Genomic DNA, 72,089 nt, shown 5'->3' on the forward strand with positions numbered 1-72,089 from the left:
CTTTTAAGTACCCAGTTTTTCTATAACCACCAACCTCTTACACTAAGTTTGACAGATAAAATACAAGACAGTAACTTATGGTTGAATTTCAGATTAAAAAAAAAACTACTTTTGAACTATGTTCCAAATACTGCATGGGCTACTTACACTATATACTTATATATATATGATTTATTGTTTGACCTTGAAATGCAACTTAGTATCATATACTTTAATGTACTAAATCTAGCAGTTTTAATTAAATAGACATGTCTCCCAAGAATATATACAGGTGATCCACAGGCACATGAAAATATGTTCATCATAACATCTTATTATGGAAATACAAATTAAAAGCACAACATATTACATTATACTTGTGAGAATGACTAGTGTCAAAAACTAGTGGCAAGGGTAAGGAGGAAAGGTTTTTTGTTTTTGTTTTTGTTTTTTTTTTTGCACTATTGGTAGGAATGTAAACTTGTATAGTCACTGAGAAAATGGTATTGACATTTCTCAAAAAATGAAAAATTGAAATACCATTTTGATCCAGCTATTTCACTTCTGGGTATTTATCCAAATAACACAAAAACACCAATTCAAAAAGTTACATGCATTCCTATGTTCACTGCACTATTATTTATAATAATCAAGATTTGGAAACAACTTACATATACACTGATGGATGAATGGATAAATAAAATGTAACATATATACACAAAATACTACTACTCAGGCACAAAAATGATAAAATATTTCCATTTGTGATAACTACAGGGTAGTATGCTAAAGGAAATAAGTCAAGTGAAGAAAAACAAACACTCTATGATGTGGAAAATAAAGTAACATTAAACAAAACAAAAACACTCAGATTGTAAGAATAAAATGGTGATTACCAGAGGAAAAGGAGGATGACAGGTAGGCAGTCAGGTAAAAGGGATCAATTATTAGGATAGACACTAGATTTTGGTGGTGATCATAACATGTATAGATGTAGTATCATAATGCTGTACATTTGAAACCTATATAATATCTGAGAAATATTATTTCAATAAAAATAAAAATAAACAAAAACTGAATATAAAATTAGCCTTATCATTGTTTTGGTTTAATTTCCTTCACTTTCTTCACAGAAGAGATCCTTCTCCTGACTCTGTTTTCTCTGTTGCCTTTTTAAGAAGAGTGATGTGAGCTCTGATAATTGATCCAATTTTTTTCTAACAGCTTTTCTGTTACTCATGCTCTTTAATTACTAGAAAGAATAGCCTCTTCTTATCCTAAGAATCTCTGATTTCTAAGTTTGAAGGTAAGAAACATTTTTTTTTTTTACTTGCACTCTTTCTAGATTTTTTTTCCAAGGGGAATTTTTTAGTAAGATAAATTTATGTGCAAAACGAGGCCTTCCATGATTAAATTGTTTGAGTTTTTCCTGTGACCAAACAGTTAAGTTTAATGAATGCATTCGGGAGTCCAAATGTGGCCTCTTATCCTTTATTTGCAAATACTTGACATTTGAATTTCACTTGTGCTTTTTATCTTTTATTTCTCCATTAGTTTTAAAGCCAGAGTGGAGAACATGGGGTGTGAATAATTATTGTTGCTAAAAGCCAAATAGCACCAAACCACACTCTCCTCTGCTTTTCCCCTAGTCCTATTCACATAAGTTAATATTGTTTAAATCTAGAGTCTGAGTCTAGCATTTATGAGTAAATTTCAGTCTATCATCCTCATGAGAATATGTAAAATTTAAAAGTATAGGGCTATGAATATGTTTCTGTATGAGTTCATAGTTTCACAAGTATTTAAATGATTCAGAAATACCCAAATTGTTCAGAACCATGGACACTATTTACTTTTTCATTTCCCAGCCTGTCTTCATTCAGTTCTAACTAGAATTAGTGAAATATCACTTTTTTTCTTCCTTGCATATCCTATATTTTTATCTTTCACATTAATAGAGTGATAATTTAAAAAAAAATTGTTTATTGCACTGTCCGAAGATATACCACTAACCACTAAGGCTATAGCCTACTCCTTCCTATTGGGAACAAAGACCTTTCTAATTTTGCTATATTTTCATCTCACTTCTTTATTGAAATGCTTCCTAATTTAATTACTGTCACATTGATTAGATTTTACACATTATTATGAAATAAAATGTGTGCTGTTCTTGAGTTTTCAAGTGTTGCCAACTGGAAAGCAAAGGTTTCCTGGTTGTTAGTAGGTATACAAATTAAGTAAGTTTTGCCATGGTCGTCACACATTATGAGAATTAATACAGAGAATTTTCATTATTTATCTTATATCTAATAATGTACTTTTCCTTTAAGAAGCACATGTTCTACTACGTGATATTCACATCAAAGACATCTTTACAGACACATCACCCAAAGCAGTGATAGTGAAGGCAAAGATAAACAGCTGGGACTACATCAAATTAAAGAGCTTCTGCACAGCAAAAGAGACAATAACAAAAACAAAGAGAAACCCCACCAACTGGGAGAACATTTTTGCACACAACACTAATGATGAAGGACTGATCACAAAAATCTGCAAAGAGCTGATGAGACTCAACAACAACAAAGAAAATAATCCAGTCAAAAAATGGGCAGAAGAGCTAAAAAGAAACTTCTCTGAAGAGGAAATGCAAATGGCCAACAGGCATATGAAAAAATGTTCAACATCACTTGCAATCAGGGAAATGCAAATCAAAACTACCATGAGATACCATCTTACACCAGTGAGAATGGCACATATTAAAAAAAACTAGCAACAACAAATGTTGGCGAGGATGTGGAGAAAAAGGAACTCTCCTGCACTGCTGGTGGGAGTGCAAACTGGTCCAACCACTATGGAGAGCTTTCTGGAGTAGATTTCTGGATCTACTAAACATAGAGCTTCCATATGATCCAGCAATTCCACTCCTAGGTATTTACCCAAAGGACACAGAAACATCAATTCCAAAGAGCACCTGCACCCCTATGTTTATAGCAGCACTGTTTACAATATCTAAGCTTTGGAAACAGCCCAAATGCCCAAAAATAGATGACTGGATCAAGAAGATGTGGTACATATACACCATGGAATATTACTCAGCATTCAAAAAAGATAAACACATGCAATTTGCAGCAACATGGATGGCGCTGGAAGGGATCATGCTCAGCGAAATAAGCCAGAAAGAAAAAGAAAAATACTGGATGGTCTCACTCATAGCAGGAATCTAGAAAACTTAAATAAGGGACCAGGAAAATGAATAACTATAAGAAAGTGAAAATCAAAATCAACAAAAAACTATGAACAAGAGACACTTTTGGGGGGGGGTGGCAGGGGAGGGATTGGGGTCAAAATGGGGGGTTGCAATTGTATGGGGAATATAAAAATAAAATTTATTATTTAAAAAAACAAAGCACATGTTCTTATATATGTAGAAGAATGTTTATGACATTATTATGTATAATAGCCCAAATCTGAAAATAAACCAACGCTATCTACAATAGAATGGATAAACTAGTATGCCCACTCAGGTGAATATTATATAGCAATGAAAACTAACAACTGGCTACATGCAACGACACTGATAAATCCCAAAGCATAATACTAAACAAATGTATTCAGATCCACAAGGATATCTGTGTAAGGTTTCCTTCTTTAAATTTAAATAGATAAAACTAACTATAATGTCAACCACCATAAGAATTCTTCTTTGGGGGTTCTAGAGGTTGTTCCAAAATATGTTCTAGTCAAACTGCAGTGCTTAATAAATAAAAGGAACAAGGACCTGTTTGCTTATACTTCCCATTCTTTCTCACTTGTAAGTTTTCCCATCTGCTTCTCCTCTGTCTATATAGCTAATCCTACTTGTCTCTAGAACTTGTTTTTTCCAAGCAGTTTTTCTTGGTTGTGTTCCTTTCAGTCTAGGTTTGATATCCTTTTTTAGTGCTCCATGGAATCCTGTGCTTTCTTTCATCCTGACATTTACCTCAATGAATTTTAATGGTCTCTTTCTAGATTTATGATTTTTATCCAAATTTGTACCTGCATTTTCTAGTCCTGTTTTTCTCATGTTTGACCTAGTATATCTCAAGTTTGAAATTTTCCCTCCCTCTAGTATACATATAGGAAATATATATGAAATATTTATGAAATAGAAAATCCGTACTTTAGGTCACAAAATTTATGTGACTCTAAATTGAAAGATAGTTTCTACAATATCAATAAAAAATATTTTTTGTGGTTGTCTTTCCAAAGTAGTCATTAAATTTCAAAAATTATCTTACAAATTGTTTTATGCTAAAAGTATGGAGACTCAATAAACACCCTGCTATTAAACTTTACAGAAGGGGAAACTTTGAATCTCTACATATTTATATTTTAACAATGAACCGGTAGTTTCTCTATGACAGAATTTTTAAAAATACATGTCATTTGATTCCGAACAATTCTCTTATGTTTACTGAATATCAAGGATTTATCTAAAATATTACACTATCCTATATCAAATATTCTTTGTACAGAAAAACAAAATGTAAGTGTGCCAAAGATGATCATCTTCTAGAATACATTTTAATTTAAAAAATGCAAAGTTACTTAATTTTCTTGGAGCATTCAATTATTAAAAAAATCATCCTTTTATCCTTCTATCTGAAATCAGGCACCTGTTGTCCCTACTTTTTAAAAAGCTGCTTTGTTTCACTTTGCTACTCACTGCTATACATTTTGACTGAAAATGATCTGATCTTGTGTTTCACTTGAGAGACTCACATTTTTTAGAGTATAATTAAATCCAACATGAGATGAAAGAAAAGCATTTCCCTTGAGAAAACATTTAAAAGCCAAGTTTGCTCATTTAAAATATTTTTCTTGTTATTTATCAATGGTGCAGTGTTCTCTGTAGATGCTTGTATTTGACCCACTAGAAATTACCACCATGTTAATGATACATGAATTTGTAAAGACTTCTTTTCAATGCCCTCCATCTCTTTATGAAGGGCTGTCATTTTTTTAATGGCTGAGATCCCTTGTCAAGTTACAAGGCCACTTTTATATTTAACTTGCTTCCTCAGGGTATATTATTCTATGTTTCTAAAAACTCAGTATGAATGTCAAAGATGTTATTCATTGCACAGTGCCATGTATTATGTATGAGCATGCCCATTTACAACTGTTAGACCATGAAAGAGAGTCCAACCAGATATGGTTTGATGAAGTCACCAAATATGATTTGTTTGAGATGGGGTTTATGTGATGAGCACAGAAGAGCTGAGGTTAGAAAGCAGAGAAATAATCACGGAAGAATGCTGGAGAGATCATAGCATGTATGAAATCTTATCCTAAACCTGAATTTTTATTTTTTTAGCACAATCTGTTCTCTAGTGTTTAGTAATCACAGAGATGCCCCTTCCTCCTTTATCAAATTACATTCTGCTGCTCACTTTGCATGTCAGTTAGGGTCTTTAGGTGTGCACAGTATTTTTATAATCTTAATGTGGTAGAGTTGGCTAGATTATTAGTGAATTTATTCAGTAACTAAAACTTTTTATTGCTAACTTAAATCTATTGAATTACTGATCCTATCATAATTTTAGTCCTATATTTTTAAAACTCCTTTTTACTTACAGAGGGAGATTTAATGTTCCTAGATTCACATTCAATTATAAACTTTTATTTAAAAAATTCTCTATTGTATATCACCTAGTAATGCGTCAAAATATCAAAATATTTCATGAGCATCCTTCTGTTTCCCCATTCCATGGTATAGGCTCTAGTCCCTATTTATTGATTTGTGGAGGACTAAGAATGATAGAGCAAATATTTGAGAAAAAAGAAATAGCCAATGCTAAGTTTGGGGGGTTCCAGGTGAGCTCAGAAAACACAAGAATGAAATGTTAGTGTGCTCATTTGCCAGCTGGCCATGACAAATTATGACAGTCTGGGTGACTTAAACAACTTAAACAACAAAAATTTATTTTCTCACAGTTTTAGAGGCTGAAAGTTTGAGTTTTAGTGCTGGCAGGTTTGTTTATCCTTGAGACCTCTCTGCTTGGCTTGTAGATGACCACATTCTTGCTGTGTCCTTGCATGGCCTTTTCTGTGCCAGAACCCCTGATGTCTTTGTGAGTACAAATCTCCTCTTTTTATAATAATACCTTTCAGATTGGATTACAGTCACCCATATGACCTCATTTAACCTTAATTGCTTCCTTAAAGGTCCTGCCTCCAAATACAATCACATTTTTAAGTACCAGGGGTTAGTACCTCAGCAAATGTACTTGGTGAGAACACAAGTTAGCCTATAAAAATTAGTATAGAAAGAAAACACTTTGTTAGCATCCTTGAGTATAATTCTAGCTTAAACAAAAGAGTTGAAGGTCTTCCATTCCTGAAATTCTGTAGTCTAAGGAAGTATGTGAATTCCCGGGGATTAAAGATGAGCCAATAGGCTGTTGCTTTGGAGATCAATGACTTTTCTGGCTGAGAAGGGCATCTTCAGTTGTCCTCTAGTAAGCAAGCAATTGGGTTCAAAATTCCCCATAAAGTTAGGCAAAACTTAAAATGAAGGGATTCTAGCCTGTTTACCAGTTGGTGATCCAGGGGAAAATATGACCATTGATAAAGACATGGACCAAGCATTGTTCAGACACTCACATAACAGTGACTATAAAGTTCTCTAGACAGAAGGGCTGCAGCCACGCAGAAATTTCTGCTTCCAAATCATTGTCAGTCATTTTTCTTTTGCTCTAAATAAAGGCAAAAAATTGGCTAGAGAAGGTAACCCATGGCATAACAGAATGATCCAGTAGCAAATGGAACATGAGAGCTGGTTGTCCTATAAGTACACGACTATTTTTTCTTGTGACAGTATACAAAGAATCAGACTCCTACAGTTTGTAAAATGTATGTATTTGGATTAAAAAATAGTCAGAGATAAGATTGTGAAGGAGGAAGACAGGAAATGGATAGAAGCAGTCAGTTAGGAACAGGGTGCCCCAAGCTCCAAATCCATGTATTAGCCTGAGTGAGAAACAATAGCAGACCAGCAGGGTGTCCCTCCAACCAATTCAATTTAAAATGGAATGTTCAGGGCCTCACTGGTGGTGCAGGCAGTTGAGCGCTGCACTCTGAAGCTGTCCACAGCCTCTGCAGCATGGGTTAGATCCCGGTCGGCCTGTGGGAATCCCACATGGTGCAGCAGACCTCTCCTGTCTCTCCCGCTGTTCCCCTCAGCAGTTATTTCATCAGTCTGCCTGTTCTGTTCCCTGCTTTGTCTCTGGTGAATCCTCTCACCCTTCCATGCATCTGGCCTGTAACTCAGTTCTTGTATAAATAAATAAATCTTTAAAAAAATAAAATAAAAAGGAATGTTCAGAACACCAACATAATAGCACAATAGCAATGGACCAAAGTTAGTTTCAGAAAAGTAGACTAGGTAAAGTGGGAAAACTAAATGGGCCTTGGTAGCCTAGGGGACCCCTGCAGGCCAAGCCAATCATCAAGACACAACATGAAGACATCAAACAACCAACACCCTACTCCTTGCCCACTGTAGCTTTATAGACACCTGCTTCTCATCATCTACCCAACTGGAGAGTATTCCTGTCCTTCCTCCTACCCATCAATAATCTGTTGTTTTCTGTAACTTTGGTCTCAATGTTGACTTCCTTCTTTGCTGAAGATAAGAACAAAGAAAGAGCCCACCTGGGGTCCTTAGACTCCAGGCCTGCTCACCCAAACCCTAATTGAATTGTATGTCTTGCAAGGTAGCAACAGAAGAAAGCTATCAGGTACTTTCCCATTAAATACTGGCAGGAAAATTTTCATACAAATGAAATGTCTGAAAAACCACTATATTCTGACATAATTTCCTTTCAAGAGTCTAGAAATTGAGTAACCCACTAGGTAAAGTGATAGCTTCAAGAAGAGATTGAGGGCCTCCCCAGTGGCGCAAGGGTTAAGACACAACCTATGAAGCTATCCGCAGCCACTGCAGCACACGTTCGATTCCTGGCAAGTCAGGGAGCTACCCACATGGTGCAGCAGACCTCTCCTGCCTTGTCCGCTGTTCCCCTCAGCAGTGTACTTTGGTCAATCTGCCTGTTCTGCTCCCCACTCTGTCTCTGTGAATCCTCTCACCCTCCCACACCTCTGGCCTATACCCCAGCTCTTGTATGCATAAATAAATCTTTAAAAAAAAATAAGAGATTGAGATATTTAAAAAAATAGATTATTTATTTACATGAGCAAATTGACTATTCATTTTTATCAATGAATATTTTGATTCATTGGTATACATTTTTAAAAAGTTTATTAAGGTATACATTTTTAAAAAGTTTATTAAGGTATGCATGTTTGTGTGCTATTTAAGGTAGGAAATGCTTTTTATATAGTTACTTTTCCCTGACAGCAGGGTAAATTAAAAAAAAAAAGATACATTTATAAAGTTCAGACTGAGAGTTTCAAAGTCTCTACTTTGCAAGACATACCTAACTTTTTACAGAATCTAAATCCTAGTGTTGCTAAAATAGACAATAGTGAAAGATGTAATTTTCTGTGCAAGGGCAGACAAATGTTTCATGTGTCACACTTTAACAGGAGGAGATTGAGAATATACAATACTATTATATAAATATATATTCCTTTTAGTGAGTAATGCATATTTGATGGGTAGCTTTCAGGTAAGGAGAAGACCCAGATAACCTTGATCTCAGAAGAAAACCAAGTACATCCTGAACTTTCCCCCCTTTCTGTCTTGCTTAGGCACTTTCCTTCCAAATGGCACAGATCATAAAAACTGTCAGCAGCATGTACCTGAATAATGCATCAAGAGACTAGAAGTTACTAAAAGGAAAGATAAAAATTCCAAACTGCTGATACAGCAATACTCTCTACCATTACTGAAAGTGTCAGCTTATGATAGAGTTTATTGGTAGTTTCTGTTACTTATGTGAAGCAGTTCATAATTCATGAGGAAATATTCTTGCTTATTTATATCACACAGTAAAATGAACTTAATCTGGACCACAGGGCCAGGAACCAATGGGGTTGTTATTATATCAGCTTCATAAGTTTTCACAAATTTAACATGTTTTAGCCTCAGTTTTCTCATCTATAAAATAAGGAAATGATATTTTCATAGTTGCGCTTTTGTTATTAATTTAATTGTTCTCAAAATATCATTTTCTTATTAAAAGACAACATCTTTATGGATTTGGGAGCTGACATTCTGATGAGGCTTTAATGTAACAAAAATTATGTTGAAAGGTGAGAAATCTTGTGACTGGAATAGCTTATACTTTGATAATTTTAAGGACATTTCTATATTATTAGCTAAGAATTGAATAAATTCTGGTGGGTAAAAAGAAAGCTTATTTAGGTGTATAATCTAAATATATACATTTACATTAGTGTATTATTTTAATATACAGACATGATTAGATGGGATACTCAATAATATTTGCTTATCAACTCCCAGGAATATGTTAATAAGAATCCAAAGATAAAATCCTCAGCTAAAAAGAAAAGCTGTACAAACTCCTAGAGTCACCTAAGTAAAAATGAATATTATGTTTTCAGAAAAAAAGAAGGATAGGGAACTAAATAACTAAATTGTTTTCAACTCTTCTTTGGGGACTGCTCTATAAAATATGAAGACTAGTGTAACTTTAACATACCTGTTATTATTTTTCATTATAGAGCACTGTTTTCATGAGCACCAGACCGGGAAAAATATTTTCCAAATTTATGCAGGGGCATTATATTCTGAGTAGAATTTAGTCCCCAGAATTCAGGGAGTTATGTCTAATTAATAGATTTAAGTAGAATTTATTACTTGACCATCAAATCTCTGGAATATTTACATTTAAGTAAACATTTTTGATTTGTGTTAACAATTAAATTAGAATGAAATCCAATTAAAGTTCAATTAGCAATTTAAAGATTCAGATTTGCAGACTATACAGTGAATTTTAATCTTCTTTCAGTGATTGATGTTCATGTTCAGAATATTAAGCTTTTGCATGTTCCTAATAGCATTTTCATTTTCACATGCAGTGCACATGCTGAGTTAGTCAATGGCTTCTAATAAGTCTTATTCTAATAAAGCAACCTGGAGCTGATAATTGATGTTATTATCAACAAACAAAATAAATCAATCTAAGTGAATCTCCCAATTCTCTTTTCTCTTCACTTAATATAATTATGATAAAATATTCTGATGTGCTCCACAAAGCACTTTCAGTGTGCAAGCTGCTTTTTTCTGACTACATTGAATATTAATAGAAATTTTGTAAAAATAACAAGTTGTTTTTTTACTTAGAGTTATATTTTATATAAGAAAGAAAGGATTCAAACAAAAGAATAAACAGACTTATTTGAAGGGAAAAATAAAAATTAACTCTCTGTTTTTATGCCAAATAACGCAAACCTTATAGGATGCAAGCTTCAAAAACTGTTCTCTAAGCAAAATTCTTCCTAAATGTGATCAACTAATATTGGACTATATTAATATATTGCAACTATGTTTTCAAATAAACCAAACAATGAGCTGATGCACTGTTAGATCATATATAAAATATCTGAAATCATGACTGCATCAAAATTCAGACTGTATGAATGAGGATTGTTGTGCAGCATTTTGTATCAAAATTCAGACTGTATGAATGAGGATTGTTGTGCAGCATTTTGTGGCCCATGTGTGGAAGCAGAGTGGTGAATGGCATAGGTGTATTTTATGCTATGAAACCTGAAATGCCCATTTTGAGATAGTACCAGGGCTGTGGTGATTCCTTTAGCTTAGGTGCAGCAATCAATGTGTGGCATGTAGGATACTCCTGAGAAGTATCTGATATCAAGGCATAAAACAATCTTGCACCCATGTAATAAAACCTATGAGTGCCACTCAAGAGAACAGTGAGGTTCTCAGAAATAGGAAATAAATCAGTGTGACCTCAGGAATTAAATGGGACTGAGGGAGAATTCCAGTACCAGGAGAGCAAATATGAAGTCAGTCTTAGTAAGGTGAGCAAGAGCAGAAACTAAGGTTGAGGGATAAAGGTTTTTAGCTTCAAAGATGGGGTAAAACATCTTTGAAAACAGAAAACAGAAAAGAAGACCCCTTTTGACAGAACATCCCACTTCCAAAAAATTCTGTAATTGTTAACAATATCAGGCTTCTGTACTCCCTGGGAGTCTACTCCATTGGTTAAGCATCCATCCATCCATACTAAATCTTAGTATCTATGAATTTGTCATATCCTTCCTTTTTTTTAAGATTTATTTATGTATGCATACAAGAACTGGGGTGCAGACCAGAGGTGTAGGGGGGTGAGAGGATTCACCAGAGACAGAGTGGGGAGCTGAACAGGCAGATTGACTGAAATACACTGCTGATGGGAGCAGGGGGCGAGACAGGAGAGGTCTGCTGCACCACGTGGGTCATCTCCCTGGCTGGGGATCGAACTTGTGCTGCAGTGGCTGTGGATAGCTTCATAGTGCTGCGTCTTAACCCCTTGAGCTGCCACAGAGGCCCCTGTCACATCATTACTTTTATGAAGATTCATAAGATTTCCATGGGAAGATAGGAAAAGCACTACTTAAGTTCTCTTCTCAGAAATTTGGTGGGATCCAGGCATAGAATTTAGAAATATTACATTAAAGAAGAAGCATAAAGTTTTTTTTCCCCGTTTTTTTTTTTTTAAAGATTTATTTATTTATTTATGCAAGCACTGGGTACAGTCGGAAGCGCAGGAGGGTGAGAGAATTCACCAGAGACAGAGGAGAGAGCAGAGCAGGCAGACCGACGAAATACACTACTGAGGGGAGCAGTGCGCAGCAGGAGAGGCCTGCGCACCATGTGGGACCCTCCCTGGTGGCCGGGGATCGGCCCGGAGATGCAGAGGCTGCGGGCAGCTTCGCAACCCAGCGCTCAACTGCTGCGCCACTGGGGACCAAGCATAAAGATTTTTGATTTACCTTTCATTTTGAAATAGTTTGAGTAGAAAATAAAACCAATTTAAGTGATTAAACCCGATGCAGGGCATTATATAGCCATTAATTTTATATAGCTATTAATACTGACTTTGATGATAATTGGTTCACTTGAAATGTTAAAAAAAAACCTTAAAATAGAAGTACAAATTTCAAAAAATTAAAATGTAAAGTTACAAATATTAAAAAATTGAATACCAATATCCCAGCTTTTGGAATTTTAAGAATATTTTCTAAATTCACTTTTATATCTCAGAAGTTAAAACTACAGTCTTATGTGTTTAGAAAATGAGGAAATTTATCACTTTTTATAAGGCATACAGAATTTGGTTAATCATAAATACATTCAAAATGAAACAAGAATATTTGAAATGCATCTACTTAGATTTCAAATCAATATTTGACATCAACCAAAAGATATGCAGATGGCAAATATGCTTAGGAAATATGTTCCATATCGCTTGTCATCAGAGAAATGCAAATTAAAATGAGATAACTCTACACAACTATTAAAATAGCCAATATTCAGAACACTGAAAACATCAAACTAAGGAGGATATGGAACATGAACTCTCATTCATTGCTGGTAGGAATGCCACTTCGCAAGACAGATAGTTTTTTAACAAAACTAAACATATCCTTATTGTATGATCCTGTAATTGTGCTCTTTGGTGTTTACCCAAAGGAGTTTAAAACATATTCCATGTGAAAAACTATACAAGAATATCTGTAGCAGATTTATTCATAATGGCCAAAACTTGGAAGCAATCAAGATGTCCTTGGGTGGGTTAATAAATTAATAAACTGTGTGTTAATAAATTAATAAACATTCGGGCATTGGACTATGATTCAGTGCTAAAAAGAGATGTGCTAGCAAGTAATGAAAAGACTTGGAAAAAACTTAAATGATTATTACTAAATGAAAGAAGTCAATCTCAAAAGACTACACACTGTGTGATTCCAACTATGTAACTTTCTAGAAAAGCAAAACTATGGATGGAGTAAAATGATCAAAGCTTGTCAAAGTTGGAGAAAGTAGGGGATAAATAGGCAGAGCACAGGATTTTTAGGCCAGTGAAAATACTCTGTGTAATGACAGATAAGTCCCATTATCTATTTGCCTAAATGCAGAGAATGTACAATACCAAAGTGAACTTTACTGTAAACTCTGAGTTTCGGTGATTTTTGATGTGTCACTATAGGTTTATTTTTGGTTAAAAAAAAGAGAAGTGTACACCCAATTGGTATACAGGTTAAGTCTCAGCACTATCACTGCTGAGTCCTGAGTTTGATCCCCAGCCAGGGAGCTGACCCACATGGCATAGCAGACCTCTCCTGTCTCACCCACTGCTCCCTCAGCAGCGTATTTCAGTAGATCTGCCTGTTCTGCTCCCTACTCTGTCTCTGCTGAATCCTCTCACCCCCCGGCTACACCCCAGTTCTTCTATGCATAACTAAATAAATATTTAAAAAACAGAAAAGTATCATTGATGAATGATGGAGATAATGGAAGAACTATGCCCGTGTGGGAGCAGAGGTTATAAGGGAAATGATTCTACCTTCCTCTTAATTTTGTTTTAAACCTAAAACTGCTCTAAAAAATCTTAAAGACTACAAAGCAAATTATGAAGCCAACTGAAAATACATTTATTTCTCCCTAAATCTGGTTTTCTTTCCTTCTATAATTCATTTTTCTTTTATAGCTTTGTAGAACTCCCTGAATTTATTTTCTAACATCCAATTTACCTTACTATATATTAAAAAGAGGGCTTCAGAAAATCCATAACACAAAATCACTTCCAAATATATGAATATAATTACATAGTATATACAAAAGAACTTAACATATATGGATGCAGTGATGGTTGTGGTAAATAATAATGACTGTTCTAATTGGAATAAGCTGTCTAATGTTGACCTGTAATTATTTGACCTGAGAATGTGTTATTTTAGTTAAGTTTACAGCATGACTAATTCCTATTGGAGGAAAAAAAATGAGTTGATACACACTGATGAATTTCTCATTTGTGCAATATTAGAAATATTAGGTATGCAGCTAACTGCATGGGGAAAAGAATTAATTATAAAATAGGTTTTGGCTTTATACTTTACAGCTGACTACCACTGCAATATTTTAAGTTGTATCTTTCTTGTGCTATTGTTGCTAGAATTTCAGACAGCTATGATTGTGAATTTTTTGTTTAATAATGCAAATTTGACAGTAACAATGGACTGTGCTTACAAAGACTTTTTGTAGAACTCAGAAGACAACACACATAGAAATTCGTAGATAATGCAGATTTTGCAAAATCTTGGAGAGTAAGTAAAATTGCATCAGTCCAATACAATGCAGGTGTCCAGGACTAGGACGTAGCTTGACATTCTGCTCAACTTCTTGTTATAGATGCTATTTTCCTTACAAGTTAATAATTGATGTCCCTAAGGCTTTTTCCTAAAAACAATCCTATGTTTTTCAGGGAGGAATGAAAGGATATTTGTTATGAAAATATCTACAATTAGTGCTAGACCTCATAATGTGTCCCACCTTCATTAAAAGACTATAATCATTTCTAATTATCAGGAAAGTTCCTGTCCAGTTTCTTGTTTGCTTAAACCATAAAACTGACATACTCCTAAGATGATAACAATTTAATATGGGGCTAGAGATTTTTATTTTTAATATTTTAGACCTCTTAAGGGAATTTGATTCAAGACATATAGAAAATTAAAAATGAAAAACTGATTGTCTAATGTTTCCAGTGATACAGGAACGTGTCTTCTTTTAAACAAGCCAACATGCCCACAATGAGAAATCTCTAATTTTGAATAAAATATTCTGATGTTGCAGGAAGGATATCTAGCAGATACAATGAGTACAAGGGTGACTTGAATCTATAAATATGAATATAACTATGTTTTGGAATTTTTAGCCTATATTTGATTTACAATTGGGGAAGTAACAAAGATATGCTTGTTAAAAAGAGTCAAATAGGTCAAACACTAAACAATGGGGGGAAAAAAAAAAAAAAACCTCTTTGCCACACTCCTGTAGTCTCTACCTAGGGGAAAACAAAGCTTCTTCTTGCCTGAGATTCCCTTCCCGCATGTGATCTAAGCTTCTCTCTCTCTAACAAGCTGGGAATCAATTGCCTTCATTTCTTTAGAGCTATTCACAGTTTTAAAGTTTCTCAGCTTCATCAATCTTGGCTCCAACAAGCCTTTTGTTTTCATTAGTTTTCTTAACTTGGGTTTGAGGAAGAGAATCATCAATATATGATCAATCACTATTTTGTCAGGGAAAACAGAAATCTCACATTGAACATATTACACAGTATAAGTTGCTGGTTTATAATAGCTTTCCTATGTATTGAATAAGTGAATATGATTTTACATTTATTCAAATTGAATTTCCCTCAAGAGACCTTTCAAGTTTTTTCTTCTCCAAACTGTTTCGCTGTTTTCATATGATGTTACTATTAGGTATTTAGGCTTTCAAAACTATTTTAAATTGAACCATTTATCCTGTAACATTCCCCAGATCATTCTTTTTGTGTTTGTGTGTAATATACTTTTTCAATGGCAATTTCATAATGGCACTCCTATGAAAATTATTCTATTATTTAGTGCAGCTGTCTTCCTCTGCTGGTGATGACTTTAATTTTTCTTGATGTATAACAGAATGAAGAAATAAACCAGCTTCTTTGGAAAAATTGATAACATCTAATATGAAAAAGGTTGACAACACCACTGAAACTTGATTTTTATATTCTCTACTCAGATACATGTAATTATGTTTTTATTTACCATATATTTACCATATATTTATAGTACCTATTATGTGTCAGACATTGTTCTCAGGGTTGTTCACAACAAAACCAGAAATAATCTCTCTAACTGCCTATATCTTTTATTTTAGTGGAAGAGGTTAATGATTAATAAACAGAGATCAATACATAGTGAAAGGGAGAAATGTTTATTTCATTTGTTTTCTTGTAGGTTTAGTGCATGAGTTGGGGGGAGTTAATCAAAAGAAAAAAGAACATAACTGCCTAGTTGACCTGGAACATGGAGTAACTGGATGCATCTCATCCTCCTCCTCTGGAAATGTACATTCCCAAAAGCTGCTCTAAAAGAGTATAACCTTGAATATGTGCTATGTTGTGGAGGCCATTTCAGTTGCATACTTAACTAAATATAGCTAAAGTGTCTATAAAACGCTGAGATTTGGCAAGGGCCAAATACTCATCTTTAAGCTTCCTATAACAATGCCTTGTAAGTAAATACCCTTGTTCCTTTACACTTACCATTCTGGAGTCTTTGTCTTTTGTGTTTGGAGGTCAGTTTCAAATTACACCTGAGTTGTGCCCCAGCAGCATGATGTGCCTGTTTATCTGCTGTGTTCATGCTTCTTGTGAGAAGTTGACATTTGAGAAAAAGCCTAATAAAGATGAGGAAGGCAGTTTGGAAACCATCTAGGAAAAGAGATTTCTAGACAGAGAAAAACAAAGCCCAGGAAATATAAGTTGCTTAGGCAGGGGCATGTAGGATTGGTTCAGAAAGTAGACAAGTTCACTATGACTTGTACAAAGAGCAAGAGGCATGCAATAGGTAACACATGATAATTGAGAGCCAAAATATGGGAACAGATATTTAATAAAGAATAAATATGGTCCTTGGATCCTTGCTTCAAATAACAGGTGACATGTTTTGGTTTAGGTTTAAGAAGAATATATGATTGATTGAATACTGGGATACTTAATTTAGCCATAAGACTGAGGTTGCACCAACTGGAACCAATAGAATTAATATTTATAGTCTTCTCACTCTCCATCTTTCTTGTGTGTTTCACTCTGGATGTCAGCATCATTGTCACAGGCTAAGTTCCTTTACAGCTCTACCAGCAGAGAGGACTTATCCCTACTAATTTTTTTTCAGATTTTGAAACCACAAAAGAAGTGTATGGATGCGTTTGTATCATTTATGAGTGAATTCAAAAAGGCCTAGACTGAACTGAATTGGTAATTAGCTTAGTTAAAACAAATTATTTTGACTCATTAAACAATGGTTTATTCCACAATTATCAAATGTCTTTAGTATATGTAAATATCATAATTGCAATCTGGTTAATACAGCTTTGTGTAGAGGGGGGTAAGCTTTGAATGGTAATAGGTCTTACAGCACCAATGCTAAAAATAAAGCCTAAGAGCTAGTAACTAGAGGAAGAATGTCACTAGGTACACATTTTTCTATAAATGGTTGAAATTTAATTGAATCTTAGGGCAGAGTAAACACCATCTATCCATTTGCAATGGATTCAAATCCTCATGAAAGCATCTCTGTACTCAACTGACAGATATAATTAGGTAAACCAGATTTGAAATATGCATATATTTTTAAAAGATTAGAAATTTTAAAAATATGATAAATATTATAAGGGATATCATACCACTATATTCCTTTGTGCATTGCACAAATACTTCTTGACAATACTTACACGAATTAGGCATCAACAACTTTATAATAGCTATGTCAAAAATACATCAATAATCCACCCTAGGGTCAATTTCCTGTCTTCCTTGTCTGATGAATCTCAATTTTGTTCAGATTTCAGGGATCAACATATTCATGGTTAAACCCCTTGTCCTGAGAGGTGAATGTTGGTATATATACTATGTCTATTCTTTTTGGTTGATCTAGGTATAGGTTTGTCAATCTACCCTAGATAATGATGTGTTAGTAGAAGTCTACTGGAGAACTGGAAATGTTTTTTTGTTTGTTTGTTTGTTTGTTTGTTTCTTCCCACTATGACAATGGGGGAAGAAATCCCAGACTCAAATAAGAATGACTGCAATCTTTTTAGTACCATCATAGAAAATAAGAAAAACATCTATAAGTGGCAGGACAGAAAAATGGAAAGTGCTTAGGAATGGTATTCTAGAGCACTAATCATCCTTTACAAAGAATAATCCTAAATCTCTTACCATTTATAATTAAGTAAAATTAAAAAAAATCTTTATTGCTTAAGACACTTATAATCAGGAATTAAGAAGCAAACTATTGGCGAAGCAGAAAATTCCTGTCTCCCCTGCAACTTCTCTTAGCAGTGTATTTTAGTAAATCCACCTATTCTGCTCCCCACTCTGTCTCTGGTGAATCCCCTCACTCCCTGCACCTCTGGCCTACATCACAGTTCTGTATGCATAAATAAATCTATTAAAAAAAGAAGCTACCTACTACAGAAGCTCATAACTAACACAATCATGGTATTTATTAAGAAATGTCTAAAAGCCAAATTCAGTGCTAATAGCTTTCTAAGGATTCTCTAATTTTATCTTCTACAATAAAATTATCACCCCATTTTATATATGCAGAAATGGGGATTTATAGAGGTGAAAAAAAAACTGCTGATTATCACATACCAAGTAAGAAGTAGAGTTTTCAAATATAAATAAAGCTACTATAATTCCAAAGTAACTCTGTGTCTGACTCAAGTACCTATTCTAGTTTCCCAAGGTTTTATATAAATATAAATATATATATATGTATATATATATATATATTTACAGCATACTAAATTTACATTACAAATTTCTTTGGTTCATTTGCTTACATATCAAATATAAAATATGTTGTTGTACTTTGAGAGCTAAATTTGGCTAAATAACATATAAAGCCCCACAGATGTGCCCTAGATCTTTATATGCTGCACTTTAAAAAATTGCTTAAGGGTCTCCCTGATGGCTCAAGGTGTTAAGTTTCAGCACTAGGAAGCCAGGAGCAGCCACTGCAGCACAAGTTCAATCCCCAGTCAGTGAGCTAACCCACATGGCACAGCACAGCTCTCCTGTCTCACCTGCTGCTCCTCTCAGCAGTGTATTTCAGTCAATCTGCCTGTCCTGCTCCCCACTTTGTCTCTGATGAATCCTCTCACCAACCCCCATACCTGCACCTCTGATCTTGTATCCATAAAAAAAATATTTTTTTAAAGAATATTGCTCAAGATTTTGCTTAACCATTTAACATTTTTTAATATATTTGCCTCATCTATGTATTTGTAGATTCTTCAACTGTGTTATTTCTCTTATTATTCCAAACCATTGTCCTTACTGCTTCTGGAGTTATCTTCTGAAACACATTCTATTCAACTCATTTTAATCTTTAAAATGTTTAAATATTTGCTCATAAAAAATTCAATATTTCACAGCATGGCTTAAGAGGATCTTGTAACACAACTTCAGCTGCCTTCCAATCCCTATTTTCCTGTCTCTGCGGATGATAGATAGCTACATAGGTAGATATATAAATGATAGATACATAGATATAAATATAGATATCTTACTTGGCCTTGTTTGTATCATCAGTACCTAGCCCAATGTCAGTCATATACTATTTAGTAAATTTTTATTGAATGAATAAATAAAATCTAAAATCCATCTTAATCTTATTTAGAGAATGCCATTGATTCATAATCCCACCTTAAGCATCAGGAGTGTCAGTTGCTGCACTGCTAAGAGCCAGTTAAAATCCACTATTTCCTCAGAACATGTAGAGATCAGAATCAGGACAATGTAAGAGAATTTCTACGCAAAGCATAAGTAATTGATTTTTCCTCCCTGTGTGATCTGTAAAACGTGACTTTCTGCAGAGTACTATGAAAAACTGAAAGTTATCAATTGCTCGACTTTTGAGAAATCATTATCTCTCAGAAAAAGATAGCTGGGGTAACCTCACTAGTGATCTACACAGTCTCTGTGCAAGTTTCCAGGAATGACTGTAGCCATAATAATGGACTATGGACATGACAGGATTGGAGAGTATAAGCTATTGATTTCATAATACTCTGTCTAATCTCTGAAACTTGCTAGAAGTGAGTTTTACCAGATTATTAACATTGTTTATCAAAATTGATGGTCTGATTCATTTTAGTTATTATATCTGGTCATATAGTCTGCATCTTCAGTAGATGGTCCCTCAGTAACTTGAACCTTGGCTCATATTGCATGCAATTATCTGAGTGACCTATATTATCTGGCAACAAAAAACAAGTTTGACCAAGAATCTCAGAAACTATACCAAGATAATCCAAAATTTACTAGTGTTTGTTTTATGCTTTGTTGCTCTTGTTGCAAACCCTACATAAAATATGCATTTACACTTCATACATATGCATGTGTACTTTTTATTTATGTATATATGTACACACATATAAGCTATATTATATGTGTGTACAAATGAGAGGTCTTTGCCATGATGTTGCAAACATGGTTTATCCAGAATCCCTAGTTCTTACCTGCTAATTTAGTAAGACCAGAGAATTCTGTGAACTTGTTGCTTTAATAACCATGCCTTCAGACATTTAGTGATGTTGGTTATCATTTAGTCCATCCAAAGAATATTATTATTTTTTTCAGCAAGTAACTCAGATCACCCATTATATGGAGTTACAAAGGAGATTAACCTGGTTTTACAAACCATTACTCTTACATGAGAACTAAATAAGTGTGAAATTACCATATTTTATTCACAGAATGCTTTTCTATTTGTGAAAGTATTCATGCAGGCATATTTTAGTTTCAGACCACATTTTTTTTTAACTCCATGTGAAATTAAACAAAAGGAAACATGAAGAATTCAATCATCTGAGAGTATGGTCACACTAAAAATGAGTCAGCTGTGATTTACATTCAATATTATACATCAAAACTGCACATCTTCTACATTGCTTATGCAATTTAAGAAAGCTCAGAAAATCATGAATTTTGGGGAACTTATTCAATAATAACTCTTAGCAAAAACAAGACCAAACTGAAAAAGGTATGAAGTGATTATTTAGTTGAAGAAGGTCAAAATAAACATTCCCAACAAAACTGAAATTTAATCGTTTCAAGAAACTTGGATATCTGAGTTAAAATTATGCCATCAGATGATTATTCATATTGGTTCCACTGTCTTTGTCAGCCACATAGAACTGTGGTTCTGCAACAAACAAAAACCTTGAAACTTTATTTTGCAAAATTATATTAATGGGTGGAAAAAAGTGAGATGATCTAAAAAAAATTAGACATAGTTACAGTAAAAGGGACAGAACAAACTCTTAAATGCACATAGTAGATTCGTAATTATCAGAGGGGAAGAGAGTTGAGAGATGGTTGAAATCTGCAGAGAGGGTCTACTCCATTTTTTAGTGGAAGAAAACCTAACTTTTAGTTGTTGATGATGATGAAGTATTTAGTTATCAAATTATCATGCTATACACCTGAAACATATATTATATACCAATGTTATTGCATAAAATTTTAAAATAACAATAAATTGCTTAACATGAGATTTGTCACATAATGTTGAATGACCTTACCATGAGGTATTTCCATGAAATACAGAAATTAATTTTTTTGGATGTCAAAACAATTTATCACATCATACTTGTTTCCTCATTTTTAAAAAGATGGAAAATTATTTGAGAGAAGGTTTAAAAGAGATGAGAGGGAGAAATATTTAGATATTTGGAATATTTGAAGATAACTGAAGAAAATGTTTTTATTGTGATATTGTGAAATTGTTGACAATATTGTATAACTTGCGTACACTGTGTTGTTTTGATACATTATGCATTATAATATGATTGCCACCACAGTGTTACCTGCCACCTCTGTCTTGGCATATAATTATAATTTATTTTTATGGTGGAAAAATCAAGATATATCCACCCTCTCAGCAACTCTGAATTTTACAATACAGCACTGTTGTCTATAATCACTGTGCTCTGAATCTGATCTCTGGGACTTATTTGTTAGTTACAAGTCTGTATCCTTAAAAAATAATCCCAATTCCCCAGCCCCTAACCTTTGGTAACAACAGTTTCACCTTCCATTATTATACATTTGGCATTTTCAGATGCTATATACAATGATTCCCTACCATATTAATCTATCTCTTTTAGGATAATATCCACTAGTTTATCCTTTCCAAGGGCTGAATAATGTGTGTGTGTGTGTGTGTGTGTGTGTGTCTCAACCACATTATCTTTATCCATTCCTGCCTTGACAGGCACTTAAAATATTTCTCTATCTTGCTAGATTGTGAGTAATGCCACATGGGGACATGGAGGTACATCTCTCTCTTCAGTATCCTGTTTTCATTTCTATTGGCTATGTGCCAGAAATTCAATTGCTAGATCACATATTTTTTAATTTAGTTTTTGAATGAATGCTATGCCATTTTCTGTAGTGACTACAGTGATTTGCATTTCCATGAAGGGTTCTCTTTTCTATACATTCTCTCCAATATTTATTATATTTTATCTTCTTGATAAAAGTCACTAACAGTTGGGGGGGTGACAATTCTTTGATAATTTTTATTTGAATTTCTCCAACAATTAGTGACATTGAGCATCTTTTCATGCACCTCTTGGACATCTATGTGTTTTCTTTGAAAATAAAATGTCTGTTTTGTTTCTCAATCTGGATAGGGAGAATTTCTTTTTTGCAGTTTTCATGCACACACACACATACACATACACACACACACACTCACAAATGCCCACTGCATTGCTTTTTCATATAGTGTTCACTTCAGAAGTCAGTCTGTATTGCAATATTTTGTAGAGTGAATGAATCCTTTTTATACATCCCTGTTAGGATGCAACATTGCAACATGATAGATCATATCATATCCAACACAGCATGAATTTTTCCTCCAATATTAAAAGGGACCATGGTTTTTCAACCTATGCATGTGATAAAATAGCTAGAATGTATAAATCTTACCAGTGTTTCAATCTTAAGGTCACATGTAACTTGCTAAAATATTTCAATGCAATGACAAGCACAGTTCATTCAGTGCACATATTCATCATTACTGAATCAACTTATGGGTAGATTTGTCTTTACTGTATATCTTTGCCTATTTTGGGCTTCCTTATGATTTCTCTTCATTTTTTTGTCTGTATAACCTTGAGTTATCTTTTTCATATAGCCATTTCTTGCCAGGGAAAGATATGAAATTTTTTTTAATAAATTGCCTCTTGCATTATTAAATGATATTGCACTGGCATTTAAAATTATCTTGTAAGAATTTAAATTGTTTTAACATTTTAGATTCTGAAAAGGTGTGAATTAATACTCTTCAGATGCTATACTTCTGAATCATACAGTGTTGCAAACCAATGTTTAATATACTAGATATGCATGTATATTTATATGCAAAAAATAGTATTGTCCCAATAATCTTCATAACTTTCCTGTAATTTCATTACCATTGCCCTCTTATCCTTAGGTTTTCAATAGTAAATGTTTTAGCTAAAATATAAGATTGAGACACAAGTTATTGTTTATTCAATATGGCTACTTTTATTACTTTATGATGAATATGTCGGTATACCTGAGTCCAAATATTTATGAAATGAACATATTTTGAGAAAATAAGGACATGCACTGCAATCTATGTTGAGATTATGAAGAAACTAAACGACAATGACGAAACTGCTGAAATTACCTCATAAAAGTCCATCCATATAAATATCTCCAAAGAGGGTGGTAATAGATATAGTTTTCAAAATACAGAGGTAAGTATAGAATCTAGAAAAATCACTGGTAGATGAAGAAAAACAAACAGAAAAATTTTATTAGAAACACAGACATGAAGAAAATAAAGTAGCAATTTTTAGACTGTTAATTTGAGGTGAAAAGACTACAATTCTCAGGAGGATTAAAAAGAAGACAATCAGACAGAAACTCTCCATAGCAACAAGAAATATATGTGCAGGAACAATATAGTGAGAGGGTGTATTTTTAGTGCTGATATATAGTGGTGACTGGCTGTATAACGTAGCTATTGGTATAGAATAAGCCACTCATTAAAGCTAGCAGTTTTAAGACAACAGTTTTTATTGTTCACATATTTAGGTATTGGTAGGGCAATTCTATTGATCTGAACCTCTCCACTGATTCAAACAAAGCTCTCTCCTGCACCTGCAGTCATCTTGGAGGCTGACTGAGAACTAGCTGGTCTGGAATGGCTACAATTAGGACCATCTGACTTTTTTTAACATGAGGGATCTCTCTTGGGATCACCAAACCATGTGATGTTTATTCTTTTTTTTTTTAAGATTTATTTATTTATACAAGCACCGGGTACAGACAGAAGCATGGGAGGGTGAGAGAATTCACCAGAGCCAGAGCGGGGAGCAGAGCAGGCAGACTGAAGTAACTGCAGTACCTAAGTACCAGAATAACTTTAGAGATGAGTTAGAATAAAACCTGTGATGGTGCTAAATGCAATTGAATGGAGATGAAACCTTTAGGACATTGGTCATAAAGCGTTTCTCTGAAACAAATAAATAGCAAACATATATCATTTGGACATTTGTTTATATTGTTACAAAATATAAAAGACATTTTTGGTAAATATGCTTAGCACTCAACCACATAAAGGCATCCTCTTTATGAGCACACAGGAAAAAACTTAGTCTCCCCATTGCTCATATAAGGGCCACTAGGGTGTAAACAAAGGTGGTAATTTTTACCGAAGCTTTAATTGCTAAGCAGGATTATTTCCTCTGCTTTTGCAAAAATCAAAAATGATTCATGATGGATAGACCCACTGGATCAATGGAGCCTGGGTTCCTGCATATCAAACAGTTGCCATGGAGAATATTTTACAATTACAGTACACTTTCCTTGAATATAAATTAGTATCTTCTGTGCTAGACCATTGAAATTTCTGAAGTTGTAAAAGTAGCAAAGGTAGCTTTCAATGGCTAATATAGAAGAGCAACTGGTTACGTGAAATGTCTTAGCTGATTAATAAAGTTTCGCTTATACAATGTCAGGTGCCCATCTAGTTGTATTATATCAGAGGGCACTGATAACAGAAGGTATCTGAAATCACTGATAATGTTAACCTTCATCACTTGGTTAGTGTAGTGTTTACCAGAATTCTCACTGTAAAGTTACCATGTTTTTCTTTCCTTACTCTATTCTTTGATAGTGAAACACAAAATCAAGTAAACCTCAAGGGAGAGAGAGAGTAGACAAACCCAGATCATAAATAGGTATTTGTGTGTGTGTGTGCGTGTGTGTGTGTATACAAACTTATTGCAAATTCTAGTACTTTAAGGATTTTTTGTATTTATATTTGTAAATGATATACATTTGTAGTTTTCTTTTCTTGAAGTGCCTTTTTCTATTTTGGGTATCAGAATAAAAAGAGAATAAGGTGTTGCTATGAGCTAAATATTTGTGTCTCCCAAATTTAAATGTTGGAAACTAACCCTCAATGCAAAGGTATTTCAAAGTATTTTTAGAGATGATTGTGAATGAACGTAGAGCTGTCTTAAATGGGTTTAGTGCCCTTGGAAAATATTTTCTGAAAGCTCTCTAATCCATGAGAGGACACAGTGAGAAGGCGGTCATCTTTGAACCTGAAAGTGTACTCTTACTAGACACAAAACTCCTGTGCTTTGGTCTTTGACTTCTAAGTCTCAATATATATGAGAAATAGAGTGAATTAAGTCAGTAGTAAAAGTAAAATTTCGGATGGTTTCACTTATAGGAAGAATATAGAGAAACCGAACAAAGGGTTAGAAAAAAAGAAAAAAACTTGCAGGCAAACGTACTTGAGGAGAGACGTACAGCAGGGGAGGGGAAAGGAAAGGGTTCAAAACCGGGGTGGGAGGAGCCTCAGGGACATCTCAGGTGATGTAGTGGAGGGAAATTTATGGTGAGTACACCTGATGGGAGATCAAATATTGTATAAAAATGAACAACAGGGTCTCCCTAGTGGTGCAGCGGGTTGAGCACAGCACTATGAAGCTGTCCGCAGCCTCTGCAGCGCAGGTTCGATTCCTGGTCAGCCAGGGAAGATTCCCACATGGCAGGGCAGACCTCTGCTGTTACGCCCACTGCTCCCCTCAGCAGTGTATTTCGGTCCATCTGTCTGTTCTGCACCCCCGCTCTGTCTGGTGAATCCTTTCACCCTCCCGTGCCTTGGGCCTGTACCCCAGTTCTTGAATAAAAATAAATAAATCTTAAAAAAAAAACAGTTTTCATTGCTAGAAAGAGCAGTTTCATTTAAAAAAAAATGAACATCATGAGAAAATAAAGTTTAAAAATAAAAAAAAGTGTGAAAAATAACATTTGTGGTTTAAGCCACCCAGTCTATTGTATTCTATTATAGCAACCTGGACTAAAATAGTTGTGGAGTGTTTACTGCTTCTATATCTTCTGAATGAATTTGTGTACAATCTACCATTTCTTCATTAAAATCACAGTGAAGCCACCTGGGCTGGACCACTGCTGTGGAAAATTTTTAATTACTAATTCAATTCCTTTAATTTTTATGCAATTCCAACTTTCTATTCATTTTTATTTATTTTTAATAATGTGTGTCTTTCCAGGAATTGTTCTACTTTGGTTATTTGCCTATTGCTGTAAATTTGTTCATAATACTCTATTATAATAATTTTAATTATTATAAATTGCTGTACTTTACAGTATTTTGATAAATACCTAGTGTTGTTATAATTACTAGAAATTAGGTAGAGATGTTTATTCATTCTCCATTTTGTTAATATGCCATGCCTTCTTTTTTTCATTTTTTGACATTTTATGCTTAACTTTTTATTTTTGTTGTTTTAAATGGTATTACCTTTTTTAAAAAAGATTTATTTATTTATGCATACAAGAGCTGGGATGCAGGCCAGAAATGTGTGGAGTGAGAGGATTCACCAGAGACAGAGTAAAGAACAGAACAGGCAGACTGACTGAAATACACTGCTGAGGGGAGCAGTGGGTGAGACAGGAGAGGTCTGCTGCACCATGTGGGTTTCTCTCTGGCCGGTAGGGGATCGAACTCGTGTTGCAGAGGCTGTGGATTGCTTCATAGTGTGGTGCTTATTAACCCCTTGTGCTACCAGGGAGGCCCTAAATGGTATTATCTTTTACTGAGGTAATGCTGATTTACAACACTGCATGGGGATATAGGTTCACATCTCTTCAGATGTCTGTTGCAATACTATGCCCACTATCAAAGCACCCATAGTCCTCCTACATATTTCATTCATTCTCCTCCCAGCTTTGCTTCCCACCCCCACTCTCTCCTCTGATAGCCTCAATGTTAAGTATGTCAGAAGGAGAAAGACAAACACAGATGAGGTCACTCAAACACCATGGTGTCAATCAAACAATGGAACAGACAAAACTAAACTCGAACAACCTCTAGAACTCTGAATACAGAATTGAGGCCATCCCTTTTTTTTCTTGATAATTCTTGATAAAAGAAGTATTGACTCTGTAGATTATTTGCAAGAAATAATAAAAAGTTTAGTTGTATTGTTATTTTTATAACATTTTTTTTTCTGATTTCTATTTCATTTTTCTAATCCGTGTTATTTCCCGTCTGCTTGCTTTGCTTTTACTTTGTTCCTATTCTCACATGTCTTTTTTTTTTAAGATTTATTTATTTTTTTTAAAGATTTATTTATTTATAAAAGCACTGGGTATAGTCAGAAGCGCGGGAGAGTGAGAGAATTCACCAGAGCCAGAGCAGGGAGTAGAGCAGGCACAAGGGCCGAAGTACACTGCTGAGGGGAGCAGCGGGTGGCAAGAGAGGTCTGCGTGCCATGTGGGACCCTCTTCCAGTGGCTGGGGAGCAGCCGGGGATCGAACTGGTGCTGCAGAGGCTGCAGGCAGCTTCACAACTCAGCTCTCAACCCCTGCGCCACCGGGGAGGCCCTATTCTCACATGTCTTAAGGTGAATATTTATTGATTGGAGACCCTTCTTTTTTAATGAATTTGTTTAAAGCTTTTGAAATTCCTCTTACTACTTCTTTGGCTGCATTTTGTAATTTAGGATATATTTTATTTTCCTTCAATGTGTAACATATTCTAATTCATAATTGTGATTACTTTTTTGACCTTGGGATTACTTAGAAGTGTGTACAAGGTAACTCTTTTTTGAAATGTCTAATCTATTGCTAATCTTATCTAGTGTATGCTTTGTCACATACATTATAATTTTCCTATGTAAAGTTTGACAGATCTTTATGCACTTTTCCATGTCTCTTTTCCAAAATATTTGACCTTATAAAATTCAATAATAATAATTACTTTTTGCACTTTAAAAGGACAGGCTTATTAGAAAAAGGAAAAAAAAAAGATGCTTGCACAGATACACATGGGTAGAAAAATAAACCAGCGCCGCTTTGCAAAGGGAAAAGATCTGTGAAAAGAAACACCTGCAGGTGGGCCAGTTATAATGATTATTTTAATGCTCTTAACTGTTGTCTAAATTTTGAGTTTATTTTGGGTTAGTTTAGATTGATTGAGTTTGTTACTCATGTTTATATTTCCCTTATCTTTGCATGCCTACTTATATTTTTATTAGATTGCAGCTTGTGAATTTTACCTCTCATGGCATTTTTTATCCTTTCAAATACTCGTAACTTTGTTGGTATGACTCTACATTTTTGTTAATCTTTGGACAGTATTTGATTTCTCTCTTCACATGTAGTCCCCATAGTTCTCCCATCATCATAGCACACATGATCCATCCCACAGTCCCTGTGCTCCTTCCTCCTGCCTTGATCCCTCCTCCTCCACCTCCCTGCTGCATGCCTCAGATCTATGGTCAGCTTACAAGTTTTGTCTTTTTCCTAACACGTTCTCTATATTCCACATATAAGTGAAACCATCCAATATTTATCTTTTTTTTTCCTTCTGATTTATTTTGGGTAACATAATCCCTTCTAGCTCCATTCATGTTGTCACAAAAGGAAATAGTTTATCTTTTTTTTTTTTTTTTTTTACAGCTGAGTAATATCCATATATACAACATACATACATATAAACAACATCTAGATCCAGTCATCTGTTTTGGGACATTTGGGTTATTTCCACACCTTGACTTTTGTAAATAGTGCTGTAATAAACACAGGAATGCATGATCAGCTTAGGAGTGTAGGTTTCCTTTCAAATTAGAGTTTTTATGTCCTTTGGGTAGATTCCTAGGCATGGAATCACTGAGTAATATGGTAGATACATTTTTTGTCTTGAGGAAACTCCACACAGTTTTTCACAGTAGCTGGATCAGTTTTCAATCCTACCAGCAGTGTGATAGGGTTCCTTTTGCACCACATCCTTGCCAACCTTTGTTGCTCCTAATTTTTTTGTTTTTTTTTTTAAAACGGGCCATTCTCAGGGATGTGAAGTGGTGTCTCATTGGGGCTTTGATTTCTATTTCCCTGATAATAAGTAATTTTGAACATTTTTTTCATATGCTTATTGTCCATTTGCATTTCTTCTTTGAAGTGCCTATTTAGTACTTCTGCCCACTTTTTGATTGAGTTGTTCTGGAATGAGTTTAAGTTAATAGCACATATTCACATATTTCAATGTTGCCTTATATATTGAATTAGTTATGTGCTGTTTTTACATGAGATGGGTACTAAATGCCAGTAATACCTGATGAATATATGGATATTTATTGTAAAGTTCAGTTCCTTGCTCTCTTAATCATTTCTTCAAAATAGAAATAATTATATTGTTCATACTTGATGCTTGACTATATAAGAACACAGAATTGCCACTTATGAATTGGCAGCTGAAATTCTGCACATTGTGCTAGTTATTTTATAAAATCATCTCACTTAATGATTTCAACAATGTATGCAGCAAGTTTTATTGTCCTCACTTTACAAATGAAAAACTTACAGCTTAGAATATCCATATTCACATAGATTGCACATAGAACCTCATTTCAAACTTAGCTCTAGACAGATTCAGGTTCCCTCTAATTAACAGCATGTTCATCCCATTGACAGATGGTAAGAGCACATAAAATTTCATTTATTTTTATTTTCATTCTTAAATAAAGTCATCTGTCACACAAACATGCATAACTGAGATACAAGTTATATAAACCATAGGAATTTCACAAAGTGCCAAGATTTTTATAGGAAAAAATAACATTCAAAACCAACCAAAAGATGTTCGTATTAGACATGTATCTGTTTTTTGATGGGTTGAGTTTGATAAGATAGCAAGTGCAAAGACAAAAAAAAAAAATCATCAAGTCCCAAATATGCTTCTAGTATTCATTGATTCTTTCACCTTTTTTTGCAGAGGACAACACTTACTAATACTTGTAATCTATTCTTCAAACCATATTAGTTTTAGGAAACAGACAATACAATGCTTACTAAAGATTAGAGTTATCAATAATACTAATTTAACACTTTGTGCATTTATTTTTAAATTAAATTTCATGATTGAAAAACACTGAAAATTTACAAGTTATGAAATGTAATTTTGTTGGACTACTAGAAAAATAACATAATTCACTTGGGATTTAATCCTATAAACTAATGCATTTAGAGGATTAAAGGGCAAATGGATTATTGGCAGATATTTTGCTAAGTCCTCTTAATTTCCACACCCCACTCTTCCCTTGAAACAGCACAAGAAATGCCAATATTTAATTGGACACACTTACATTGGTTATAACTCACACATACTTTTCCATACCCCTTTGTGTTGGATGTAGGCACATAGAGTTACAGAAATAGAAGTGGGACTATTTTTTGGAAGGTCCTAAAATGTAGAGGTTTCCGTCCTTCATCATCCATTTTGGCATCTGGCATGCACATATGATGGTGAAGTTCAGCAGACATCAGGAAAATGTTGAAGGCTAAAACAACATTTAATGCTATAATATTTGTGCTTAACACAATTCCCCAAATGAGAAGAGTTTAAACAGTATTTCTTCATGTGAAATTTTCTGTGGCAGAGTTCCAGGAAGCTAAGAAGTATGCTTTGTAATATACATAATGCTAGAAATCAATTCATTCTCCATAAACTGTTGCTTTTATAGAAAATTAAAAGAAGAAATATAATCCACAGTGCAAAATTATAGATAGAAATTATGAAAGAAAAGGTGAGGATATTTAGAAGAGAACTAGCAGACCCACTAGATATTAGATGTTAAAAATAATACCTGAGGGCCTCCCTGGTGGTGCAAGGGGGTAAGACACAACCTATGAAGCTGTCCGCAGCCTCTGCAGCACAAGTTCAATCCCCAGCCAGGGAGATACCCACATGGCACAGCAGATCTCTCCTGGCTTGCCTGCTGCCCCCATCAACAGTGTGTTTCGGTCGATCTGCCTGTTCTGTTCCCCACTCTGTCTCTGGTGAATCCTCTCACTCCCTCCCCACCCACAAACACTACTGGCCTGTACCCTGGTCCCTGTATGCATAAATAAATAAATATTTAAAAAAATAAAAAATAATACCTGAAAAATAACAAAATAATAAATGGAAGATATTGAATCAATAAATTATTAAAGAAAATTTTGTGGCTGAAACAAAGTCTTAACACATATTTGAAAGGACTCAATCTGTTTCAGGTGTGACAGTTGTTTAAAAAAAATCACCTACACATAACCTGAGTAAGTTTCTGAATATCAAATAAAATAGAATAAAAATACTTTCAATGAAAAATAATTGTGATACTTACCATTATCTGGTTCTCCTTTTCTTCTGTGCCTGTGGAAGACTGGAATTCTTTGCTCGAAATTTAAAGGTGGTTGTATGTTTTCTTCACACTGAAATACAAGTAGATACAATGTATACTTTATAATAAAATAATTTAATTTCAAGTTTTCTACTGTCTACCAACCCTTCTGAATCCACAGTGATTACATAGTACATGCTAATATATTGGTGTCTGAAGATCAAGGCACCTGGGATACAGAGGCAGCACATGCAAGACAACAGCTCTGGAGAATGACTGTGATGTGTGGATAAAATTAGTAAGAAGTATACCATTTGGTAAAATCCATTTTGGTGTGAGATTTGGGAATTGCTTATTCACACTGTGTTGTTTGAAATACTAACTCTGGAAAGGTCATATTAATTTGGATGTACTCACATGTTACCAACTTTGCTATCAGATTATCTACGCACATCATTTTTCTTTTGAGATTCAGTTTCCTCATCTTCAGAGAAATCCTACAGATTTTTTGGATTTTTTTCTGTTAGTCTGTATTTTCTCCCACATCATGCAAAGGAAAACTGGCATGGATAATCTCAGTGTTTCTCTGAAAATGTCTTCCCTATTTTCCACATTTAAATGATCATTCACATAATTTAATATCACTTGAATATCAAAATATCTCTCGCCTCTTCCTGTATTAACATATATACTGCTGTTCCTTTGGAAGTAATCTTTTTATTTTCTCTAATAGAAATAGATAAACATCGGCACTGTCTCACTGCGAAAATGAAATAAGATCTCTCTGAAAAATCCAACTCATGATGGGCTACTTCCATAGACACAAATTCCACTTGCTATTGACGGATAAAAAGTTTTTTAAAAGTGCATATATACATTATCACAGCAACAAATTGGAATCAGGTACTTATTTGCTCTTTCTTCTTTTTTGATTTTCTGTACTTTCATTGAACTATATCCAGGCATGGTTCTCCTTATTTGTAGTCTTCAAGATTTGTGCATTGTGAGTCTAATTCATGACTTTAATTAATGGCAAGTATGTGCCTTTTTATTACATGTTACTCAATTCTTATCTTTTTCTTATTGCCTATCTTTTGAAATATTGTTAGCCCTAACCTCTTCATTTTATTTACTCTCTTAACTTTTCTTTATCTCCCATTTGTTTCTCTGTGTTTAATTCCACATATCTTCATCAGTTCTGTCATTTAGAAAATATCCAAGCTCTTAGCAAAATTTTATTGTTAGTTTTAGGCACATTCTTATGAAAGTCAACATATAAGTACCACACATTCAATTGCAGTATTATATATTTATTCCAGAAAATTAAAGACTTATACTCATAAAATTATCTCTCCATGAATGTTTATATATAAACACTTTCTACATAATACTAGAAAAAAACAAAATTAAGCTGCTATCCTTTAACAGGATAATGATTAAACAAACTCTGATACACCATTCTATAGAATCCTACTCAACAATCAAAATGAATAAAAAATTGATACATGCAACAATGTGGATAAATCTCCAGAGAATTTTGTCAAATTAAAAAGTCAATCCTGTGGCCTCCCTGGTGGCATAGAGGTGAAGTCTCAGCACTATCACCGCTAAGACCTGAGGTCGATCCAGGCCAGGGAGCTAACCCACATATGGTGCAGCAGACCTCTCCTGTCTCGCTAGCTGCTCCCCTCGCAGTGTATTTCAGTCAGCCCACATGTTCTGCTCCCCACTCTGTCTCTGGTGAATCCTCTCTCTCTGACACCTCTAGCCTACATTCTAGTTCTTGCATGCTTAAATAAATAAAAATAAATCTTTAAGTAAAAGAGAAAAAGTTGATTCTACTACTACATGAAATGATTCCATTTATATAAGATTTTCAAAATGATGGAATTATAGAAATAGATTAAATTATAGAAATAGGTGAAATTTCTATATTATATAAATATAGTGGTTACCAGAACTTGAGGAGAGAGTGGTAGCAGTATGGAAGTGGATGTCTGAAATAACATGAGTTAACCTATGGTAATGAAAATATTCTGTAGTTTGACCATATTACTACAATCTTCTGGCTGTAAAGCTGTGCTATATGCATGTGAATATATAATGATCTGAATTTAAAAAAGAATTTAAAATCCTATCTCCCATACCTGTATTATTATGAAAACATACAATAGACGTAGACAAAGTTTTCCCTTCCTCCTAAACACACATCCAATTTAGTTACACGTTCAAACAAAGTGCCTGCTTGTCTAGTTGTCAGATCTTCTTTCTGAGACATGAGGCTTTATCTCCTATGTTCCTAGTTCAGCAATGCATTTAAAACACTTTTTGTTCTATTTTATGCAGCATGTCTAGGTGTCTGTAATGAGATTTTTTTCCTGTATTATCTTAGCCCTGTAGATTGCTGGATTTGGACAACTATGAATATTTTTACTTGAATTATTTCTACAGGATTAAATGTAAAGCAAAATAAACTTCCAAGGGCATGACTATTTGTCAGGAAGGTTAGGGTGCTATATTTTTTTCACATTTACTTGGGAATGATATTTATTATTTTTATACATTTATGATAGGATTGGATCATAAAAGTTTTTCTATTTCTTATTCAAATTTTCTAAAAACATGTCAAATTCATGATAAATGTTCCCATCAAAAAAGGTTAATAATATTCACTTGTGAATTTCAGAAGAGGAAATATTCCTCTTCTAAGAGTACGTGTCAGTAAATGGAAAAGGGGGGTGAGCTTGGTGAAATGAATTACCTAGTTTTTCAAAATAAGTATAAACAGGGAAAAAGTTATTTAGTGTACTGAGCTGAAAATATTTGGACTTCATTTAAGAATATGTAATATTAAGATGTTTTAAAAAATTATAAATGATATGAATTATAAATAGTTTGGAAAATGTGGAAGTATGAACTTTCTAATTATACTAATCTAACACACACTAATTTCAAATGTTCCTTTTTAAAAAACACTTGAAAATTTTAGGTTTTCAGAGCTACTCTTGAATAGTAAAAGGATAAAATAGTGTATGGTTAAACATAATTCTTAAACTAAACCCCATCCTAGAAGGTTTGCATGTGTCAAATTGATCAATGGACCTGCCTTAAAAAGCTCCATTACACATAAAAATGACATTAACTTTACAATATATCTAATAATAAGGGGAGTTATGCTATGATTTTTTTAATTGCAATGTTGGTAGGATATTAAAATGTATTATTTGGAATCTGGACATGTATATTGAATAAATATATATTTTGTATTGTTTATTGATGATTGCAATGATGTCATCATCTTCATGGATTACCTTTAAGAGCTTTATTCACTATCCTTTGAACTTCAAAGTACCCCAATTAAACCAAAAACAAATTCCAATTATCAGTGTGACTTTGAACAGCAAGAATATATATTGATTTCTTCTAATATACCAGATACTGTACTACAGATTTCAAAGACAAAAAATACATATTGTCTGTCCTTCAAAGCTTATAAACTATTGAAGTATTTAAAAGATTTTTCTTCTTTACCCTATTGTGTATTGCTGAAGGTCCTGCATAATGAATGTTCAAAATGGTTCTTTTCCAAAAAGTTTAATATACAGATTACTGGCACAAGTTTGGGTAAGGTGGTGTGAATCAACAAGAAGTACTACAGTAAAATCTGGAAGTCTTAAACCATCTGTGATTCAAACCAGGTTAAAGAGTAAAAGCAGTGACTATGGGATTTATAAATACAAAAATTGCTATGTCATTTCTAGAAGTAAATGCATAGAAGTTCATTTTAATTTTTCTGCAGTGTTTTTAAGTAGTTTATGATTTCAATTATTACTGATATGTTATATCCTAATGGATATCTTTCAAAAATTTTCTGTAATATGATATAATTCTTTAGGATTTTTCATCATTTTACTAGTTATTTTCTTTTTTTAAGGTTTATTTATTTATGCATACAAGAACTAGAGTACAGGTCAGAGGTATGAGGGGTGAGAGGATTCACCAGAGACATAGTGGGGAACAGAACAAGCAGACTGACTGAAATACACTGCTGAGGGGAGCAGCAGGTGAGTCAGGGGAGATTGGCTGAGCCATGTGGGGATCAAACTCATGCTGTGGAGGCTGCGGAGAGCCTCTAGGTTGCATCTTTTTTTTTTTAATATTTATTTATTCTTTTACACAAGAACCAGGGCACAGGCCAGATGCGCAGGAGGGTGAGAGGATTCACCAGAGACAGAGCAGGGAACAGAACAGGCAGACTGATGAAATACACTGCTGAGGGGAGCAGCAGGTGAGTCAGGGGAGATCGGCTGAGCCATGTGGGGATCAAACTCATGCTGTGGAGGCTGCGGAGAGCCTCTAGGTTGCATCTTTTTTTTTTTTAATATTTATTTATTCTTTTACACAAGAACCAGGGCACAGGCCAGATGCGCAGGAGGGTGAGAGGATTCACCAGAGACAGAGCAGGGAACAGAACAGGCAGACTGATGAAATACACTGCTGAGGGGAGCAGCAGGTGAGACAGGAGAGGTCTGCCTCGCCATGTGGGACCCTCGCCAGCCAGTGGGGATAGAACTGGCGCTGCAGAGGCTGCGGACAGCCCCACAGCATGGCGCTCAACTGCCTGCACCACCACAGGTTGCATCTTAACCCCTTGTGCCACCAGGGAGGCCCTTACTAGTCATTTTCATTTTCCAAATAGCCAACACCCATAGTGCTATAACTGTAATTTAAAGGAACATATTTGTGTCCATAATAATTAATTCTTGTATTTGAACAAGATTGGATACTTTTAAGAGCATTCACATTTAAAATGTGCTATCCTTATATTTTATGATACATTTTTATGTTATTTTTCTTCCTCTACAAGTTATTTTAATAAACCCAGGAATTTCCAATATCACTCCTTTCAAATCTTTATTATTTGCTTTTCTAAAATTTATTTTCATCTACAGACCAGTTTTCTGGTCTATTCCAGTTTTCTGGAAGTGCACCCCACCATCCCTGGCAAGATTGTTACTCATATTTTAAGAACATAGTTTCTTCAATATTTCTCTACCTTTCCAGGAAGACATTATATTTAAAAATGTTTCCTCTTCTACTTTCCTTTGAAATTCTGTTATAATTAATAATAAAAACACAGAGAGGGACAGGCGTGACATGATGGCATAGAGAGAATTTGTGTTTGCCCTCTCCCATGATCACAACAAATCTGCAACTAAATATGGACTAATATACAGAAACAGACCTGAAACCCAGACAAATAGAGCTTTCACTACAAAGGGTAAAATGGCAGCATCCAGACAGAGTGATAAGACTGAGAGCTGCTCTTGCTTCTAACATTGAAATCACATTGTAGGCAATGAAGCACAATCTGGAAGACAGCTCTAAGTCATAGAACTTTCCTTCCGAGAGCTGTGGAAGAGTTGTGGCTGACATCTGGCATCTCAACCCTATGATCCAGCATAACAGAGCCAAGCTCCTGGAACTCCTACCTGGAGGTCCAAAGGGAATTAAGCATAGGAGAGTTGAGGAAAATGTAGAGACTAAGAACCAACCATTAATAATTCCAGTAACAGACTCATTTTCTCTGGGACATAAAGTAATAACATTGATCTGAACAGGGTTTTGACCTATACAAAGAATCCAAAATGTTAAACTTACAGAGTCGATCTGGAAATCAAGGAAACTAGCAAACAATCCAGGGTCAGAGTCACCTACATACACCATCTTGGAATCTTTTCACAACATTACCAATAACTGTGCAAGTGGTTGCTATCTTGGAATTAAACCTTTAGAGTTAGAGTATATAGACACTGAAGGTAAATGACAGGTAGACACTAAAGGTAAAACTCTGATGATAGCTCTACCCACCAACAGGAAGAAACCTAACTGCCTAGGGTTCACTTAGCAAAACAGGCCTGGCCCCTGCTAGACAATATCTGTCTTAACATGCAAGACCTCCCCTCCCAGTTACTAAGAGTGTGTGAACACCCCGCAGACCTCCCAAAGCACACCCTGCTGGGAAGTGTACCCCACCATCCCTGGCAAGATTGTTACTCATATTTTAGGGAGAGCTTAACAGCTTATGATTAAGAGTTACAGAAAAGCAAAAGCTAGGCTAAAGGAGACCCTCATAACTAAAGCAGCATTACAAGAAATGCTAAAGGCACTCATCTAAACTGAGAAGGCAATAAATACAGGCAAGAAAACATATGAAAGAGAAAACAAAATCTCACTTTAAATGTATAATCACAGTGAAAGAATGCATGGGACAACTTTTCATGACTATACAGATTTTCACATACTGTTTCCTAGATTTGTCTGCTATGTACTTTGTTAATGTTAAAGGATTCCTGGTCCTATTGGTTTGCATGCATTATTTATTGAGTAATTCAAATTTTAATGTGATACTTATTTTCCCTTTCTCCCTTCCATAAAAAGTAGTAGTGCTTGAAATTTCTTAATCCTTGTGAGTACTTTATGAAATTGAATGAGGGATCATTTATTAGTGTTTTATTGTGACATTTGGTTATACATCTGTTTCTCTTCTGTTACGCATTTATACATTTATTATTTATATCATTTACTCTCTTTCCCTTCTCACTTTTCTTTCCAATGACAAATGCATGACTTACTTGTGACTTAAATTTTTCTAAAGCACACATTAGCATAAACAGATTTTTTTTTAAAGTCAAATAGTATAATTTGTACTTCAAACTATACGATATTCTTCAAATCACAATATTATGAGGGCACAAGTAAATCATCATATCCTCCTCTGGGTTTTTCTAGGTGGCAAATAAGTGAGCATCAGATTGAGAAGATAAATGCCAAAAAATAAAATTAATAATAATATATATGCTTCCTGTATACATGAAGGAGACCTATACAGGGTGTATACAGCCTACAAGTGTATACAGTCTGCTTACAATGACTAACTCACCATATAGTTTCAGATATCATCTTAAATAGATCAGGTAGGAAAAGAAATGTTGGAGGGTCAGTTTAGAAGTTTACCAGGAAGTCACACTAAATGAAGATATGAGGATATAAGTTCAGTTTACTCCATTGGAAAGACATTAGGAGATTAGGCTTTCCCAGAATAATGAGTCTTCTCTTAAAGAGAGAACATGATGTTTAAAAGTTCTTTTCTAAAACAACCTTCACAAAACCTTCAGAGATCCTTCCATCGATTAACCATTTTTTTTTAAAGATTTATTTATTTATTTATACAAGCACTGGGTACAGTCAGAAGCACAGGAGTATGAGAGAATTCACCAGAGCCAGAGGGGAGAGCAGAGCAGGCAAACTGATGAAATACACTGCTGAGGGAAGCAGCGGGTGGCAGGAGAGGTCTGCGTGTCATGTGGGACCCTTGCCTGGTGGCCGGGGATCGAACCAGCGCTGCAGAGGCTGAGGGCAGCTTCGCAACCCAGCGCTCAACCGCTGAGCCACCATGGAGGCCCCGATTAATCATTTTTGAAAAAGACATGTTGGGGTGGCAAGTTCTTGTTTCCCTATAATATTGAAATTGCTATGTACTATTTACTACCATGTTTTTTTTTTTTTTTGTCTATGCTTTCTTCATATTAACATTTTGTGTTCCTATTGTTACTGATTAGTGTTATTTTTACTAAATAACCAAACAAATTTGTTTAAAAAATTATCTTATAAGGAAGAGAGATTTCTCTCCTGGGAATATTTAATATGATAATTTGGAAATGTTTTTTTTTTTTTGAGTACAAACATAATCTATCTTCATAAATAAAGTGGCAAAACAATTATTTTCCAGAATAATCCTGGCTAGTATAATGCAACATTTCTTTCAAAATATTTCCGATGATATCTATGGTTATATGAGTGTCTTATGGAATGAATTATTCAGTGCAAAATTAAAAAAAAAACCTTATTGCTTCTGAGTATATTCAAAGGGGGAAAATTCACCTTTTCATAGGTTTTCTCTAGTATGGTAAATATTATTTAAATGTTTCTTTTAATTAGACAAAGTGAAATAAGAGAATGCATACCTATGACATTCAAAGGTTGAAAGTAAGTCTTTTGTAATATGACTAAGGTTGCCATTCTCCATGACCCTTTGGAATATAGAAAAAAATAGATCAATTTGAATAAGAAAAGCAATGACCTTTTGAGAGAGAAATGGCTGATAACATAACCCTTGCCTTCCAGTATTTTAAGATAAAAAAAATCTGTCAGAATAAACCTGAGTGCTTATGTTGAAATTCTTCTAAAATGAATGGATACCAAAAATTCTAAGTGTCACTGATCAGGAAACAAAGATGTATTCTGACTCAGTACCTATGGGTTGATAATGGAAGGTCTGATTTTTCACATTAGGTAGCTTATTTCTTTCAAGGCATGAGACTGTGGCAATATATCTGATTTTTGAGAATACAAAATAAAGTGAGTCTACAGAACTGCCATTAATAAAGTTTAACTAAGGTCAGTATTAGTAAAGGTTAATTACAGAATTTCAAAGGCTTAACAAGTTTTATGAGTGCATAGGTAATAGTGGTTGACAGGCAAGTCCATTTACCTTAACCACTTAAAGTACAGGAACAGATAAAGCTCTATATTAGCCCATACTGTAATGATTTCTTCAGCAAAGGAAAAAAAGATGGAAAATTATGTCTTTCTTACAAGCATTATATATTTTGCATATTTCATTGCCCAAAACAAGTCTTATAACTAACATAAAGGGTGCAGAAAAACTCATTCCTATATTGTGCCTTGAAGTAAGAAAATCAGATAGGTCAATGAGCAAACTACTGACTTCTTTGGTATTATGTGGGTAGACATGTAGCTACTACTTTTAAATTATGCCTACATTAGTTAATGACATCATCTGAGTTCTAGGCAATGATATGATTCAGTGCAATGGGGTGGAGTGATCTAATTTGAGAAGTTCACTTCTTTTTAAAAAATATTTAATTTCCACCAGTTTCCCATTTAGCACAAAATTTTATTTTCTATACACTTAACCTCATAACACATTACAAAAACACATATATTAAGGCATCAGTGTCTTTTTAAAATGCTGTTAAAATAAGCAAGTTAATTTAAAACAATGAGTAAATTTACAAAGTCAGCTTGGGAATAATGATTGACATTGGAAACCTTCTTTTGTTGGCAATCCAAATATAGATGTATAAATCAGTAATAAAATACATGCAGGAGTAGCATACTTAATAGGATACAAAAATAATTATGTTGGGCCTCCCCGGTGGCGCAGCGGTTGAGACCTGGGTTGCGAAGCTGCCCGCAGCCTCTGCAGCACCAGTTCGATCCCCAGCTGCTCCCTGGCCACCAGAGGAGGGTCCCACATGGCACGCAGACCTTTCCTGCCGCCCGCTGCTCCCCTCAGCAGTGTACCTCGGTCCTTCTGCCTGCTCTGCTCCCTGCTCTGGCTCTGGTGAATTCTCTCACCCTCCTGCACTTCTGACTGTACCCAGTGCTTGTATAAATAAAAATAAATAAATCTTTAAAAAAAAATTATGTAGAGGATCAGTACTGGATCAAAATGATCACTGTCATGTCACTATTAAAAGACATTTGTCAGTACTATTCAGGTTTTAATTTTCCCTATGGCCAAGAGGACTTTAAGGTGTCCCTCTTAGATTGACTGAACTTTATAGTTTTCTTCCTAATTTCAGAGTGACTAGCCTCCCTCCTTTTTTTAAGATATTTAATTTAGAAAGTTAGCAATTTTTTTTGCTGCACCTTTGAAATGTAAATCTTTTAAAACACAAGAATGTCTTTCAAGTACCTGGAAGTCATCTTTGAAATGCAACCACCAAAGAATAAATCTTCATTTCCCAATCTGTGAGAGGATTCTAGCAATAATAACTTTAGCCACTGTGATAGGAAATACTTATAAGGTAAAAATGGAACCAAAGTTATAAGGACATGTAAATGACTGACAAATTAAACAAAGATCAAACTAACCCCTCATTTCCAAAGGTTCACAGATATATAATAATGACATCAATGAGAATATTTTTTTATTTTTCCTATTATGAAGCACATGACATGATCATAGTTCATTTGTATTAAAATAATTGACTATATTATATAAAATAATAGTCTTATTGTCTGTATTACATTATTTGTAATATAAATCTTTGCATAGCTATAAATAGTAGTTAGAGAATCAGGGTTTAATAGCTATTTCTAAGATTTCAGTGAAATTTTTAAGAATAACAGCAAAAAAATTCAATCCAACTTTTGTTAGTAGTGAAAACTGTATTCATCAAATGTGACAAAGGAGTTTTGCTTTTAATGATCTTTATTTCAGCTGCTATAACTTCTGAATAATATCCACAGTCATAAGGTTGAAGAATAACTATATAAATTATGCCTTATTTATTTACTATCATTTATATATCTATTAAACACCCAAACTGGAGGCTACTGTGCTATATTTAAGAGGTTGAGTGGACATAGAATAATTAACAAGACTAAAAAGACCTTAAATAAAAGTTTTATATCAAAACACTTTTTCTATAACAATTACTTGTTACTATTTAACTGTCTTTTAACAAACCCCAAACCCCAACAGGGCAACTTTTTAAAGCTATTCCATGTTTTTAATTTTTGTTTGTACTTTTATTGAAATAACATTGGTTTAAAACACTGCATGTATTTCAGAGGTACACCTTTTCAGATGTATATTACCACACCACATCCACCACTCAGTTAACCAGAAAATAGGTGTTCTACTTCAAAATATGCATCTGAAGACATATATTCTTAGATACACACTTTTTAAAAGCAGTGTTATTGCAATTTAAACAAAATAAAAAGATCTTGATTATATGGAGGACTAAATCTATATTAAAGATGTTGATATTGGTAAATTACTACTTTTATAAAAACCCAGAAAATTATAGATCAATTTCCCTGATGAACACATGTGTAAAAATATTCATCAAAATATTAGCAAACTGAATTCAACAATGCATTAAAAGGATCATACACCATGACAAAGAGATTTATTTTAGGAGCACAAGGGTGATTCAACATCTGAAAATCAATCAGTATAATTTTTTTGATATGATCAAAAAATGATCATATCATAGATACTTAGAAAGCATTTGATCAGATTCAACAGCCAATTATGATAAAGATCCTCAAAAAACTAGGGCTTGATGGAACATATTTCAACATAATAAAGGTTTATGTGAAAAATCCAAAGCTAACATAGAAAACATAGCCAAAACAATCAAAACATAGGCTTTAAGATGTCTTTGTGGTTTCAGTTCCAACAGCATGAAAAACAAAAGGAAATATAAACAATTTGGACTACATCAAACTAAAAATCTTATACATAGTGAAAGATACTGTTAATAAAACAAATAACAAAAACAGACACCCTATTGAAAAGGAAAAAATATTTGCATACCATATATCTGACAAGGAACTGATGTCTAAGATTTATAAAGAGCTCATATGATGCAACAAAAAATACATATAGCCCAAGTTAAAAAATGGGCAGAAGAGCTAAATACGCACTTCTCCAAAAAGACATACATATGGTAACAAGCTCATAAGAAAATGCTCATCACCATGATCAGGGAAACGCAAATCAAAACTATAATGAGATACAACCTATTATTATGGCCCATATCAAAATATCAGAAACAAGTGTTGAGGGTGAGTGAAAAAGGAACTCTTGCACACTATTGATGAAAATGAAGATTGCACCAGCTCCCATGGGAGACAGTGTGGATATTCCTCAAAATATTAAAAATAGATGTCTCATATGATCCAGCAATTCCACTCCTAGATATCTATCCAAAGAATTCAAAAATACTCATACAAATGGATATATGTAGTCTTTTTTTGCAGCACTATTTACAATAGCCACACTATGGAAACAATCTAAATGTCAAAGAAATTAGTGGACTAGGAAGACATGGTAATATACACAATGGAATTATTCTCAGCTATAAAAAGATAAACTCTTGCCATTTTCTACAACATGAATGGAACTGGATGGGGATCATGTCATACAAAGTGATTTAGAAGGAAAAAGACAAATATCAGATGGGGTCACTTATTTGCAAAATAGAGAGAAATGAAAGGGTCAGATAAAATCAAACCAGTAATAAACCCTAGTATCTGAGTTGAGGCTACAAAAGGGAAAATGGGGAGGAGAGGAAAGTGTGGTGTGGATACAATGGATTATGGTGGAGGAATTTCAGTGCCTTAGTGGTGGTTACTAACACTTGAAGGGTGTGATCCTATACCTGTAAATCAGATATGATATTACCTCAATTAAAAAGAAAAGTAAAAAACGTACTAGCAATTTAAATTTTTTCTTTAATCAAATGCAAATATAAAGAGATTTCACTTTCAAAAAGTAAATATTAAGATAAGTCTCTAATAATTACACAAGATGAAATAAGGTGTAATATAATTATACAGTACAATGTGAAACTTCTGTTAACTTTTTAAATTCTCATTTAAATATTAATTTAGGATGCATATATTATGATAATCTCATTGAAATTTATAAACCCACAAATGTAGGATTATATAACCTAAACACTAGAAAGGATTTGGACCCATAAATTTCTTCAGTCACATTAATGGCCATAAATCCTCCCAATATCTCCCTCAGGGATATTTGTCAACAAGATAATCCATTCTACTTCAGTGTCATTTCTAATCATGATGAAGTTCATTAATATACATAACTTTCTCTTCCATTTCTACAGAGTACTTACCAAAGTCAATAGATCCAATATAGTCATCCTTACCAAAAACTAAAAAACATAGTATTTACCAAATATGGCACTTTGTAGTCAATATTTCCTACAACCCTCACAATTTGATGTGCCTATGTGACTACTCTGGCTAATGCACTATGACCAAATGTGAAATGTGTCACTACATAAGCCAGTGTATAGAAGGACTAGTGAACGCTTTACTAATTCTCTCTTCCTCTTCTCTAGATAACAAAAAATCACAAATTTCAGAGGAAACATCTATAAAATGGTAGAGGAGTATCCATAAGCAGGAATCTCTGAATGACCACATGGAGCAGAGCCCTTAAATGCATGTGCTGACAAGTATTATGTGCAAAAAATAAATTTTGATTGGGTTAAGTTAATAAGATTTTCTGGATTTTTTTTTTTTGTAGCATATCTTATCCTACAATCCCTGCTTACAGTATTTGTTGGAACCTCAGAAATGAAGCCTAATAATTTTTCCATGTGCCACCTATTCATATAGTTGGGGACAGTGAGGAATTTTACTTATTTTTTTTACTCAAGGATTGACCATTTGATTCTGAAATTGATTTGTTTAAATGACAAGTCCAACTCTGAGTAGAAACTTAAATACCTTACTCTACCTAAGTAACTTTAAAATATTAGTCACATTTCATTAGGTTATTTTTCTATAAGAAACAACTTCCAAACCTCAGTGTTTATAATTACAAAGATAAATTTCCCTTACACACTACCTGTTAGCTTGGCTGTAGGTTGGCAGTGTCTCTGATGTGTAGGTCTTATTCATTGAAAAAAACAGATTCTTTAGGAATAATACGACTGAAAGACAAAAAAAAAATTGATGAAATCACACACAGATTTTAAAGTTTCTACTCAGAGTAGGACTTACCATTTAAACAAATCAATTTCAGAATCAAGTGGTCAATCCTTGAGCAAAAAAATAAGAAGTAAAATTCTTTCACAAGCAGAGGTGAAACACAATTGGGAATAGTAACAAAATATACAGTATTTGTTTCCTTTAATTATTTTCTTCCATGGCATATTACCTAGTAGTATAATTGAAACATTGTGGTAAATATTTTTAGTCAATGTTTTTTTTATTATTTATTTTATATATTTTTACATCATTTTTTCACTTTTGTACAATGTATGCATTCTCATCTTGGTTATAGTCCCCATGAAATTCCCACCACCCATTCACCCATGAACCATTGCCATAGTCCCTTGTAACATTCTGCTTACAGTATTGTTGCTTGAAAATGTGTTTCTTATAAACAAATGTAATTATTCAGCCATTGTATTTAGAAAAGGCCTTTCCAGAGAATATATTAGATCTAAAAATTCATTCTTGTGGACCTTTTATTTTCTTTTAATATAACTTGAGATTACATTGATTTATTAAGCATCTAGATGATATTATGTTACTATCTCACATATAATTTTAAATCCAAAAGGGCTTAATGTTTTATACTATAATCATACTGCTTTTCTGCTTTTAAATTTTTAGTCTGAAGGACAGAATGCAGCATTTGTTATATTAAATTTTATCTAGTTAGATTAAACACAATTGATTATCCAGATTATTCATTTTTAAACATTGTGCTTATGTTATCAAACACATCCTTCTTAAATTTGATCCATAGATCCATTTCCACGAATCCCAAGTTTGGTAGGAATACTACTCTTATGCCTGTGCAAATATTTAAATCATAGGAAATGTTTAAAAGATGTTGTTAGTCAAATGTTTTTTAGATATAACTCCCCAAATACAGCTATTTTTCAACATCTGGAATGTAAGTTATAATGTGAATGAATTAACAATTCACACTAGATATTGCAACCATAGCATTTTTTTTTGTGTGTGTGTCTTTGTGATGAATTTTAGATATGACTCTGCTCTTTTGGAAATTTGTTGGAGTGGGGAGGGATGTAGTTAAAGGAGTTATGTGTAAGAGATACATATGGTGCATTACTGATCACTTTTGTATATTGTTTTTTTATGGAGTAAGATAAAAACTAATGTACTTTTGCATGTGTACAGCCATTTTTCTAGGTGGCACCTATATAGTAATCCATAATTTCCATTGTATTGTGATACTATGTTATCTTTTTCATCATACTGTTTAAGTAGAAAGTAACACATATTCACATTTTCCAAAGGTCAGCACGTGGGCATTGTGAGTAAGGAGATATTATTCTGTCAACTACATTTTAATAAACCTATTCAATTTTATTCAATTACCCTATGCAGTTGCTTTTCATATTATTCAAGAGGACATAGGTGAAGGAATATAGAACTGTATTATCTTTTGTAATTACCTACATAATTATGTTTACCAACATTGTGTGTGTTTATTCAAATCACTGTCTATTGCCAATTGTTTTCAGTCTAATGAATTTCCTTTTATGTTTCTTGTAAAGCAAGTCTGCTAGTAATGAATGCTCATAGCTTTTGCTTATCTAGGAAAGTACTTTGTCTTCATTAATGTGTATCTATTTGAGCTTCTCTTCCTTGGGGTTTGTTGAACTTTCTAGATAAATAGATATTTTTCCAGTGAATTTGGGTAATTTTTAACAGATATGTTTTTAAACAATTTTTCTTCTCCTTTTTCTCTCTCCTCCCTTTCTGACACTAGCACTACCACCACATGTATTTTCATGTACATCATGTTGGGTATTCCAAATATCCCTGAGGGTCTTCATTTCTATTAATTCTTTATTTTCTTTCTATTCTTTGTTTTGCAAGAACTCTATGGATTTATCTTGAAGTTTATTTATTCTTTCTTCTGTCACTTCATATCTACATATGAACATCCCTAGTGCCTTTTTAAAAAAAATTTGGCTATTATGCTATTCAACTCCAGAATTTCCTTTGCTCTTTTTATGAATTAATCTATTTAATTCTCTATTCCCTATTTGATATTGACATTGTCATCATACTTCATGTATCTCTGTAATCATTGTTTCCTTCAGTCTTATGAATTTATGTATAATGATTTTTTTTTTGATATGGGTGTCTGGTCAATCTTCTTGGAAATTTCCCCGCTCTTTTTTCCCAGGAGTACAAGTTATATTATTCTTGCTATTTTGCATGAAATACTTTTTTTGTTAGAAACTAGGCATTATTTATGTCTTAGCAACTCTTGAAACTGTCTGCCTTTCCTCTAAGATATGTTATTGTCATTTTTTTCTTTAATATTTCAATGACTTACTGAATTATTTTAGTGAAGTCTTTTTCCCTTCACAGGTGTTAAAACTCATGTTGCTCCTTAGCAAGTCACAGCTTTGGGTATGCCCATTAGTAAAATCATGCCTGGTGCTGACTCCTGACATGTTTTCATAATGTCATAAGACACAGAATGCTCTCCTAACCCAATTAAATACTAGTGCCTTTGAAGGGGAAGTTTCTGTGGTCAGTGTTTGCTATTTGTTCTGATCCCAATAGAGTTCTACCCAGTTACCTTATTCCCAGAAATACTCTTGCATATTAGATACCTGATAGTTCAATCTTTATCTTGAATCTTCTACCAATTGCATTTCACAATCACACTTCTTCTTAGGCTTCAACTTCCTCAAACTTTGGTGCAAATGAAAATAGCCCCTTTAATAAGATATTATAATCTGCATATTTCATCGTGTGATTTCTCCCCCTTTTCCTCACTTCCCCCAAGACTGAAGTTTGGGATGGAGACATTGATTAACTTTTCACTAATCCATACTTTAGGAGCTAAATACTCAGAAGAGGGTGGGCAACCTCAGCTCACCTCTGTTGGCATAGAATCAGGTTTTAACAAGCCGGGGCAGGAATGATCAAGGCCCCAGCATTCTTAGCAGTGAAATGCCCAAGATGAAGCCTTCATCCCATGGGCGGGATGGGAGAGACAGAATGTAGCCTCACTTCTCAACTGCAATAATTTGGATTTAACTTGACAATAAGCAGGACAACTGAGAAGTAGGAAGACAGGGAAATCTGTATTCTTGACTTCAACAGTCTGTAATGGATTCTCTGCCTCCTTGAACTTGAAGGTGGGGAGAGAGGGAACTGTCTGTGTTCAAATAAACAGACCATCTTTCTTTCCAATTTTCAAAGATTGTCTTGATGCTTCCTCATTTGTGATTAGCCTTTTGAAACATTTCACAGTTTTATTTTATTGTTTTTCTATAGTTTATACCAGTTTCACTAGGTAGTTAGGCATCAGAACCCTCATGTTCTCATTCCAGAAGTGATCAGTAAATTAATAATGATTCTCAGCTCTCTTTATCTCTCTCCTTCTGTCTCTAATTCACAGCCCCTCTTCCACTCTGTCTCCCATATCTTTCTTTCCTCATACTTTTCCCTTTTTCATGACCTCACATTGATTCTCTTAAATTTACTTAAGAGGAAATTTTATTAATTTATCTTCTGTTGTTCCACAAGACACAGTCCTCCAAGAGACATTATATGGGTAGATTTTTTTTTAATCTGTACCTTGTTAATGTAACTAATGAAAATCTTACTCAGGTGAAGAAATAAAAGGAAGGAGGGAGCAAGGAAGAGAGGGAGGGAGGTGGTAAGAGGAAAGAAAGAAAGGGAGGAAGGCAGGCAGGAAGGGGGGAAGGGGTTGAGGAGAGAAGGGAGAGAGACAGAATGCCAACTGGAACTTGAGTCCTGTTTTCATCAGAAGAATGTGTCTACTTGCCCTTGTCCTCTCAGTTAGGAGCTTCCAGTCACAGGTCAACGTCAGTGTTTAACTCAGTTTCATTTTTAGGGCTGTGGGAGACTCATTTTATGCCCTAGTTCACAGAAATTATCAACTTCATGTAGAGGATTTAATTTATTTTATTCTATACTCTGAAATAATCTAAATAGCTGTTAGATTCAGGGCTCATAACAGCACTCATCTAAGTTCAATCTCAAGTTATATTCTACTTCTTTCCACTGGAGTTGCTTATCTGATTTTCAGCAGAGTTGCATGTCTTTTAATGTGTTCATTTAAGATGTATTTTCCACATACTATGTGTGGATGAGGTGAGATAAAGCTCACAAACTCAATACATTTTTGGTCTGAAGTTACAAATCCATCTAAAGAAGAAAATCAAACTTTCTTCTTAATAGATGAGATCTAATTTTTAAAATCATAAAAATGTTGGGGTAGTTTATGGATAAAATATAATGCTCCTAATTTTCTGTCATCTAATTTCATATTGCTCTTGGTTTTTCTTAAGTTTTTCTTTTCTTATCTTTTCTTTTTTGGTCTTTTTAACAATTTTTCTTTCCTCCCCATCAACTTCTTGAAATAGAGATAACTTACTGAAAAACTTTCTATCATACATACTCAGTTTTTTTCTTCAATCTGCCTCAAATCCAAAGATCTATATATCATTGTGTCTGTTGCTTACCTTCCTCACTTTACCACCACATTAAAATGTTCATACATTTCTACAATCAAAATCCTTTTATTCACCCCATTTAATCAAACTCTCCACCCCTTTCACACAATATGACTTACTTCTCTACCCTATGTATCTATTCATTAGCTTTAATAGGGCTTGTACTCAGTAAGTTTTATAATTCCACTTCCTCTAAACCAAGTATAGAGACACAAAATTAACAATTTTATTTTAATTTGGAAACGTCTGTTACATCTACTATTTCTATTGCATGTCCAACTACACTTTCTTAAATAGAAACTTATTCCCTCTTTCATTTTCCCCTATTGAACAATCAAGACTTCTTGCCTTAAAATATTTCTTCTGTCAAAATATTCTCTGCAGTTTTGATAAAGCAGTCTAACATATAGTAATACAGATCCTAACAATATTAACTGAACATAAAATTAAAATACACTGATTATCATTCTACCTCCTTCCTGAAACTCCATGAAGCACTTGACATTACTAAAACCTTGTTCAAAATGAAGAAATTAATGCTTATAAAGAAAACGTGCTTAAAACCAGAGAGGTTAAATTGATTGTCAGGGTCTTTGAACAATCATATTCCAGATCCCCCATCAATTACAGTGTTTCTCAGTCACAGGTAAATATTAATATTGGTGTGCTTTCTATTATTTGACTTTTATTTACTATAGCCTTGATTAATTGATTATATATATTTCAACAATTTTTAAAATTAGCTCTTATATATTAAGAAGAAAACTTAATTTTCTTCTTTGATTATGCACACAAACATATATTACAGTGAAATTATATGTGGATATACATTCACTATCCTTCTAAGAATATGCAATTGATAAGAATATCAAGCCTATCTTTTTTTTTTAGATATTTATTTATTTATGCATACAAGAACTGGGGTGTAGGCCAGAGGCACAGGGGTGAGAGAAATCACCAGAGACAGAGTAGGGAACAGAACAGGAGGATCTACTGAAATACACTGTTGAGGGGAGCAGCAGGCGAGACAGGAGTGGTCTGCTGCGCCATGTGGGTAGTTCCCTGGCTGGGGCTCAAATTCATGCTGCAGTGGCTGCCAACAGCTTGATAGTGCTGAGGCTTAACCCCTGTACCACCAGGGAGGCCCATGAAACTCTGTACCCTTTAAACACAAATTCCCCATTCCCCTGCTCCCTACCAGCCCCTGGCAACCACCATCCTACTTTCTGTCTCTCTTGAGTCAAGCCTATCTTTTTAATCTTACTTTATCACTAGTGTCAACAAAAATGAATTAATGTAGCTAGAGTCACAAAGTAAGTTAATGAGTTTTTAGCACTATAATATTTTATGACTATTACTAATTAACAACTCAACTATTTTCTAGTTTCATGGTAGTTGACTAAATTTTGGCTTCAGTTGGGAGACATTAGCTTCAACATTTTGTCCTCTTTCTGATTTATATGATTACGAACTCTCTGCCCAAATCTAGTCTGAAGCTTCGGTTGGTTAAATATATTTTGCAGCTTTCTCTAAAAGCTTGTTAAATAAGCATCTTTGAAGTAACCACTATTCAGTGATGAATAAAGTTATGCCCAAGGGCTCATATCTTTATTGTATCACTATATGGATTTTAAAATATGTATAGTTAGGAAATGATCTAACTGAATTTTTTATATATGCTTATAAATTTATCTATACCTCTACCTATTTAACTTATCCACCTTCTACCTATTTAACTTCCCCAATAATTAATTATCTACCTAACAAATTATTATTTATACACATACTGACTAAATGATCTATCATTTGTTATCATCTATCTTTCAAGATATAGGTATAAGTGTATTCAATTATGAAAATAAAATATAAGCAAAAATATATTTATTTTTCCTCATTTAATTTAAATCCATTCATATGGAGCAGTACATTGCAGTCTAGAATTTGGTTAGAGTGCTCTCTTACATCAGTTAATCACCACTGATATGCTAACCACATAAGCCTAAATTATCCTAAAATGTAAAAACCCTTATAATTTGTGTTTATAAGGACTGTGTATTTTTGTGATGAGGACTAAAACCCTGGAATCTAGGTTCTGATTTCTCTATGTAAAACTAAAATGTATTACACTGAGTATGTCACATAAGTGGATTAAGAAGATGTGGTGTGTGTGTGTGTGTGTGTGTGTGTGTGTATATATATATATATATATATACACACAAATAAATACTAATCATCTATAAAAAATATGAACTTGCCATTTGTGACCACATGAATGGAACTGGAGGAGATGCTGAGTTACATAAGTCAGAAAGGGAATGGCACTTAACAGTTTTACTTACATGTGGAATATAAAGAAACAAACAAAAAAGGCTCAGATTAAATCAAATCAATAATAAACCTTAAATGTCTGACTATAGAATTGATGCTAATAGAGAGGGAGGGAGAAGAATGTGAAGGGGGTTCAATGGACTCTGGTGCAACATATCTGAAGAGGTGTGATCCAATACCTCTGAATCATACTGTTTTTTAACTCAATGTTACTTCAGTGAAAAAAAAAAAACAAAACAAATCAAGAAATGAAACAAATTTTAAATGAATAAATAAAAGTTGTCAATGTACTTTAAAAAATTAAGTATGTAATATATTTTCTTTTTTAAATGAGGATAAATTTTGAAACCAAGAAAATGAAAAGATTATCATGTCTTTCTTTTTAGCATGCTTTTGCAAAGTACAGAAAGTTTTCAATCTATATGCATTGTAAAAATTTTCAAAGGGTGAACATACATGTATAATAATCACACAAAGAATTCATTCCAATATACTAGAACTCATTCATACCAGTGATTTCTTTTCTACCAGGGATGATCACTGTCCTGAATTCTATCACTATAAATTAATTTTACATAGTTTTGAAGATATCTTTGTAATGTGTACATGAACATACATAGCATGAGCCTTTCTTTGTTTAAAAATCATTTTGTTGCCCATATATGGAGTTAATTCATTCTCCTTACGGTTTGTTATTCAATTGTATGAACATACCAAAATTTCTTTATCCATGTTACTACTCTGTGAATGTTTTCAAAAATTTATAGTAGGCAATGATTTCTAAAATGATGTGTTGAAAGTGTTTCCCATAGGGCCTCCCCTGGTGGCGCAGCGGTTGAGTGCTGGGCTGAGAGGCTGCCCACAGCCTCTGCAGCGACAGTTTGATCCCTGGCCACCGGCGAGGGTCCCACATGGCATGCAGACCTCTCCTGCCGAACCTGCTGCTCCCCTCAGCAGTGTACTTCGTCAGTCTGCCTGTTCTGCTCTCCCCTCTGCCTCTGGTGAATTTTTTCACCCTCCCATGCCTCTGATTGTACCCAGTGCTTATATAAATAAATAAATCTTTAAAAAATAAATAAATTCATAATGTGAAGGGCATATGCTTCAAATCAGAACATGTTAAAGTCTATGACACCTGAGTTTATAAATATTAAGCTATCAGTGATGAACTTGAAGCTTCTGTTGTATTTCAGAGAGCTGAGAGATAGCCTTTCAAAGGTGTTTTTTAGCTAGACTATTAGAACTGGTGTTGTTGTCACTGACATTCTGTTCAATTCAGTTCAGTCGAGATAAGAGCAGAGCTCTATTCTCTCCCATGAATGTTCGGAACCTATTAAATAAAATGTTAGGACCTTTCTTATCCTATTGTTCACAAAATTCAATAGTATGGAGGTATTTTCCCTTTACCAATAGTTTGTCCCTTTCAAAGTAGTCATTATTGTCACTTCAATTATTCCATAAGCAATAAATTCATACAGCAATCAAATAATCAAATAATACATTCCACAAGGATAAGCAGATAGATCTGAATCCCTTAATCTTACTCAGGATTGATAAAATGCAAAAGAAATAGTGCTGTGGAAGAATTCTACATCAAAATAGATTTGGCCTAATATTTTCTACTATTTAATTATCTTAAACACACTTTATGATTGTTCAGGAGACTTGTTTCCAAACTGTCATCAAATTCTAGGTGAAAATAGAATTAATTTAGAAATTTATTAAGTATTTCTAGTATATTCATGAGCTTTTGGGGATAATAATGTCAAGTTTTAAAATTATTTGAAGATAACAACAAATTTTGGGGAAAGTTAAATAAATTAAAATGATCATTCAGTCCCGATATATTGTCAGAACATTAGATCTTCCTACTATACAACAAAATTCTATAACATATAAAATAAAAACTATTTTGTACAAAAATTAGAATAGTAGCAATATTTCTATTACTACAAATAGTAGTAATAGAATATTTCCACTATGATCTCTAATAATATTTAACAGCACTGTCAGTGAATATTTAAAGATTCAAGTCATATTTAACTTTAGCATATATGTTATGGAGCATCTAGTTGGCATGTACTTTTTTATTCAACTTTAAATGAATGATTAAGAGTAGTGGACATAGCATTTGCCAAAACATCATGTTAAATGCTGTACATTAATTACTTCCTTTCATTCCTAAAACAACTAGACCATTAGGATTTTTATTCCTACTTTATAGATGAAGTAAACGAAATACAGAAAGCAAAGACTCTTATCCTATGCTGTGTTGTTAATAGCAACAAGGTTGATATTATATTTAGACATTTTTTCCTAGTATCATCACTGATATCTTATATATTTACTTATTCTAATTATATTTTTTGAGGTATCATTGTTTTACAACACTGGAAAAAATACTCACAAGTCATATACTTGACAAAATAAATGGTATCTAGGAAGTGTGTATTTAAAATCTACAAATTAATAAAACAGAAATCAAACCAATAGACAATAAATGTGAAGTGTAGCAGGCATTTCATTGTAAGATGATTCTGAGTTGCCTAAAAATATAAGAGAAAGTGCTGAACAGGATTAGTCATTTAGGGAAATGTCACATGAAATTATAGTAAGATATTTTTCCAGGAATAAAAGAAAGCTAGACAATACCAAGATTTGGAAAGGATGTGGAGAACCTAGAACAACATAAAAGGAAGTAGAGGGCTTACTTGTTAATTCTGTGCTACTATTTAGGAGATGAGTGAACATCTAGAGGTACTTCTGCAAGTGTGAGGTAAAAAGCAATCCATAAAGATAAGCATGAACATAAACTAATAGTCAAAGATATTGGTTTGTTCTAATGTTTTCAATAATAAAAGTTGGAAATATATGCTGGTATTCAATTAACAAAAAAAATACTTGAATGCCAACTATTTCTAAATCTGAAGGATTATGGATTTATAGATGAGATAATCCAGAAATATTAACTGAAATTTGAGAATTCAGATAGTTAAGTAGTAGAAGAAATAGGATAAGACTCAAGTCTCCAAATTTAGCAAGCACATCTTGGATAATTCGATCCAAAAGTTCAATTCAGTGATAATAATAATGAGGAAAAGTCATCCTCCAAGAAGAGTATTTGTTTTGATTAGGCCTAAAGAGAAAACATCATCCATGAACTCCCAGTAAGAATGAACCACAAGCACAAGAAAAGTACTTTAGGACTCTAACATTAAAAAAAAGTTTTCTTTCTTAAAAATCCGAGCCGCTCTTGTCTCAATACTGCCCACCTGTCTATGCAGGTGTCTCTTTTAACAAGCCTATCCCTTTCAGAGGCAGCTCTATTGCCCACCTATGACTATGTAGGTACCTCTTTTTTTTTCCTTTTCCCAATAAAACTGTCTTTTTGGATTATAAATATGTATATCCATATGATTGAATTCTCTTGAATGTGTTCAGATCTAATGCATTTCTATTATAACCATGTATTTAGAAAACATGTTCATGAAACTATAAAGTTGTTTTAAAAACAGCCATAGAGTCAATAACTAAAGTTACAAAATTTCAGGAATTTTGTAAATCTCAGGAATTTTAAAGTTAGTTTCCTTGGCAACAATGCAAAATGAAATGCTCTCATAACCTCACGTCGTATGTAATTCTATTAAACTACATTGAACTACCTAACTAGATTGCAAGTTTTAGCAAGTCAGGAACTGGCACCTTTATGAGTTTATACCAAGCTTCCAGGCTACTTATAGTCACATACATGGCCTTTTAATTTTGATCTTTAAACTTTTGAAGTTTTAGGGTATTTCATCTATTTCTTGTTATATTTCCTTTCTATTTGCTACATTATCCACTCATACAAGTGCCATACCTCATGCTTCCAAACACCATCTATTCATAATATCTCTTTTGGGGACAATTTTAAAGTACAACAGTAATTTAATCGAAAGGTTCAAAATATTTTGAAAGGTAATCCCTCCCTAGGTGTTCTATACAGATTTTTAAACAAGCATCTGTAAAATGGTTATAAAAACATATTCCTGATAAACCAGCAGGGAACATATGTATATATTTTTGAGTTATAATGCAATAAGAAGTAAAATGGAAGGATTTAATAGTATTTTTCAAAATGTTTCATGGGCACGTTGCCAAATACTTAAGCAAATGGCTTTTTGTATCCTTTTCTACTGAGTCAATATTAGTAATTTTCATAAAAGCATCTTACACAGTCAAGAGAGTCACAAAAGTATTTTTGCCATAAACAGAATGAGTTTATGTGGAATATTGATTCTTCATGTCAAACACAGCTGGAGAGTTTCACCAGTAATTCCAGAACTAGCATACAAAGTATCCTCACTATTTTCTCTGACCTACTAAATTAGAATAAGTTTGATTAATAGGTGAGTTTAAAAGGCGCTTCTATTTAGATAATGTAGGGTGTTGCAACAAATGTTACTTCAATAGAAAATAATTCAATTTATTAAAAAAAAAAACGAAAGTTGTTATTAGAAGTCTGGATAATGCAGCACCAAGGGAGATAGTGAGGATGGTATTAGTCATCTTTTAAAACACCCTGCTGAGGACAAATCAAAGTGGCCTTCCTTTCCTAATGCTTTACTGGGAATAATAGACAATCTCTAAAGAGCCAGGTCACTTTCTTTGCCTGGGTCCCATCACCCATGACTGTAGAGCACAGCACTCTCTGTGATGGGATTAGGCATCTGTTACAAACAGATGGGTTCCCCCAAGTAACACATAACAGGTAGCAGCAAAGCAGAATGGATATTCCCCAATTCTCAGAGTTGATTTAGTTGGATGCTCCTCCTATGAATATGTTGCTTAATTTTGCAGGAGTTTACTGCATTTGTGAGAATTGTCATGCTTCTGAACACAATTTAATTGTTCTTAATGCTTTGAGGTATACCAGAATTTCTCAAATTCTGGTTTATGTTTTGTCTCCAGGTTTCCTTAATGCCTGCCTATATCATAATAATTAAGTAAGTCACATATTGCAGTTTTGTTTTCATGAGGCACTTACCTGCTTTTTCAGATTTTCAAAGCTTATTTTTTCTTTGGCTGATTTTTCTGACATTATCTGAACCTAACTTACACATCCATATAATTGCTTTTTTTGTATAATTAAAATCCCAACATCAGATGTTCTATTGAAAACTACTAATGATTGCCAAATTATATGTATGAAAATACTAACTAACTAGTTAGCTAGTTAGCTTGTTAGGTTAATCATATATATCAGGGTTAGAGTTAAGATCAAAATGACTTTGCAAATTAAAATAGGCGCTTCACTTTTTACTTCTGAGTAGTCTTCTTTATGTCATATACAAAAGCACTTCTAAAGATTTTAAAGTATATGAGGTTTAACAACATATTTGCACTTTTCTCTGGCCTTCAAAGTTCTGGGTCATCTGTCATCTATTATCACTGATGAAATATAGCATTGTGGCTGGCAATGAATTATCCCAATTCCTTTGACATTATCGTGTTGCCTTTTTACAGGTATATTTACTACCATTTAGTCATGTAAAGTTAAAATTTCAGTGTGGGACGGAAAAGAGCATAGATATTAGGCAACATTTTCTGTTGTTGCCAAATCTAAATTCCCAGTAGCAACTCACTCTTTGAATTAGCAGTAGAAGAATAGTCACACTCATGTTACATATGACAAACTGTCACTTCATGAGAAATAGAAGGTATTATTTTGAATCCACAATTCCATAGATATTTCATGTATTGACCTTAGAAAAGCATTTCTATGACATTGTAGAAACAAATCTACAACCAGTTTGAATATATTTAAGCCTGGGGATTTTATTTCATGAAAAATGAGAAAAGAAAAGAATTGTGACATACGTAGCTACAGTGGAGTACATGCATTTTATTAACTTTTAGCATTTAACACAGATATGCTATGATTCTTAAGTAATATATATAGAATTTATTTAACAAAGAATTTATGATAGCCAGTGAAAATCTTTATTTTTAAAATTAATGCATTACTAAGTAATTTGAGGTAGCATAAATGATTTTAAGTGCCACTCTTTTGAAGTAAACAATCTTCACTTTTTGGAAAGCAAAAAAGAAAGGTTAAAGAATTATTTTCTCCATATTAAATGCTTAAAGAATAGATAACACGATAGTATTTATTATATGGTAGACATTGTTCTGTGCAACTTTATACACATTATTTTTTTTCTTAGCAGTCTTATGAGATAGGTGGTAATGTTATTATTTCTATTATTATATAGATGAGGAAATGAGCCAAAATAGAGGCATTAAATGACTTTCCCAAGGTAACACAGCCATTAAGTGTCAAGGTGCAGGTATGAATTAATGTAGCGTGTTCCAAAATCAGTCTGTGTTACTACATCATTGATTCAAAATGTTCTCTGTAATAACATGATGTCTTTCATTTCTGAATAATTTTTGAAAGATGTGTTATAGGTTGAATTGTGTCCCTTCTCCCCCAACAAGGCTAGAACTGTAACAGATGTAATTAATTAGTATAAGTTCACACTGGTGTACAGTGAAGTCTTAATCCACTAAGAGTGAGGTCCTTATAAAACAAGGAGACACAGAAACACATGGTGGGGATGGGGGAGGAAGTTATATAACAAGGGAAGCAGAAATTACCTTGAAACATCTACAAGCCATAGAACACTAAGGATTACTGAAAAATACTGAAGTAGAAGGAAGAAATCTCTCCTACACTTTCGTGAAGTATATGGACCTGCTGACATTTGGATTTTGGATTTCTAACCTTCAGAAAAAGACACAATAATTTTCTCATCTGTTAACCTCCCAGTCTGTACTAGTTTGTTCTATTAGCCATAGGATATGAATATTGACTATGCCCATATAAAAAATCAGGGAGGAGGGTCTCCCCAGTGGAGCAACAGGTTGCGCGCAGCTCTATGAAGCTGAGTGCCGCCCCGTGAAGCTGTCCGCAGCCTCTGCAGTGCCGGTTCGATTCCCGGCCCACCAGGGAGAAACCCACATGGCACAGCAGCCCTCTCCTGCCTCGCCTGCTGCTCCCCTCAGCACTGTCTTTGGTCCATCTCCCTGTTCTGCCTCCCGCTGTCTCTGGTGAATTCTCTCACCCTCCTGCGCCTCTGACCTATACCCCAGTTCTTGTACAAATAAATAAATCTTTAAAAAAAAATCAGGGAGGAAAAAGATAGTAAATTATAACGTACAGAAAAGTGAACCTTAAATATGGGCAAGTCTAGATAAAGGAATTGAGACTTCAAGGCACCTGAGTTTCTTGCTTTAATATTATCTAGGTATTAAAACATTTTATTTGTGGGAATAAGCTTACAAATTTTGGATATTTCTTGGTGACCCATTTTAGAAATATATCTCACTTCTACATATAACTCAGTACCACATAAAACAAACTGAAATATTAAGAATGGATATTACATGCTTCTTTTTGATTAGTATCTACTGAATGCTTTGCATGGGTTCTACCAAGAAATAAATTCATTGTAGATAATGGTACTATTACTGATGCTGCTACTGTTACAGCTCAGGTTTAATCTAGGTTTTTAAGTTTTTCCCAGCATAAAAGGTGAAATGTTTCTTCATTTCTTTCTGCCAGGACAACAGTCAGATCTGGGTGAACTTAGGCATGAAGACATTTATTATCTGGCCACAGTTGTTATGGATAATAGAATTGTCCTAGAATTTTTCCTTTTGGGTCAAGATGGACTTTATACCCTTGTTAGTATATCTTTCTATTTTATAGTATAACGTTGAAGAGTTTTCTTCTAAGATAGGGAATAAGAAAAACATGTTATATCTCACTACACTGAGCAAGTGCAACAATAAAAATAATTATCAAGATATATTAATGAAGAATGTCAGTGAATGGGCAGATATATAATGATCATGGACGGAAGAAATTATCATTACATAGTTTCTCATAATATGATTCAGCATAATCTGATTTAAAGTTTAGCAAGGTCTTTGTAGAGCCTATTGGATTTATTTTAAAAGTTATCTGAAAATGCAAATGTCCTAAACTAACCAAAATAATCTTAAATTTCAACAAAGTTGAGAGACTTAATCTATTTGACTTCAATAATTAACAAAAAGCTAGAGTGATTAGGATAAAGAAAGAAAATATATCAATGAATCAGAATATGAAATATAGAAATAGACTCACATGATTTTTATGAGTTGTTAAAGGCAACTCAATTTTAAAAGGAGCATCTTTTCAAGAAATAGGTCTGAAACACCTGGATGTCTGTGTGGAAAGGAAGAAAAAAACTCAAACTCTTACTTCAAAGATAAAAAATTAATTCTCTGTGAACCATGATTCTAAATAAAACTATAATTATAGACCTTCTACAAGATAATATGACCAAACATATTTGTAACATTGAGGTAGCTTACTTAGCCTCATAAAAAGCAGTAGCAAAGAAGAAAACAATTAAAATACATGCTGATGTCACTTTGGCAAATGAATCAGCTAGTCAATGAATGAGATAAAATGTTTGCATTGCATAATCTTTTTTTTTTTTTAAGATTTATTTATTTATTTATTTATACAAGCACTGGGTACAGTCAGAAGCGCGGGAGGGTGAGAGAATTCACCAGAGCCAGAGCGGGGAGCAGAGCAGGCAGAAGGACCGAAGTACACTGTTGAGGGGAGCAGCGGGCGGCAGGAGAGGTCTGTGCGCCTTGTGGGACCCTCCTCCAGTGGCCGGGGAGCAGCCCGGGATCGAACCACTGCTGCAGAGGCTGCGGGCAGCTTCGCAACCCAGCGTTCAACAGCTGCGCCACCGCGGAGGCCCCATGCATTGCATATTCGACTGAGATTCAGATCCTGCATACACAATGAATTTCATACCAACAATGAAAAAAAAGTGAAGATACAATTCCATCAGATTCTGCCTGACAAGCTGCACCAGAGGTCTGACAACTCAGGCTTTTCTCTTGGGTCTCCTGATTATGCGCCAACGTGTCCAGGTTGGCTAAAGAGGACCGATGAGAGAGTAACAGTACTGCTGGGACATGGCGTTTGCCATGTGTTGTGATGACTAAGGAACTTAGTCTCAGTCTAACTGCATCCCCGAATATTTTCTAGAGTTGCAACAAAAATGATCAGTGGCAGTGGGCCCTGGATCTCTGGGTGTGCTGAGTCATAGATACCAACCTTTGTGACAGATAATGGTATGGCATGCCTGAAACACTTTACTTCCAACAATTTGCAAATTTGTTATGCTGTTCATGGCACTTTTTTTTCCGGTGAAACTCAATGACACCAAGTAGTCTTTCCAAAACGGTTGCCACCATTGAGACCTAACACACAGATCTGATCAAAACATAATTGTGCAGAAACTGCCAGAACCAAATCACAAAGGGTTCTGCCCTTTTTATTTGAACTATATATCAAGAAGAAAGGTTTCTGGAACTCAATCGGTGCTCCCATCTAAAATACAGATGATTGTTTTTTTAGTTTACTAGGAAAAAAATGAGGAAGGACCCTGAGATCAGTTCTCTCACCTCCAGAACTTTCCAATAGACTATCTGACTGCTAGAGAAACTCCAGTTCTTTGACACAGTGTGAAGAGAAAGATACAGACTCAGAATCCCTTTCATCTCCTCTGCATTGGTATTAGATGCTCATCAGGAAAAGCAGGGCTACTTTATCAGGAACTGTGCCCGTGCCTTCCAAGTACTAAAACACTAAAGGGTGTTTGGGAAACTTGCATGGGTTGGACAGTCAACTTATTGAAGATCATTTCATATTTTGGAGTTATGTTTAGCATCTTTGAGTTTAGGTAGAAAAACCTGTCTTTATCAAAATGTTTACATCGTATCTTCACTGAGCTATCAATTGACCAGAAGAGTATATCTGATTTTTAACTACAGAAATGATAGGAAATAAAGTGCTTAAAAATTAGAAACCTAGTCACAAATTCTGACTGTGAACCTGAGTAGAACTAGAAGCACACTTATTAATAGTGTATTAGATCAATAGATAAATGTAAAATTATAATTGTACTTATCTGCAGAAGAAAACAGGTTGGATACTCCTGTCTGTTGCCCTTGGAATGAGAAGGTTCAGCCTGCTCTATTCTGTTTAATGTCCCAGAAAACACCATGGGAATGTTTCACAAGACTACTACCTCATGATGGCATCCCAACAGATTTTACAACAAGTGCTTAGAAGCAATTAAACTTATAATACACCTCATGGGTAGACCAGACACTGATGAAAGAACTTTGCCATGACAAATATAGGCAGCATATGGTTGAGGTAGAAGTAGCAGATGGCATTTAACACCTCACTGTGTACAAGGGCACAGTCAATGCAAAGTTTGTACTAACCAAAGACCATGCTTCATACAACTTGACCCAAGATATCGCAGTAAAATTATTCTTGAACTCACAGTCTTCATCATCTTCTAAGTACATATATTAAAGTATAGCTATGTATTATTAGTAACTAAATAAAAAAAATTAATAGCTAAAATTTTATAGACATCTTTCATCTAGATTTAAAGCACCCCAGAGTTAGACTTTTGCATTTCAGGAAAGCAGGTTTTTTTTTTTTAACTATTAACACTTATTTACTGATACTAACCTTTCTAAACATATTAGGCTTAATTAATTCAAATACAAGACTTTCTGATTGAAATCTTTGACAAAGAAACGTAACTGGATGTGGAAAAATGCAGGATTTGGAAGGCAGAAGCAGATTCAGTCAGAACTTGCCTTTAACTTTCTGGTGATCAGCGAAAAGTCTGAACTCATAGGAAATGCTTCTATTGAATATAATGGCATGTTTATATCAGAGGGTCAGGATGGGACACAGAAAAGTAAATTATACTATGACTAGTTACTTATGCTCCCAAGACCATTGACTGATTGATTTGTACTCTTCAGTTTCGTATAGTACATGTGGTCTGATTTTTCTGCATTTTTAACAAAAATACATTAATTAGATAATTGAAATTATTCTCACAACATGCCCTGGTAGTCTATAAAGATTAAAATAGAACTTCTGACACATCAACCAAAGAAAATAAAATTAAAGGTAACCAAGCAAAACATTTTTTCTTATCATTGGTAAAAGATTTTAATCAAATTTCAGGATTTTTCCACTTTGGGATATTAAATAGTTTATAAGCCTTCCAAAAGTGCTTATCTACCATTCCAAAATTGCTTATCTCTGTATTTTTAAGATATCAATAGAAAATATCAATTTATCCATTATTTTAAACTATGCATGAATGTATACATTTGATTAAAGTTTTTTTTTTGGTATGTTGAAACCACTTTTTCCTATTAAACTTATTTTCCAAGGGTTAAAAACACTTCACCACATATTCATGAGTAGATACAGAAATGATCAGCAAGCACCTGAAACATGTCCCATATCAGAAGTCTTCAGTAGAATGAAAAATAAGTATAGAATGAAATACCATTTCACAAAGTCTAGAATGGATAAAATGAAAAATCCTGACACTACCAAATGTTGGCAAGGATTGAAGCAATGTGATATTTCTATATTTCTGGTAAAGACATAAAAAAAACCAATTTGGAGAAAATTCTGATAATTTCTTAAAAAACTAAACAAAAAGGTAACTTTGGTCAATTATTCTACAATTCCTTTTTAAATATGTTCTCACAGAAAAGAAACACATGTCAGCAATAACATATATAGTAGCTATATAGTAGCTTCACCCATACTAATAGAAAAAGCAAATAAATCCATCAGCATTATATTAAATATATATTTGGGTACATTCATATAATAATAACATGAGAGAATGAATATGGCAAATGGCATATTCATATGGCTGCAATATGTATTAATCTCAAAATCATTACATAAAGTGAAGATGTCAGACAGAAAGTATCACCTCTTATCCAATATTTTTGAATTCTAAGAACCCCAGCAACAAAAAGTAATTAGGTTATTTGGTGGAAATCAAAATGATTATCATTACCTTGGGTTAAAGTGAGGATGATCTGGACTGGGGTACAGAGGACCTTTCAGGATAATGGAAATTACTTATATCATGTATTTAGTATTTACATGGATTTATTTATAGAATTTTCTAGACTCATCAAGTTGAACACCTGAGATCTTTGTATTTTGCTGTATAAAATTTTTCATTGTTTTAAAAAATCAAATACCACTATAAGCTTCTTCCATGTTTTCATTTTAATGCTATATTAGAGCCCAGTGCTAGAAAGAGGGATAAAAAACAAACAAACTAGTCATTTCCTGGATCCTTAGCTACAAAGAGGTAATTTTATTAAAACAGATAATGCATGATCGATGCTGATGTTATGCACTTGTCCAGATGAACATCATCTGCTTCAAGTATTTGGAATGTTCCACTATTACCCTGAGACCGCACTTGTCAATTTTTCATTCATAAGGCAAACCCAGAGCTCAAGTATACTTTATCCAGTTAATCTGTGCCTTATGACTTGCCTGATTTTACTATTCAGGATTTTATTAATTTTCTAAGTACGCCCAAAATAAATAGCAAAAAGAAGGGCTTGTTGCAACAACAACAACAAAAAAAAAAATCTGTAGGTATATGAAATGTTGCACTATTCATTCAGCATTTTAATTAAAACATGAAGAAAACGAGCTTAGATTAATTTTGGAAGTGGCCACAAAGACATCAAGGAATGTATGCAATTTTTCTGGCATGAGTACATTATTTGCCAGGCAGGCAAAAACCTCAGAGCAGCCAGAAACAGCTCCCAAATGTGACCGGTGAGGCACGTTATATCTTAAATAACAATCGTGCCCTGCTGCTGGAAAGCCTCCCAAATGTGACCAGCGGGGAACATTAGATCTTAAATAACAACCATGCCTCTCTATTTAGAGAATAAATCAGTGTTTAAAAGAAACCTGTCCATGCAAGTACACTGTGATTAAAATTAAGTGAAATTAAGTGTAGTGTGTGTGATTGGATGGATTTTTATATTTTGGCAGTTTATACAAAATAGCAATTGCTGGCGTAACCAGGCTAAATGTACTTTCTTGAGACTTCATGCATGCAAGAAATGTTCTGGCCACTAGCTACCCTAAGGGTTTTTAATTCTACAGTACTTGCTGATTTGTACTGAAAATGTTATGCAGGTTGGTTATATTCAATAAGAGACTCATTTGCATATAATTATTGATTGTTTGTTGCTCAATCTAAGCTAAATGCAGAGATTTTCTGGGACTTCACTCTGTAAATCTGTGCACTTATACAGATAGAGCATATAATGTTCATAAAAATACCTTCAATTTATATGGATCATTTCTTCTGAGGCATTCAAACATAGTAATATGTGATCGGCAAGATTTCCCTTTTCAAAGGGATAGTGATCTATAATGCCGATCTGAAAAGCATATTTAAATAATTCCAAATCAATGTGGGTATAATAAGAACACTTTTTCAAATAACGAGTATAGAATACTGCATTGCTTAAGTACAGGGCACTGTTTAAGAAGTTTGTTCAGCTCATGTAAAGTTGTAATTCTAAGCATGAGCAGATCCAAGAGTCCCAGGGGCAGTTGTGCTAAAGTTCCCATCTAGTAGCTATATATCCATGGGCTTCAAAGCATGATGGACTCCACTCACTTAAAACACTATGAAGGTAAACTATCAAAGAAAGGAGTACACAGGAGTTGGGGACTATGAAGACTTTATTTTTGTATATCTGGATGTTGTCCAGGTAATACCTGCCTGAGAACAGAGCAGAACTATGCTACATTTGTTCCTGCTCAATTTTTCTCTGGACATTTTATCTATTATCTTTATGTTTGCTGTATAAATTGGGAGTTTAGTCTAACCTTCAGTTGGTAGAATGTAAAGACTCTGCTAGCCATTATTTTTTTGGGGGGGGCAGGCAAACTGTGCATGATATGTCAACCACCTACCTAAAGAGAGTTCTGAGGCAAACCAGAATGACAACTACAGATGATTAATCCTGCTTTGAGAATGCTCTATGCATCCCCATGGGCATGCCTCTTTCATGCATTTTTTTTTTCTTTTCTAAGTACTTAGACTTTGGTTTTGATTAATAAAACATTGGCTGAAATGGTCCTGAAGGAGATGAAGCGACTTGGAAGTAACTTTGAGCTAGCACTTAACCCCATGTCAAGCTCAGGTGGTGGCTATGCCTGTATGGTTTAAACATAAACTCAGCACCAGACACCCACCTAGTGAGTTTAATTATCATCAGCCACCCACTAGATGAGGGAGTCTTCCAATTCCATTTAAAAGGAAAGGGCTAAGGTGGAAACTGTTCCTGGAAAGGTATCAACTTAGGGCTCTAGGTAATCTTGAAATATGTACACCATATGCTGCTATTTGAGGTTATAACCACATATGTGACTTACCGCCAATTAAAAACATAGTAGGGACCATGTATATAAGTTAGTGACTTTCCCTGATTGCCTAAAACTGGAATGCAAGAGGAATGAAGGATGGTTATTTTTAGACTTCAGATTCACTGATCTGTAAGTTTTAGAAGAAATGTTGTGCTAAATTCAGAAATTTTAAAGCATAATGGTTAAATTAGCATGTTTTCTAAAACAATGGGTACTAAGAGTCTTTCATATATAATATTCCTTCCCTAATTCTATTCACTTACATCTTGCCATGTAACACTTTTTCTTCTTTTATTTGTAAGTTTTGGCTATACGATTGTTTTTTAGCCAGTGGTATTTACCAGGAAGGAGACACATTTATTCTTAAAACTCATAACAAAAGGAACCATTTAACAATTGAAAAGATGACTTAAAAACTCAAAATAATATGCAAGAAAAAGTAATTTTAAAACACTATTAAATAAAATTTGCCTTACTGAGTGAAAATTAGGAACACAATATTCTGTTCTTTATGAAAATTACATCTCAACTATATTCTATGGTTTTTTGAGAGTGGCACATAACACCATGGAAGTAATTACTTATAGTGAGATTATGCAAATAAAATTTTATGTTATTGCATATGGTTGCTTATAAGAAGAAATAAATTTTATGTTTCTATAATGTACCTAGTTTCCTGTGGCATTTTATCAGTAAAAGTTCTTTTTTATTTGTGGGACCCTCACCGGGGGCTGGGGATCGAACCGGTGCTGCAGAGGCTGCGGGCAGCCTTGCAGCCCAGCGCTCAACCGCTGCGCCACCAGGGGAGGCCCCCTCAGTAAAAAGTTCTACATTGATCTCTGTTGATAACTAAGAAAATGCACTGTTAGCTACATAGTAATAAATATGAATTTTTTTAGGAAAAATAAAATAAAATATTGAATTCTGTGATAATCATATTAATTCTTCTGGTAACATGATGTATGAACAATATCTGACCTATATAAACATTTCCATGTTTTTCTTTCTGTATTATTGTCATTGTCTAATCATTTGCAGCAGAATAAATGAAATGGATGCACATATAAAGTGGCTATCAAAGCTCCATTTAAAAAAATGATTAGGGCCTCCCCGGTGGCGCAGCGGTTGAGCGCTGGGTTGCGAAGCTGCCCGCGGCCTCTGCGGCGCCGGTTCGATCCCCGGCTGCTCCCTGGCCACAGGAGGAGGATCCCACATGGTGCGCAGACCTCTCCTGCCACCCGCTGCTCCCCTCAGCAGTGTACTTCAGTCCTTCTGCCTGCTCTGCTCCCCGCTCTAGCTCTGGTGAATTCTCTCACCCTCCCGCGCTTCTGACTGTACCCAGTGCATGTATAAACAAAACAAACAAATATAATAAATAAAAAAAAAATGCCTCTATAAAAAAAAAACAACAAACTATTAAAAAAAATAATAAAAAAAAATAAAAAAATGATTAAACGCTAACAGATCAAAGGTTATTAGAAGTATAAATGCATTCTAATTTTCTTGTTCTAGATTCTTCAGCTTCCCCTTGCACATTTCCACATCTCTAAAACGCTGTACTCATCCCTCTCATCTCTTCAACATACATTATGATGTTAAAGTCACTAAGAAATGAGAATGGAACCTGTAACTTTAGGACTAAATGCAGTATTTGTCACATCATAACTCAAAAAAATAATCCTATGGAATAATGAAATTAACCTAATGTTGATAAACTCATGTTTTCAATGACCATCTCACAATCTGAGCAAGAAAATGCTAAGAACATTTCCATAAGTTTAAAATAAATATAACTTTTAAAACACATGTTACTGATGTCTTTTGCTGTGATAACATAAAATACGAAACAAATTGAAATAAAGAAATTTAGAAGAATGACACATAATTCATCTAAAATATAATTTTCCTAAGGTGATTTATTTGATTGAAAAATAAAGTACGATTAAATATGTTAATCACACACCTACTACAAACAAAAGAATTGCCCAAACATTGCCTTAGCAACTCTCTCTAGTGCTTTGTTTATGGGTATCTGTATATTTTACTAAATAACATAAGGTATTATAGAATAGAAAACAGTAATTTTGGATACATTCAGAAGAGAAGTTACTCAGTTATATTTTAGCTTCAGTCTTTTTTGACTAGTAGTATTAAAATATTAACGTTTCCTGTGTTTAGAGAACTGTCTTCAGAGCCACACATGGACTATGAGAAATTTTGAACCCTATATTCTCCATCTGGCCCCACAGAAAATGAAGCAAAAAATGGTGTGTAAGAGTCATATCAATCTAAATGCAGACTTCTAAGCTTTCCTTAACACTAGACTATGATGCCTACATGGTGAATTTATACATTTCATAATCTTCACTCAGCAACAAATAAGTGTCACCAGTTTAAAAAATACATTGTCTTCTTCAGACATAATCTCAGCATCTTTCCCTTTGGTCTCTATATGGTCTTTTCTTTCTCTCTGCTGGGACATTCCTGTGGGCATGGACGAGTGAATTATTGCTATAGGCTTAAAAAAATCTTCATTTGTCCCATTTTTCTTTTCTCTGTGCAGAAAAATCTCTGAAAATGAGTTGTGATGACAACTATCTCTATGCCCTTTACTCACATTTCTTCTTGACCCATGCCAGTCTGCATTTCATTCTCGCCTTCTACTCCTTCCTATCCATCCAGCAATGGCCACAACCTGGTGATACCTATTATATTATGCAGAACACGAGTATTTTGACAACAAATTAAGATAATATTGATAAAATGCAGAAAAAATAATTATTTTTGTTTTCACTGTAGTAATTAAGTAGTTTTAGACTTTTTGATAGCTATAATTCTGTTCCACATAAATAGGAACTTGTTCTGTAATTATAAAATTTATGAAAATCAACAGTATTTTCATGCTTCATCCCTGTGCTTTAGATGATATCCAAATAACTACTAAATTTCTTATTCACAGAATAAAATAAACCTGACTTTGATTTTAATTCCATTTCATTTAAGTTTGTGGACAGTGTATTTGAATGAAAATTCAAATAAATTAATTTTTGAATCTACATATAATGCAAGTTAGACTAAACACACAGATTTAATGATATTATATTGACAGGTAGATTAACTCTTTTCAAACAGTGCTACAAATGTATCCCACTACCCACCTTTACATATTTAGTTTTTGCACTCAATTATTTAACAAAAAGCTACTCTTATTAAGGTTAAAGGATTTAAATTACATGTAAATTTAAAAATTTATACTTTTTAAAAATTGCCCTTTGAAAATACCATGGCTATTTATGTTAATGCAAACTGTGAATGAGTTTCCCCAATACAATCAATGTACTGACTAAAACATTTTATAGAAATGGAAAGACATCCCCTGCTCAACAATTGGAAGAGTTAACATTATCAAAATGTCCACCCTATCAAAAGCAATTTACAGATTCAATGCTACCCCAATAAAAATTTCAATGACATTCTTCAAAGAAATAAAACAAATAGTGATGAAATTCATATGGAGCCACCAAAAACCCTGAATAGCCAAAGCTCTCCTGAAAAAAAAAAAAAAGAAGAAGGGAATGGAGGTATCTTATCCCAGACTTCAAACTATACTACAAAGCCATAATCATCAAAACTGCATGGTATTGGAACAAGAACAGACACACAGATCAATGGAACCAAGTAGAAAACTCAGAAATAAACCCACAGATTTACGGTCAACTAATCTTTGACAAAGGAGCAAAGAATATGCAATGGAACAAAGAAAGTTTGTTCAATAAATGGTGCTGGGAAAACTGGGCTGCTACATGCAAAAGAATGAAGCTTGACTATCACCTCACACAATGTACAAAAACCAACTCAAAAAAGTTAAAGAATTAGACATAAGTACTGAAACCATAAAATATATAGAAGAAAATATAAGTAAAACACTACATGATATACACCTCGGTAACATCTTTAAAGTCACATTACCCAATACAAAGATACTGAAGGAAAAGATAAACAGCTGGGACTACATCCAATTAAAGAGCTTCTATACAGCAAAAGAGACAATAACCAAAACAAAGAGACACCCCACCAATTGGGGGGAAATTTTTATACGCAATACAAATGATAAGGGATTAATCACAAAAATCTACAAAAAGCTGACAAGACTCAACAAAAACAAACTACATAACCCAGTCAAAAAATGGGCAGAAGAAACTTCTCCAAAAAGGAAATGCAAATGGCCAACAGGCATATGAAAAAATGCTCATCATAACTTGTAATCAGGGAAATGCAAATCAAAACTACAATGAGATGGCATCTTACACACCGAGAACGGCACATGTTAAAAACTAGCACCAACAAATGTTGGCGAGGATGTGGAGAAAACGGAACTCTACTACACTGCTGGTGGGAGTGCAAACTGCTCCAACCACTATGGAACGCTGTCTGGAGATTCCTCAACCTGCTAAAAATGGAGCTTCCATATGATCCAGCAATCCCACTCCTAGGTATCTACCCAAACGACATAAAAACATTAATCCAAAAGGATACCTGTACCCCTATGTTTATTGCTGCACTATTTACAATAGGCAACCTATGGAAACAACCCAAATGCCCAAAAATAGATGACTGAATCAAGAAGATGTGGTATATACACACAATGGAATATTATTCAGCAATCAAAAAAGATAAACTCATGCCATTTGCAACAACATGGATGGAGCTGGAAGGGATCAAGCTCAGTGAAATAAGCCAGAAAGAAAAAGAAAAATACTGGATGGTCTCACTTATAGGAAGAATGTAGAGGGTCCAAATAAGGGATAAAGGGGAAATAAGTGATTATAATAAAGTAAAAATCAAAATCAATGGGCAACTATAAACCAGAGACATTCTGCAAGGTGGGGAGAAGGGAATAGGATCAAAACAAGGATGGGAAGAGCACAGGGACCATGGTGATAATTCACCAGTGAATGGGTGGAGGGAATTTTATGGGAACTATAACCTAGATGAAAATGCATACATTGTACAAAAATGAAAAGTGATATAAAAAGTATATAAAATTTAAAAAATATTAAAAAAAGAAAAGTGACCTTCAAAATTCCTGTTTGACTAAATTTTTAAATAGAAAGGAAGAAGAAAGAAAATACCATACAAAATTTTATAATTTTTTTGCCAGGTGATATTAAAGAAACTAAATTATTTTAGTAATTTACCTTTCATTTGTCACTTAAAATGAAATATTTTCTTACTGATATAGCTGCAGCCCCTTTCATGGGGTACTTGCTAGGAATTATAAACTTAAATTATTTCATTCTCTTCACACCCAGTGAGGTGTTGCTATTTTTATCTCTGTTTTACTTACTGGAACACCAATAGATTAAATATTTGAAGGTTATATATTTGAACACAAATTTGAACCCAAGCATTCCAGCTCCACAGCCCACATACCCCATACCACATTTTCCTATCTTCCTCTACTTTTAAGGTCCCTTTCCTATTTTTGCATTTGATTGTTTAAGGTTTTCTAATTGACATATATAAATAAAAATGTCTGGAAAAAAAAGACAAAAAAAAACATTTTAAAAGATCTTGAGATAAAAAAAATCTTAAATCTGTAATTATAGTATCTGGTGTTTTTCTTCCCTCAAGAGAAAGTAAGAGCTCCAAATAGAGACAAGTTTCCAACTTCTTTTATGGATGTATTTTTTTTTCTTTCTTTCATTTTTTAGTGGCACTGATTTAGAACCAAGTGATTATTTCTAATCAATTTCTCTGTACTCTGCAATCCACAAGATTCTGGAGACTATTCAGAACTTTGTAT

This window comes from Talpa europaea (genome assembly GCF_964194135.1).
Source record: "Talpa europaea genome assembly, chromosome: 3".
NCBI classification, from domain to species: Eukaryota; Metazoa; Chordata; class Mammalia; order Eulipotyphla; family Talpidae; genus Talpa; species Talpa europaea.